Source organism: Nicotiana sylvestris, chromosome 12 (assembly GCF_000393655.2).
Source record: "Nicotiana sylvestris chromosome 12, ASM39365v2, whole genome shotgun sequence".
NCBI lineage: Eukaryota > Viridiplantae > Streptophyta > Magnoliopsida > Solanales > Solanaceae > Nicotiana > Nicotiana sylvestris.
The window spans coordinates 111049408-111121496 of NC_091068.1; the positions used below are offsets into that span (position 1 = coordinate 111049408).

Genomic DNA, 72089 nt, shown 5'->3' on the forward strand with positions numbered 1-72089 from the left:
AATTATGAAGAGGATCTATTTATAATACTGCTATGATGGTTTGAAAACACTAGTGGCCGACCATTAACTGGCACTAATTAATGGTCTTGGGAACTATGCAGACGCGACTTCAGTCGCCTCTGTCACTTACGTCACAAGGGTGACGTCGTAATTGGTCGATGTGCAAAATCGAAGACTCAGTTCGTTTCTTCTCATTACACTCCAAGAAACGAGGGGACATTATTTCAAGATCAGAGAATTGCATCAAGGGTCAGCCTCGTAATGGATCAGGCCTGAGCTCGAAGACAAGATACCGATCGAGGTACCCATCGAGATTGAGGTCCCCGACAATCGAAACCAAATACGATCAGCTTCGGGCAGAACGCAATAACGGAAAGGCAAAATATCTGTAATCGGTCGTAGATCACGGCTGAAATCTCGGAACGGATCGAATCAAGGGCGGTTATTTGTATCAATCATGGGATTTACTTCCGTAATTAGAATTGTACCACAATTAGTATTCCTCTAGTATATAAAGAGGGGTCCCCATCATTTATAGACATCTTACATTCATACAGATCAAAGCAATTTAATATTTCTCTATTGTTCATCAACTTATTATTCTTAACTGTCTTATTTCACTATTTTCGAGGGTTCATCAGCTCGAGGGCATTGTCCAAAGCATTGGTTTGTTTTACAATCTTTTCAATTCACATCATTTATTTCTAAGTTAATCAATTGGTATTATGTGAAATCACGTATCCTTAATACCACATTACAAATTTAATTGTTACTCGATTTTTAGGATCTGAATGTGATTTTTTATTACTTTCTATTAGTTAATATTTTCAATATGTACTACTATAATATAATATTACGAAACAGTAAATTTCTGTAACATAAACAGAAGCAAGAAAAACGGAAATAAGGCAGTCTTGAAATGAAATTAGAGAGAAAAATTTAGGCATACCCTCAAACGCTATGATATAAACTTGCAGTATACCACTTGTAAAAAAGATTCAAAAAATTCACATTAATTGATAGAATAATAACATGATACAAAAGGGCATTGGACCAAAACCTCCGCAATTAAATTCTTTATTACATACGTGAAAGAGATCAAACCAACAATGAATTATTAAAAACAAGAGAACAACTACAGGTAATTAATTAAAAATCAAGGCTTTGGGTTATGCTGGTTGTTTGCTCGTGGAGCAGAATAGTCTAACACCAAATCCATTCTTCTTTCTGCAGATACTTCTCCAATAAAGAAGTCTGCATCATCCACTGCTATGTCATTCGCATCCTATATACAAAAGAGAGAAGCCAATTACTCAAGTATTTTAGGGAGAACCAAAGTCAATTATCTCAAAATTACATGTACGTATAATATAATCCAATGTCTTCGACTTGAAATATATGTTGATGTCGAATAATAAAAGGACTTATTTGAAACAGATAAGAGTTACTATATTATTAATTAATGGCCGATTACAAAGGCTCGCGTCATTCATATCATTCTCTCTTGCTTCTAAGCATGTGAAATAAGAAGTTTTGCAAGGTCCTGGTGTGTGATAGCAGAAGTGAATCTAGAATTTCTAGTAGATGAGTGCATTACTAAAAAAGGCTAAAAAATAAAAAATAAAATATTTAGTGGGAATTGATCTCTCTTCTTCTCCGTAAATAACTCAACTTTCAACCAAGTGCATCATTCAATCTTCTTAGAGTATGAGTGTCAACAGTTAATATTATATAAATCTTAAAAAATACCACAAATATTTAATTTTTCGGAGATACCATGGGTTCACGTGCCCCATAATATTTCCTACAAATCCGCGCCTGTGTTTTAATATATATATATATATATATTCTATTGAATTTGTAGTTAAGGGAATATCACAAGTTCTTCGAATAATAGCTAGATCTGGGACTTCATGGCTTTGAGGGAATATATGTGTGTGTGTTTTCTTAGGATCTTAAATTGAATTTCATAAACAAATTGATAATCGAGCATCAATTTCAAAATTAATAGTGACAACTAGAATTAATTAGGAATTATGCGTACTTTTTCTTTCCGTTTCCTGGTCAATAGGAAATTAGTGCACCCACGTAATGGAATTTGGTAATGCTTGATCAATAATTTTCATATACTGGTAAAAACAAATGTACTACGGCAAAAGAAATAGCAAGAAGTATAACATAAAATTTAACAAAAAGAGAGTATAACATCTACAAGCCACATGTTGCTCAGCATTTTCTCTAATTCTTTTATTGTTTGATTTGAAAAAATAAACAAATAATAATATAAAGTAAACGAGAATAGTTCCATTTGACTTTTACTTATCTTGCGATTAATAAAAAGAAAGTTAGAAAATTGAATAATCATTGTAATCATTTCTCTCATTATTCGTATCGAGTTTAATTCCTAACAGAAAATGCATTTATTTTCCTAATTTTTCCTTTTCTACCTCGATTCAAAATTAAATCCCTCCAGAAAATTTAAAATTCTAATTAAATATGCCCGATCCGCTTCAAGGATCTCTTTCTATTTTCCATTTAGAGTAATGTAGTTTAAGTAAATCATAAACAGCCAAAATTAATTTGAGAAAATTAAGATTCAAATGACTTTTTTCTTTACATAAAATGTAGCTAGCGAACTAGCCCTATATATAAAGAGGGAGAGAGGAGGAGAGGACGAGAACCTGGGACTGTAAGGCGTTGAGAGATTGTTCATCAATGGATGCTATGAGAATTCCTATAAGTGCACAAAATCAAAAAGACAATTTGTTAGATTAGTTTTAGTTAGTGTAAATTGCATATACATAAAATCATGAGCAAATTCTTGGTTGGAATATATATATATATATATAGGTGATTTGCTTGCTTTCTATATTTGACTCTTCAAACTCAACCACAAATTCAAAATCGAGAAATCTTTAATATGTATACATCACATGAAAAAAAATATATCATTTGTTCAGAAACAAATTAAAAAATATATTACTATCACATAAAATGAAACAGATAGAGTATATATATAGTTTGACAATATGGTTACTTACTTGATGATGAGGCTGTTGAAATGATAGTAGCAAAGATGAACATCATAAGAAGCTGGAAAGCAACTTTTTGCACCATTTTGATGAGGTAATTTAATTAGCAGATGGGACAAGTTTTCACAAGATCTGAGTTTAATGTGATTAATTATATGGATTTGTCCAGTTTATGACAGGGTTAAATAGAGTTAGAATGGTGTTAGGAAATAGAATTTAATACGAAAAGTCAACTTCTAGTTCCTTTCATTAGATAAAGAAATCACCTCCGACCAACCCCACAAGATACTGCAAATTAAATATATAACTTAAAATTGCAAATTATATAAATTAAAAAATGAGTAGACTTCCCAAGTGCCTATAATTAAATTTTGTCACATAGTTTTGACATTTCGAATATTCAGACTGGTTCCTGAACGAACTGGCACCAATTATAATTAATAGACATAGGGCTATTTTCATATATATACTCCACAAAATATGGTAGGATCATCCTACCATGACGGCAAGAAGAAAAGATAAAGAATTAAGTAGTTGAAATTTAATGTTTTGAATTTCTTAATTTCTAGTTTTCTGCAGTAGAAAAATATATAATAAAAAAAAGGAAGAGAAGTTGTAATTCCTTTGATTGAACTATATCGATCGAAATCTACCTGTTGCTAGGAATTTGGAATTGTAAACCAGCGGAGAAAACCCGAAAGACTAACAATACCAAGAATTTTGCGTAGGAAAATAGCCTGGTGTATATATATATCAGTGCGAAGATTCTTTTCACTATCAGTATAATTTTACTTGTGATTGTAAGTTTATTTTTATTAGATTACTAATTAATTCTTATTTTGTTACTAATTATTTTGTAAGTGATTTAACTATATAACAAAATTTACTAATTCACGTAGGGTAAATTTCACAAATGCTCATATAACTATGATTCTTTTTTATCAAAGTCATATAACTATATTTTTTATAAATAAAAGCACAAGATTTTCACCTACTCATACAAAAGCCACAATTGTCAGAAAACTCAAATTTCCGATGTGTTATGAAATACATATTATATGGATGTCCACTAATCAAATATAACTCCCACTACTCTTCTCCATTATTTAGATAATCCTCACTACTTCTCACTATTATAATTGTAACTCTCACACCTCCATAACCTCTCCATGATTTTCCCCCATGTTCTTAATAGTTAATACCATGTTTATGATATCCCTTTGTATACCTCAATGTCATCATATAAATAGAGGGTTTGAGCATCACATTGTACACACTTGAAACACTTGAAAGAAATAAGAAGCTCTCATCTCTTGCTCTCTACATTCTTGTCTATTTTCTTGTTTCATAATGTTATTTTGATTTAGTTTCTTAACACGTTATTAGCACGAGTCTCTATCCAATTGAGTTACTACATCTACAAAATTGTCTTACATCAGAAAAAGCATATTTCAGTTGTGCCTAATATTCCTCCGGAAGAGATGAGTTTTCTTTTCCATTTAGCAATTTCAAGGAATGGTATGAAATATAATAGAAGGAATAACAAGGTTGAGGAGACTAGTACATGGTGGAAAGGCATATAATGCCAAGACACATTTTCAATTTTATTTTTTTTAACTAATTTATTTTCTTGTTCGTTTTTCTCAAAGGTTCTTTATTTATCATGAAAGTTTCCAATACTAAGTATTTTCCTCTTAAAATCTATTTATATTCATAAGTGTTTTACTTTATAAAGCTGAAAATACTTAGATGTAAACTAATTACTACTCCATGTTTTCTTTCTAATATTTATTGTAAGTTTAGTCTGATCTCTTTCGGCTAATGTTCAGGTTAAATCTTATATGAGAATCGGAAGCATATAATGATGCATCCAAATGTTACGTACTAAATCAGAGATCAAAGATGTACATAAATTAGGGAGCTACGCCAGCTTTTACAAAGTGATCTGAAGAACTTTGATTTCTTCGTTGCCAGTAAATAGATACTTATTGTTATGGCTTGTGTAACACATATATGAGTTTATTTTTATAACTATTAAAAGTGGTAATATCTTTAAAGGCTCAAGGGCGAGTCTCAATCGTTCTTTAGCCTATTATGTTATTGGTTGATGGTAAGACGGTGGGTTCAAGTCCCATCGCACCTTGAGGGTAAGCCACCAGGTTTAAGTCCTAGTACACCATGATAATAAGGCGTTGGGTTCGAGTTCCAATGCATTATGGCCTAACATACCTTTTTGAGGGTAAGACATCGAGTTTGAGTCCTGATGCTCCATGATGATAAGAGTTGGGTTTGTGTCCCAACTAAATATTGCCCAACATACCTTTATATGGGTAAGATGTTGGCTTAAGTCCCATTGCACCTTATTAAAAATATAGTGATGACTAAAGAAAAATAATGTATTTTTCATGAAAAATCATAAAACTTGTCCCACTTGATTTGCTCCATTCTTGAAGTGAATGTGATAGCGGTGCATAATAAGTCTAAATGAAGACAAGTGGTCGACCAATGAACGTGGGTGTGCCAAGGATCAAAATAATAATAGTCATCATTATGATAATTATAAAAAAGAGAACAATAAGGGTTCTCAAAATAATCATTCGAAAGTGAAGGAAATGTGTATCAATATGGTCTGTAAATATGAGGCACGTAAAAACGATTATAGTCTATTTTTTTGAAAGAATCCGACTTATGATAAGCATTGTAAATGCATACTCATTCCTGAAAGTGAATGTGAAAATATATACGTGATATAAATTATGCATAAGAATGTGCTTATGCATGGTTGAATAAATACCACAACTCACATCTAAGGGAGGTTTGAGAGAAATAAAGATAATGAATATTACAATGTGGTTACAGGAATAATTTATTGGTTGCGCACATGTGGTACGTTAAAAATATTTTGCCATGCCTTATAAATGGTTATTAAAGGCAAAATTAAAGCAAGAAATGAATTTGCTTATGATGATTTTGACCATGACAATTATTATGATATGATTTCCGTAAAGAAGACATTCACCATATGGAGACAAAAGATCTTGTAGTACAAAATCAATTAAGAGTTCCGGAAGAACTAATTTATTACTACCCGGATAAATAAAATTATTCTTGACATTGATATTGTAGTAAAAGTCTCAAAAGAAATTTTTTGAGTTTCAAATATATTAGCCAAAGTGATTGGCATATTGAGACTATAAATGAAAGGAAGATTGGATATTTTTATATTACTATAATCATACCGAGTAAATATGAAGGTTACCCAATTTTTCTTCTGTTTGTACTACACATGCATAAGCATGATGATGGAATCACATGCCACAAGTAAAGAAGAGATTTACTGAAACAAATATTAGTTGGAATGACCGGTTGGCCATCCCGGTTTATTGATGCGAAAATTAATTGAGAATTTACATTGGCATATATTGAAGAAATAGAAGATTCTTCAAGAATTCTCTTGTGTTGCTTTTCTCATGATATACCAGTTAAGATTGGGATTGAATCCCTTGATATCTGGAACGAAAAAAGGTGATATATATATGTATGGGCCCAATCACCTGCCATGTGGACTGTTGATACCCAATTTTTCCTATATTTTTTATATGCATAAATACCTTCAAAATAGCATATATATATATATATATATATATATATATATATATATATATATATATATATATATATATATATATATATATATATATAAGCATGTACAAGGTTTTTATAATTTTCCCCATAATTTTAAGGATTTAAATTGATTTATTTCCTTCCCTTTTATTCATAAAACCCCCAATAATTATTCCTCAAATTATTGTTGTGATGATTTAGTCATTTAGTTTCTATATTTGTGCCAAAATATGGTTAAAATATTTTTTATGCATTTTTATAATTGCATTTTATATTTTTAAAGCTAAATTGCATATAATTATAATATTAGCCTCATTAATGTATAATTACATTTATATGCGTAAAATTGATTCCCTATATTTTTAAAATATTAATATCTATTTTAAATTATTTTAGTACATGAAATTATTTTTTAGAGATTATTTATCATTTATTATAAATTATATAGGGAAAATTGGCTATTTAAAATATAGCCAGATTTGCATTTCAATTGTAGCCCAAATCAAACCTAACCCCAGCCCAATTTCGTATTAAAATACCCGACCCAAACCCTGAACCCATCTACCCGACCCAAAGCCATATTAAATCCTGGTTGTTGATCTAAAAGATCAACATGACCCTCGTCCGTTCTTACCATTTTAATTCCAAACGACCCCTAACCCTAGCTCACTATTCAGAGACCGACGCCTCTATATTCTCTCATCTCCTCTCCTCAATCAACTACTCAACCTAACCCTAGCTCATTCAACCGCCGACTTTCTTCTCCGGACTTCTCCGGTGATCTCCCTTCAACTCCTAAGCCTCCAATGGCTCCTCTAATGCTATGCTTGCCTTCTGTAAGGTCTTCAAGGGCCTAGGTCCACGCCGAATTGCACCTAGGGTTCGTCACTTGTCTGTTCTTGGCTACTCTGGTGTGATTTCAAGCAAAATCACGCTATATTTGGCACGATCCTTGGAATTCTATACAGGTTCTTTCATCTCTATATGGATTTCTTCTGAAACCCTAATTTCTTCCTGTATCTCTTAGATATGTACAAATCTAGGACGATTTGAGTTGGTTTCTTTAGTATTTTACACTATCCTTGTAACTCTTTACAAGAACCATGTGCTTTCAAGTGTTTTCGTCTTCTTCTAAAATTAGGGTTTTCGGAACTTCTTCTAAAACCTTGTTTAAACCGATTCTTTATGTTTCAACTTCTATCTCTTGAATATTTCGACTGATTCTATGATTTTACTACCTTTTCAACTCGCCTATGTTGAAAGCCCTAAATTTCTAAGATTTCTTTGTTTGGTTCTATGTGTTAGCATGTTAGCATGAATACTCGATTCTTCTTTAAGTTTCTGTGATTATCTTGCCTCGAATATGTTCTACTAAATTTTCTTATGCCTAACTTATATCGCCTCTGTATGTTTGTGTTCATCTTGACTGGTCAATACTTGCCTCTTTGCTTGATGTGTTTGGTTACTCCTATTCCACTCCTTTTATATGCTAACATTCTCTCTTTGATTGACTCTGAACTCCTTGTTTCTTGGCCTGATTTGAAAACTTCCTTGTAAACTCTTGATTCTCTGGTTAACTTGTTTACTTGTTACTCTCCTTAAATCAGTGATTTCGAATCCCCAATTCCCTGATTTACTATGTGCTGATTTGCAATTATTTCCATATTCTGCAACTTGATTTTGTTTTATTACCTTATTTGGTTAACCGAGTACTTTACTGATTCTTCATTAGTTGTTTCCTTAATTAAAACCCTATGTACTTACCCCTAATTATCTATTCTATACTTTATACTCCACTTGATTTTTTTCCTTAATCATTTCTGCCTATTACCGTTGGTTGATTACCCCCTTAATTAAAGGAGTACTTGCATTGATTTGATTCTGATTAGTATTTGGTTCCATAATTACTGGCTACTATGATTCTTGCCTTATTTTACCTAATTTCGAACTACTATATATATCTACTATCTCATTAACACAAACACACGAACACTTTAGTTTAAAAGCTCTCTCTCACACACACTTAAACTTCCTGCTCTCTCTTTTGTTTTACTTGCTACTATTCTGAGTTAGCCGGCTGCAAGCCAAGGCTAACTATTGTGATCTCGTACTCCTTCACTTTTGTTTATTGTCTTCTTTATTGGTATGTTCTAATTTCAATTCAAGTTCCAAAAATAATATGGTTATTTTATTGCTTCAGTTCATCCTGTTTCTAGTTTGTTTTACTTATGGTTTTGCTATGAAACTTGCATTTAATATGATTACATGGTTAGCATGTTATGTGCTCCCTTTCCTTAGGATCAGTATGAACATGTTATCCCTCCCCTATGTAGTCTGTCTCCATGTGATTTTGCTCTATCTGATTTCTGGTATGAGTCTCCTTGTGAAGTAGTCTACACTCCTAAACTTGTATGGTTATGGGATTGATCTTAAATCATGTGGATCCTATACTGAACCCCCTTAAGCATTGCTGATTCTGTGACTATGTCTGATCAGTTGTGTCTGAGCATGTCTGTACCAATTCCTAAGACCTTTGCTTGTTATGTGTTTACAATCATGTGTTCTATGTATCCCCCCATCACCCCTATGTGTAGGTTTGTTCCTTCTGTTTTGGTCCTATGAGTATTGCTGATGTGGTTTTCGACTCCCTGTTTGATCTACTGTTGTCTAATCATGAAACTCTCTCTTTTCAAAATTGTTTTACTGCAAGACTCACGTTTTTACTCCACAAACTATTTCTAGCAAGTCTCTTTAATACAGTTTTCCCACTAAAACCTTTCAAATTGTGTCAAGCACTTTCACTCTACTCCTAAGTCAATAGGTCCTGCCCCCTCCCGTATGTGTACCGCCTTGCGATCCTCTTGAGAACCCTCTGAACTCTCGCATACTGAGGTTGGCCCTTCCACACTGCACTTACTCAATATGGTTACCAAGTCTAGGTGTAAGCACTGCCCGGGATCCTTGAGATCCTTAGGGAACATTGATGCACCTAAACTATGACATTGTCTATGGAATTTGAGCATTTGAGGCTATTGGAGGCTTTGGAAACCTGGGCCTATCTGAAGGCCCCCTATAGAATAACTTCTTATTTTCTTATCTACTTATGTAATTCATTCATATGGTATGTAATAACTTGTAAACGAATATTGGAGTAATTAGTGAAAAGGGTGGGTAGCTACATGTTTGTGGGGTAATACGGGTAGAAACCATGCCTATAGGACTTTACATTTTGATATGATCGCCTCACTAAGTAGAAAACATGCCTATAGGACTTTTACATCTTGTCATGTTTGTCTCACCATGTTAGAAATCATGCCTATAGGTTTCAAGTGATTCCATAATAGAAATCATATTTATAAGTTTTAAAATCAGCTTCACAAGTAAATGCCAGGCCTATAGGATATAATTCAATCCAAATTCTGTTATAACAAGTGTTCACATGTGTTTTTCATTTGTCATCATTCCTGCAAAGTTTCTAAAATCAGTATTAAACAACTAGATATTATGCCTATAGGGAACAACACAAGAAATTCTGCCTATAGATCTAAATTGGTTTAGTTTTAAATAAATCAATCCGGTTAACGATTAGCTCACTTCGAAACTGGTTAATTAATGGTTTATTTTCCCTGAAACGAGTTCTTTCAACACTGCCTTAATCTATCATTAGACAGCATGCCTATAGGGATTAAAGAGTCCATTTTAAAATCTGCCTTGTTTCATTATATAAAATGTTGTCATTAGTATTCCGCGTATAGGCAAGCCTATAGGACGTTTTCAAATCTTGCGACTCTGAAACTGTTTCTGTGACTTAATATTGTTCTGGTTTAACAGGCTTTAAATTCAATAGGCAACTTCTAGGGTCATTACTTCTGAGTTTATAAAATAAACTGCCTGTCTTCTATACATTCACCTGAGACATCATGCCTTGGATACTGTTTAACAAAAGGCCCTTATTTATGCTTGAGTCGCGCTGCTGATGTGTATTATTTGAGGAGGTAAACCTGAGCCTCTAATTGCTCCCTTTTATCTTATGTGCTAAAGTCCTAATTGTTTTTGCATGTCGCCTTAATATTTTCACCTTTAAACCTTAGGGGTCTGTCTAGAACCACCTATAGGTAGAGGTCCTAAATCCCTCCAGGACCATTAAGAAGGGATGGGTAACAACACTCAATAGAGATCGCTGACCAACACTCGCTTTAAATGACTACTAAGGGGATGTAAAGGGTAGATATAGGATATGATGACTACGTGCTAATGTCACGTGTAGCCCCTCATTGAGGAGTGTTTACCGGACATTATGTGGGGTGATCTTATAGGATAACCAACCTAGGACTCCTCCTTTTCCTAAAAATCCTTTTTCGTTTAAAACTTTGTTTTTATATAACTTTTTCAAAATCTTATTATTTGAGTGATCCAACGTGCTTTATTCGTAATTATTTGTTTCAAGTATTTATTTGTTAATGGACTAATACATAAATATAAGTTTGGCTGGGACCCACATTTGTGGACCAAGAGGGGCGCTTAACATCTTTCCCTCGAGGTTATTTCGAGCCCTTACCCTTATCTCTGGTAATGCAAACTGATCCAAGAGTTGATCACTCTAGGTGTCCTCACGCACCATAACTCGTTAGGTGGCGACTCTTCAAATACCCAATTCCCAAAAGGAAATGAGTTATTACCCCCATGAATATCGAAACCCGGATTTCTCTCTCCGCGGAGGGAAAAAAAGGGGGCGTGACATTGACCATTTACTATTATATGATTTTAATAGATGCATCTATTGTATGGTCACATGTGTATTTGTTATCAACTTGCAGTTTGGTTTTTGCAGGATTACTTGCTCAAATTATTAGAGCACAGTTCTAGAATATAAATTATGATAATTTATCTTGATAATGCTGGTTTAAATCCAAGTTGGTTTAGCAGAAATTGTATGCCTCCAATTAAGCTAAACCATTAGTTATGAGAACAAAACTCTCAAATAGAAATTTGGTATGAGGTGTATTATTTAAGATACAACAACACTTCTACGCATATTGCCAACAAGTTATGATAAATTTTCCCTATCACAATTGGTTCAGGGTCAGGAACCAAATAATTTCCATCTAGAGATATGGATGTGCTATACGATTTAATTTTTCCACCATAATGCACAAAGATGGGTTCCCAAAGAAGGTTGGGAATATGTGTTGGTGATCCCAACATTAGGGGGAGAAAATGGGCAACTGAAAAAGTAATACATGAAATGAATTATTATGAGTACACCTAGATCCTCGTACAAGAAAATGTGAACTTGAAGTTCAAGTGATAATTCATTTGCAAAATAATGCCAGGCGCATTTGCTGGCCTAAAGCTAAATGTCATATTTCAGCTGCTAATGCTCCAAATGGAATAAAGTTCATGATAGACAGAGTCTATGGCACACATCAAGCGTAATAGACTAATAGGTTCCAAAGATAAAACTCCTTGAAGAAAGAGGGGAGCAAATGATAAAAATGGTCATAATAAGGAGGCAAGTGCTTTATAAGAGCACCATGACATAACACTTGATAAGACCTCATGGGAGAGGCTTAGGTACCTGAAAATAATGAGATCTCGATAAGTTATGTCTTAATTGATTGATGATGGAACCGACGTAAAATGATCGTCGGCAATGTTGTTGATATAATGTGGAGCTCAATATTAATAATATTGACGAGGATCTTGAGCTCAAATCTGTCATCAAATTTGGACAGATAAATGATTGGCCAAATGAAAAGTACGCAATGAAAATTGACTTCACATGAAAAATGTGAAGTTGGACCGATAGTCCTAAAACCTAAAAGTATAATGCCAGTGGAGGTATAAATGTGTTCTTGTGCAAAAGATTAAATAAAAAATCAAGTCGATAGGTATAAAGACGACTTGTGGCACAAGCGAATTTGTAAATATCCTGGCATTGATTATATGGAGACATGTTCTCTTGTGGTAGATGCAGTCATTTCAGGTTTTGTTCTGACAATATATTTGATATGCATATAATAAAAATCCTTGAAGGATTTAAATTGTTCTGAAGCATATCAAGGTTTCAAGAAATTTATTAAATAAAGCTTCAACAAATATTTATGTGGATTAGAGAAATCATGGCATACATGATTTATTTTTGTGTCTATTGCAGTTGGTGCACTATGTATATTGAGTATAACAATATGCTAGTGAGATATAGTTTTATTCCTATATGAAGATATTGGAAAACTATTTGTATTATATTGCAAAAGAAATCCTTGACATATATTTGTTTATTCTAACAAATATTGTCAAGGTTTTGTTGGTTATGCAAATGCAGGCTTTTTTTGAAGTTCGTTCGTCAGACAATCTATTTGTATGTGATAGTACTGCTATATTATTATTTCACAAGGCAGACAATTGTTGATAATTATTCAAGTCATGTCAATATACTAGCAACTGATAAAGCAAGTGACTCAACACACAACATATGTATGACTTTTCTTTGAAGAGAAGATTCCAATAATAGTGAAGACGATGATGATTGCTTATCTCAATTGAAAGAAAGATATATTGAAGGAGACAGAATAAAGCATATATTTCATCAAAGTTCTTTATCAGACACAATCTTCACTGTATGGTGAAATAGATGTTCAACAAACATATTCGCTTGATAATTTGGTGTTCTGTTCAGTGAAGCATGAGCAACCTCAACATTTGAGAAGTTGATATACAAGATCGGAACACTTCATATCGGAGAAACAAATTGATGTTTTCATCAGGGGGAGGCAAATATGCGTTGTACTCTTTTTTCCTTAGATAAGATTTTATCCCACTGGATTTTTTTTGCAAGGTCTTTAATGAGGCAGCAAATAATGCGTATTACAAGATATGTGTACTCTTTTTCCTTCACTAAGATTTTTTCCCACAGAGTTTTTTCTTAGTAAGGTTTTAACGAGGCACATTATCTCTGGACATCCAAGGTGGAGTTGTATTTGGAAAAATCAAGTTAATGTATTGAATTAATTATGTGATGATATGTCATGACACATGAATCAGTAAAAGAATGACAGTTGCCGAAGGATAGTTGAAGGGACATGAGCTTTAACAGGCACGGGCAAAGACTCAAGAAAACCGAAAGGAATGGGTGCTCGGACCTCTTAGTAATTTGAAGAAGCATCGAGGAATGAACCTAGATAGCAAAAAAGTATAAATACCTATTATCTGTAATTAATGAGCATCAATGACGGGAAACGTTATAGAATCTTCATGAAATAGTTACGATTTCCAAATATAATGTTACATTAAATATCATTAATTGCCCATAATGACTCTATTATGGGAGGAAAGAAACGTATTACTTAGAAATATCTATAAAAGGAGAAAAATAAACATTTATAAGGACACAGAATATATTGAAATACACTGATTACTTTGCTTTCTTTTACCTACCCAACTATCGTTTGAATCAATTATTCTTATTTATTTTTTATTTGATTATTAGTAACCTGAGTTCTTCTAATAGCAAGCTTTGACCGAAATTCCTATTTTCTGGTTAAACAAATTGGTTCCGTTGCCGAGAATCCGATAATCTATTACTTTCTAAATTGACCTTTTTATCAAATCAATCATGTCAAATGTCAATGATAACAATCAAGGAGACCGTCAATTCCAGGAGAATCAGCAAGGCGATGGAACCCCGGTCCCTTCCCCACAAAATTCTCCTCGACAATCTCGAGAAGGAACTCCTGATGGATCTCAATCAAATGCAAATGATCAGTTTGAAAATGATGAGGCTATTAATGAAGCTTTGAAAAAGTTAATCGCACAACAGGTCAGCAATGCTCTTGAGGCCTTCGCTAACCAGCTGCCAGTTGTGCTGCCAATATCAACTCCAAACAACAGCACCTTAGAAAATCCTCGCTCAGGATTTGCTAACTCGGGCAGTTAGGAAATCTTGTGATGGAGGGTCAGGTAACCCAATTAATTCTGATTTACAAAATTTAGTACTAACTTTGGAGAAACAGCTCAAGGAACAGAGCGACCGCATAGAGCAAATACCTGGAGTACCACCCGTAATCAAGGGAATAGATATGGACAAATACTCACAACAACCTTGGAAGCCAAGTGCTGCTCCTCTACCAATTCCGAAGAAATTCAAGATGCCCGATATTTCGAAATATGATGAAACAACTGATCCACGGGATCACGTAATTGCATTCACAACCGGTGTAAAAGGCAAAGACTTGACTAAGCAAGAAATTGAATCAGTATTGGTCAAAAAATTCGGAGAAACACTCACTAAGGGAGCATTAATATGGTATTCTCTTTTACCCGAAAATTCTATAGATTCTTTTGCTGAACTTGCAGATTCATTCATCAAAGCACACTTGGGAGCTCAAAAAGTTGAGAAAGGAATAGAGGGCATTTTTAAAATAAAGCAAGGAGATACAGAGCTACTCAGGGAATTTGTAGACAGGTTCCAACATGAAAGGATGGTGTTGCCACGTGTACCAGATAACTGGGCAGCTATGGCGTTTGCCAGCAATCTAAATGAAAAAAGTTCAGAAGTCACGAGGAGACTCAAGAAAAGTCTACGAGAATTTCCAGCTACAACTTAGAATGATGTTTACAACAGATACAATACGAAGTTGCGGATAGAAGAGGATACCATCATTCAATCTCGAAGGGATGAAAATGTAAGTTCAAGGCGAGCTGAAAAAAGGTCCGGTAAAAACAGGTACGAGCCTTACATGGGACCGGCAGGAAGAGACTCACGTTCAAAATAGGAAAACCCAAGGTAAGATCATAGATCAAGAGATAGGGAGTCTGGTTCATCATCAAGGTTCAGAAAAGAACAAAACACGTGAGAGACGCGAGGTGATGACAAAAGCTCGAAGGCAAAGATCAACGGTTACAGTTTTAATGTTAGCACATCCGAATTGGTGGCTGTTTTAAGGAGCATGGGAGACAAGGTACGCTGGCCAAAAGAAATGAGATCAAACCCGAACAAGCGAAATCTTGATTTTTGGTGCGAGTTTCACCACGATCATAGTCACAAGACGGCGGATTGTAGATTGCTGCAAGGTGAAGTAGAACATTTATTGAAACAAGGATATTTAAGTGAATTATTTAGTGAAAAGGAAAAGCAGACATATATGAAAAATAGACAGGAGCCTCCAAAACCCCCTTCACCAAAAAGGACGGTTAATGTCATAAGTGGAGGAGAAGAGATCAATGGCGTAACAGTAGCGAGGAAGGTGTCAAAAATAACAGTTACACACGGGAAGCGAGTTCGACAGGTTTTGGAAGAAGATAATATTATATTTGATGATGCAGACGCAGATGGCGTTCTAACCCCACATAATGATGCACTGGTAATATCTTTACTTGTACATAATACTAATGTGAAACGCGTTTTGATTGATCCAGGTAGTTCCGTGAATATCATAGTGTTAAGAGTGGTAAATGAGGGCTCATACATTGTCCAATTTTGACAACTCGAATGTCATAACAAAAGGCGAGATAACACTCACCACATTCGCTGAAGGAGTAGTCAAAGACACTAAATTTCAAGTGGTAGAAATGGATATGGCTTATAACATGATTCTTGGTAGACCATGGATTCATGAGATGGAAGTTGTTCCATCGACTTTGCATCAAGTTATTAAATTCCCTTCACGATGTGGAATATGGCAAATCCGTGGTGACCAGCAAGCGTCTAGGAGCATTATTTCGTAGCAGATTCAAGCGCAAAAAGAGAAGAAAAATAGCAATCACAGAATCCAGTTGATGATGCTGCAACACAAGCCTCAACTAAGCACGGGCGAACAGATATAGACTCGAGGCCTGATACCATCCAAGAACCAGAGGAAAATAAAAACATCAAAACAACGTTGAGGAATTTGAAGCTGTAGTACTATTTGCACCTTGGCCTGAAAGTAAAGTCTACACCGGGACCAACCTAAGTCAAGAAATAAAAGGTAAGTTGATTGAATTTTTAAAAACTAACGTAGATTGTTTTGCCTGGTCCCATTATGATATGACAGATATACCTTCGGAAGTGATGACCCATAAATTAAACGAAGATCTATCGTACTCGCCTGTCAAACAAAAGAAAAGAAAGCAAGGATCTTTCAAAAATTAGGTGATTCAAGATGAGGTGCAAAAACTTTTAAAAATTGGGTCCATCCGCGAGGTAAAATATCCAAATTGGTTAGCTAATACTGTAGTAGTACCTAAAAAGAATGGTAAATGGCGAGTTTGTGTGGATTATATTGACCTAAATAAAGCTTGTCTTAAAGATTCTTTTCTATGACCGCATATAGATCAACTAATTGATGCTATTGCAAGACATGAATTGTTAAGTTTTTTAGATGCATATTCAAGGTATAATCAGATAAAAATGGATCCTATAGATGAGGAAAAAACTTCATTTATAACAGACATGGGGACTTACTGTTACAAAGTAATGCCATTCGGTCTCAAGAATGCTGGAGTCACATATCAAAAGCTGGTGACCAAAATGTTTCAAGAACATCTAGGGAAAACCATGGAAGTCTATATAGATGATATGCTGGTCAAGTCACAACAAGCAGGGGAACATATTCAACAATTGTCTGATACATTTCAGATTCTTCGCAAATTTAACATGAAATTAAATCTTGAGAAATGTGCATTTGGAGTTTCGTCAGGTAAGTTCTTGGGATTTCTTGTTTCTAACCGTGGCACTGAAGTAAATCCCGCGCAGATCAAAGATATTAAGGAAATTTCAGATACACCGACGAGTAAAAAAGAAGTACAGAGACTGACAGGAAGAATAGCTACTTTGGGAAGGTTTATTTCTAAATCATCAGAAAAATGCTTCAGGTTCTTTTCAGCCCTAAAAAAGCAAGATCAATTTGAATGGACTGAAGAATGTCAACAGGCGCTTAAAAATTTGAAAGTATACTTGTCAATTCCACCGTTGCTCGCAAAACCAAAAGATGGGGGAGAAACTACTCATCTACCTTGATGTTTCAGAAGTGGCGGTAAGTGATGTGTTCGAGAAGACCAAGGTAAATAATATCCGATTTATTGTGCTAGCAAGTCATTATTAGATGCTGAGACTGCGGTATCCTCATCTAGAAAAACTTGCACTTGCGTTAATTATGGCATCTAGGAAGTTAAGACCTTATTTTTAGTATCATCCTATCTCTATAGTAACTCCCTACCCCTTATGTAATATACTGCATAAACAAGAGTTATCGGGTAGATTAGCCAAGTGGGACATAGAATTAAGTGAATATGACATTACATATCAACCTAGAACTGCAATAAAGTCATATGTTTTAGTAGATTTTGTGGCAGATTTTAGTCAAGGGATACAACTAGAAGAAAAAAAAGAATTGCAGGTATTTAACGGGTCTAATTCAGGTACTTGGACCTTATTTACTGATGGTTCATCAAATGTAAAAGGGGCAGGTCTAGGCATTATTTTGGTATCACCCATGGGAGAAACCATACGACAAGCCATAAAATATCATCCTATTACTAACAGTGAGGCAGAATATGAAGCTGTGATTGCAGGTTTAGAACTGGCACAAGAACTCAGTATAGAACAAGTCATAATCAAAAGCGATTCACAGCTCGTAGTTAACCAAATGTTGGGGAATTATACAACCAGAGAGGCAAGGATGCATCAATACTTGGAAAAGGCATGGGATTTGGTCAGGCAATTTCAAACTTGGAAAGTCATGCATATACCAAGAGAGGAAAATGCCGAGGCAGATGCCCTAGCTAATCTTGTGTCTACTGTAAAAGTAACAAATGACGAAAATGCTTCTGTGATTCATTTATTTCATTCAGTACTTGATCAAGACAAAAACGAGGTAAATTTCAATAATCTAACTTGGGATTGGAGGAACGAGATTGTCAATTTTTTACAGTATGTAATTTTACCTGAAGATAAGAAAAAGGCTTAAGCACTTCGCAAAAATGCTGCTCGCTATTGTTTAAAGCAAAGAAATCTTTATCGAAAGATGTTTGGTGGTCCTCTAGTAAGATGCCTTGGGCTTTCTCAAACAGAGTATGTGATGAGAGAAATACACGAGGGACATTGTGGAAATCACGCAGGAGGAAGATCTTTAGTAAAAACCATGATTAGAGCCGGCTATTATTGGCCAAAAATGGAAGAAGACGCGGAAAATTTTGTGGCTAAATGTGACAAGTGCCAAAGATACGGTAACAACATGCATCGACCTGCTGAATTGTTACATCCGGTCGTTGCACCATGGCCTTTTATGAAGTGGGGATGGACATCGTAGGTCCACTACCACAAGCCAAAGGCAAGGTAAGATTTTTATTAGTATTCACTGATTATTTTATTAAGTGGGTAGAAACGGGAGCTTTTAAACAGGTACGAGAAAAAGAGGTCAGAGATTTCATCTGGCGAAACATCATATGCCGATTCGGGGTAGCAAAGAAAATAGTATGTGATAACGGCCCGCAATTTATAGGCGCGCAAATCACAGATTTTTTCCAAAGTTGGCAAAATGAAAGGATTACCTCAACGCCTTACCATCCGGTGGGTAATGGACAAGCTGAATCAACAAATAAAGTCATTATCAACAACTTGAAGAAAAGATTGGAATAATCTAAAGGCAATTGGCCAGAGGTACTACCTGGAGTCTTGTGGGCTTATCGAACAACATCAAAAACTAGTACGGGGGAAACACCGTTTTCGCTTGTATACGGAGATGATACCTTAATTCCAGTCGAGATAGGGGAACCAAGTACGAGATACACTCAAGCTACTAATGGATCGAACGAAGAAGAGATGCAGGTAAACCTGGATTTACTTGAAGAAAGGAGGGAAACTGCATTAATAAGGATGGCAGCACAAAACAAGTTATGGAGCGGTACTACAACCGGAAAGCTCGTCTCAGATATTTCAAAATTGGGGACTACGTACTCAAGAAAGTTTTCCAATCCACGAGGGCACCCAATGCGGGAAAGTTAAGTCCAACTTGGGAAGGACCTTATAAAATTCATGGTATCGCAGGAAATGGAGCATACGAGCTTGAAACATTGGATGGCAAGATTCTACCTTCAAATTGGAATGTTGTTCATCTGAAGAGATACTACTTCTAAGAAAAAGAAATACCTACAGGCAGGTATCCTCACTAACGATTTTTATTTTTGAATTATTAAAATTTTACTTACGATTTTAGATGATAGGCAAAAAGCTAGCCCGCACTAAATGATGAATTACGATCTGAAAGACACGTGGAAAGAACATAATTCTCGGTCTAGGGTTACAACTATTCTGATGAAAATTTAAATGGGTTAAGTAGTCTTCATCTAAAATCATGCCTCCGAGTCCTGTATGTTTTTTCCTTTTCAGGAAAAGGACCGCATGAAAGGAATAATCAAGTGCTCGAGATTTCATACTTCAAAACTGAAACACTTGGGGGAGTATATAATATACATGTGATATATGTACAAAGAAGGTAAAGAAGATTGAAAACAATTAAAGTTCAAGTCAAGCCCAAAAGTTTACTCATCAAATATCAAGTTCAGAGCAAAGTCACGAGCCAATAACACAAGTTTGATCAAAAAACCTACATATAGATTTCAAAATCTTACGATGTTTAGGTTAAAGGTAGTATTTAGCCATGGGTCATAAAGAAACCCTTGGATTTTCTTTCTTTTTTGCAAATCTGTTATAAAGAAAACAGTTACGGAAAAGTAATATAAGATATTTAAATACATGTAAGATGTTATTTAAACTTGACAAAGTTCAAACGAAAATTTTATCAAAGTTATTTCAGGAAATATGTGTGTTCCTATTTTTTTTTCGTATGGTTACACCATTATGAAGTTGAGACGTCTTCTTTATTAAGTGTCGTATATAAAAGGGCCCTCTTTTATAAATTCATGTTTGATTCAAAGATCCATGAAGTTAATAAAGCATTTAAAAAAAATGCAAAAAGGGGTAAGACAAAAACCCACGAATTAAAAAGCAAGACCTTGGACTTATATAAAAAAAACACAAGGCAAAAAGAGTAAAACAGAAACTCAAGAGAATTGAGTTGAAACAAAAACTTTATAATATTAAGTTTAAACTAAGTAAGAACTTAGTTATAAACTGATTGTCATTTTTACAAAATGCCCCAAAAAGACCTGGGGACTTGTCATCACCAAAAACATAACCCCCAAATGGGACCAGGGGTAATACCACAAATTCCACCAAAAAGAAAAAAAATGAGTCAAACTTCATAAACTTTCACTGTGGAGCAGAAGAAGAGTTTAAACAACATCATCAGCAACAGAAGGCTCGATTTGGTCTGAAGGCGCTGGGACATCCACCGCACCAAGATTAGCTTCAACGTACTGGGGAGTATCAGCCGTAGGAGAAGAAAAACTTTGGTTTTGCTGAGTTTTCTCAATGGTTTCTTTTATCTTAGCTAACTCAGCGTCCAAGTTAAAACCCTCTTGGCTAGCCTCCACAAGGGTATCATGGCGTGTGTTAAAAATATCCCAACTCACTTCAATAGCAGTTTTGTCCTTAAGAGCCTCGTAGACTCTTTCCCATTGATCAATTTTACTCTTGAGCTCCTCCCTCTCAGCCAAAGCAACATCATAAGAAGATTGCAAAGGGGAAAGTGAACTCTCCAAAAATCTGACCTTATCAGAAGACACACGGAGATCTTCTTGGGTCTGAGTGAGTGTCTGAACAAGTTCACCTACATAAACTTCTTTCTCGTTCAACGAGGCCTTCAATCCTCTGATCTCTTCGGTGGCTTTGTAAAGTTGTTCGGCAAAAGATGTCTCAAGGATATTCTTATCCTTGTCTGCCTGATTGGAAGAAGCTTTTTCAACTGCCAACTCTGAAGTCAAGACCTTCAACTGTTGCTCTAAGGTACATTTGCTTTCTTCAAAAACTTCCATCTCAAGCTAAAGACTTTCATATTGTTTTTTCCAATTGTCTGCCTCAATTTGGTAATCATGAATTAAATGCTCTATATGGGAAACCGTTTTCAGCATCTATCTATCAATGAGATTGATCTAAAAAAGAAGAAAGGGGTAAGAATCTTAGTAAATGGAGAATGGAATAAAGCGTAAAAAGACATCAATACCTTCAGTGACGATTGCACTATATCATTCATCCAAGTCAAAGAACTATGACTTTCTAGCTTGGACTTTTCAACCGAACCAATGAAGGGCTTCAACCATACGTCAGCCCGACCTGACTTTTTCAAAAGACTACCATCGGCAGGGACCTCAATGGTAATCTACTTCATCAGTCTACTTCCAATTGAAAAACCAACCTCAGTACGAGAAATAGTAGTAGTGGGGACTGTAGAGGAAGTCATAACAGCTTGGGGCGGAGCAGAAATAGTATCAATAAAAACTGGCAAAGGACCTTCCACAGGGACAGACACGGTAAGTGAGGCAAGAGGTACTTCATGAGACACCAAATCCAAATTTTCATTATCAAACCCATGTGAAATAAGTTATTCATCAGAGTCACGAGCTGCCATAGGAGTATCACCGTCAGAACTCACCAAGGTGGCTTCAACATGCTCGGTCACGGGAATAGAACGGGGAGGAGTAGCTTCGACGTATGAAAAGATGCGTCTTCTGGACTGCGACCTTCTAACCAAAGAACTTCCACCATGTTCCTCTTCTTCCTCGGAATCTCGGGTTACATTAGCCTTCCTTTTCGATGAAGAACTCAAGATTATTTCTTGAGCTCTTGCCAAAGAAACTATGGAAGCCACGATTGAATCGGCACTTACACCGCGAATGGGAAACCTTGATAAAAAGAAGGGTCAAATATATTCTAAGGGAAGAATGAACAAAAAAAAGAAGGGGTAAAGTATTTACCATGAGTTTTAACCTTCCAACCAAACATGTGTGAAAGGTTTTTTCCAAGATCTACCTTTCATCGGAGCAACAATCAACAATTTCTCTACCCAACCACAAAAATTGGGAATCTTGTCAATAGTTCCCATGGTTGCTGAAAAAAGAGAAAGTTAAACAGCCACAGGAAAAACAAACCCTTTCAAAACGAAAAAAGGGGGGGAAAAAAGAGAGAAAACTTACGTGCAAAATTCCACTTTTCAGGGAATGGTACATTTTCTTCACCTACTAATCCTACAGTAGGAGCAGCAAAAAATTTGGCATACCAGCCACGGTCCTTGTCATCCTCAGGGCTGACTAAAACTCTCTTACTCCTCGCCACTAAAGTAAAGATCCTATGTCGGAACAATTTAGGGGAGTAGAGATGGATCAAATGAAAAAAAGAAAAAGGCAAATTAGCCAAGCTAGCTAAGTGCCTTAGACAAGCAACAACCCTCCATACAATGGGACCAATTTGTCTTAGACAAACATTGAAAAAATTACATAACTCGATGATAACAGGATCAATGGGAGGTTTAAAATTTAATGTAAAGGGATATGTATACACGAAAGAAAATCCAGTCATGTAGGATGTGATTCTTTGGTTTGCATTAGGAATTATGATGGGGAAGTCAGGCCTCCAATGGCAATCCTTACAGACAACAGAGATTAAACCTTCAGTAATCTAAGAAGGGTAAACATCAGCACGATCAAGAGAGGACATAGAAGAAACCTGATTCCTAATCGATTCTCTATCAGTGTAAAAAGAAAGTTCAGAGGGAACAATTTTGTCTACTAAAGGCTCACGAACTGGTTCATTAGAGTCTCTACTTCTAGAAGAAGATCTATGTGGAAGAGAACCCATAGTTCTAGATGAAGAAGGAGGGGTAGAACCAAGTGGAGGTAAAGAAGCACCTCGTATAGATGAAGATCCCAAACTGCGTAATCTTCCCCCTCTTCTGCTTCTAACAGGAGTAAGGGGAAGTTCATCAACAATAGGAACTCTTCGGGGACTAGGGTTCGAAGAAGACATGGTTGTACGAGGAAGAAAACAAGAATAAATATTCAAAGATAGGTAACTTTTATGAGAAAGACAAAGACAAAGGTTATATTTATACTCAGAAGCAACCATCAAACAAAAAAGGTAATGATGGAAACGTCATAATGAAAACTGTCACTTCGTGATTGATGTAGCCGCAAAAAAACTCTAAAAGGCGCCGAGGAGTTGCAGATCCAATCAAATAGTCCACGTGTCATGAGCATTAAATGGAAGTGACATACGAAACGTCAGTTCTGGAGAAGGTATAATGGCGGCAAAAAATTTCGCTTTAATGAGATCCACTTTCCAAATATTCAATTGTTGAATAAATGGCAAGTGTGGGGACTATCTGTATTGGGAAAAATCAAGTTAATATATTGAATTAATATTGTGATGATATGTTATGACACGTGGATCAGTAAAAAAATGACAGTTGGCGAAGGATAGCTGAAGGGACATGAGCTTTAACAGGTACGAGCAAAGACTCAAGAAAACCAGAAGGAATGGGTGCTCGGACCTCTTGGTAATTTGAAGAAGCATCGAGAAATGAACCTAGATAGCAAAAAAGTATAGATACGTATTATCTGTAATTAATGAGCATCAATGAGGGGAAACGTTATAAAATCTTCATAAAACAGTTACAATTGCCAAATATAACATTACATTAAATGTCATTAATTGCCCGGAATGACTCTATTATGGGAGGAAAGAACGTATTACTTAGAAATAGCTATAAAAAGAGAGAAATAAACATTTGTAAGGACACAGAATATTATTGAAATACACTGATTACTTTGCTTTCTTTTACCTACCCAGCTATCGTTTGAATCAATTATTCTTATTTATTTTTATTTGATTATCAGTAACTCGAGTTCTTCTAATAGCAAGCTTTAACCGAAATTCCTATTTTCTGGTTAAACAGGAGTGTTATGAAATACATATTATATGGTTGTCCATTAATGAAATATAACTCCCACTACTGTTCTCCATTATGTAGATAATCCTCACTACTTCTCATTATTATAGTTGTAACTCCCACACCTCCATAACCTCCCCATGATCTTTCCCCGTGTTCTCAATAGTTAATACCATATTTATGATATCCCGTTTGTATACCTTAATGTCATCCTATAAATAGAGGGTTTGAGAATCACATTGTACACACTTGAAACACTTGAAAGAAATAAGAAGCTCTCATCTCTTGCTCTCTACATTCTTGTCTATTTTCTTGTTTCATATTGTTATTTTGATTTAGTTTCTTAACACGATGCATATTTTTTTACTCCATATCTTTTTTTTATTTTAATAAATATTGATCCTAAAAGATGACCGACCAACACTATCCAACCGAACCCAAAATCCATATACATAAGTAAAATATACTAAAGAAACATAAGTGAACCCTCTTCCCCGAAATATATGCTATTTATCCTCTTATTCATACTTTTTTTTTTTTTCTTTTTTCAAGATTTTCATCCAAATTGATAATGATTATTGCCTTCTAGAGCTCTCTTATTCTGAATATCTATCTCCTTATCCATACTTTTTATTTCCCCTCTCATAATCTCATGCATAATACTCCAAAAAAGAAAGAAAAAATATTACTTTGAAAAGTCATAGATATACCCGGTTCATCTCACATAATCTCATGCATAACTTGGAGTTTATTGATAATTGCACATGTCATGTGTAAACCTTAAGTTTATCAATATTTATAATTTATCTAATTGGCATAATTGATTTAGCCATATCAATTTAAGTATGATGTGCAAAAATAAAAGAGAATTCGCATGGGTAAATATTAAAGAACAAGAAAGTTCTTTAAGAATTCTCCTATGTTGCTTGTTCTTGTTAATTAATAGACCAACTAAAATTGGGATTGAATCCCATGAATACTGAAAATATCAAAGGTGAATATGGGCTCATTCATTTGCCATGTGTCGACGCCCCTTTTTCTAAGGGTCGAAATCGGGTATACGACATTTGGGAGGACAACTCTATTCCCTTTCGAGAATTGGGTCTTAGAAGTTGAAGAGTCGCCACCTAATGATTGTGAGCACGTGATTTTTGCCTTACGAAAACTACTCCAAAATAAATCAAAAAATAAAATAAATTTCTTTTACTGTGTAATTTTTGAATTTGCGTGGTGTTAAATATTTGTTTTATGTCCGTAAATGTTTACTTTGTCATAATAAAATAAAAATTAAAATAAAATACATGTTGCATGCATATAGGATTTAATTATGTATTTGAAAGATAATTTAAATAAAATCACAAAAAATATGCATTCGTTCTATTTTTAAATATGTTACTGTGTGATTAATGTTTTGACTATGTGTTAATAGTTGTTATAAAGTAATTAATATTTTTGTGTAAGGTTAAAAATTGTTTTATAATTTTTATTAGGATTTTTTAATGATAAATAATAAAATAAAATAAAATAAAATAAGTTGTAAAATAAAAATTGGACCTGGATTAAAATCCAGGCCCAAATCAAATTACCCCCCCCCCCCCACAGCCCAATCCAAACAGCCTGTCCGGTCCAATTTACACGAGCCAAAACGACAGCGTTTGGTCGCACTTCATCAAAGACCGTTGGATTAAATCAATCCAACGGCGGAGATCTCACCCCATTACCCGTAACCCTTTACCCGACCCTTTGACCCGATCCAGTCTGACCCTGAACTTCAACCAAACGACAACGTTTGGTTAAGTGGATTGATCTCAACCGTGCATCTTAATTGATCCAACGGATGAGATCAATCCACCCCACCCCTATATAAGGACCAAACCCCTACCCCGACCCCTAACTTAACACCCCCCTCCTCTCACTGTTCATCATCGTTCCCAAACCAAACCCCTAACCCTAGCCGCCCTAGAATCCCACCGCCTGAAACCCGGCGGCATCAACGCCGCCGGTCACCACCTTAACACCCTAGAACCCCCTGAACACCCTCTATCCGAATATGTTAGCCTCTTGGCTCGAATCTTCCTGAAGGTTCTCGAATCTTCATTTGAAGATTCGAGCCAAACTCAGATCTAAACCTAACAGCCCCAAATCGACACCATAGCTTCCCCTAACCACCCTAGGTATGGATCTGTTGTTTGTTTGGTTCGAATCATTTCCGAGCTTTTCGAATCTTCTTTTGAAGATTCGAGCCAAACAAGAACAAACTCAGATCTGTTCTAAACTGACACCAAATGACCCCTAGGCTACCCTCACCCTTGTGTCGTATTTAGTCCGCCTCGAATCTGACCAGAAATGGTTAAGTCCCAAATCGAACCTTCAAGAACCCTAGAAATACCAGACTTTTGGATTCTGCCCAAATTAAATAAAGATTGAGGTTTAATCGACCTTGGTTGAAGTATTTTCAGTGGAAAATACTTCGACTAAGGTCTGTTTGATTTCAAACAAAGTCCGAATCCAAGTTGAGTTCGAGTCGGAATAAAATTGAAAGATTCAGAGGTATTTTTTCTGTTTCTTATGTGTATTCTACATGTATTTTTGTTTGTTTAATAACCTGTTAATTTTTCATGATTTTATTTGATTAATTTTTGTCATCTTTGTCTCATGCCCGTCTATATGATCAAAATATGAAACTGTTTCTGTTGGTTGTGATTATTTACAATGTAAGTAATCGACTCGATTAAGTTCGTCGATTAGTTATATTATGAATTCTCATTTATGATAATGCTGATTGAAACAGTCTGCTTCTATTGTTTTAGACTTGATTATGGACAAATGTTGTAAATAGTCAACTGATTAATACTCGTCAATTAAATCATGTTTGTTTGCAAATCAGTAAATTCAAATGTATGATGTGTATATATTGTTTTCTGAACAGGACATTGTCAGTATACTGACAATGCTCCTGTGTGTTTTTGATCTTGATTCAATGTTTAAATCCAGTCTGAATTGTTATAATAATTTCAGTAATATGTTGTTATGATGTTAGTTCTGAATTCAGTGTGATTTTACAAATGTTGATTAGATGTAATTGTGTTAGAAGGTTACATTCTTAGTTAGGATTCAGTCCAAAACTTTAGGATTGGTTGTAGCTGTCTTAAATCAGATTAATAATCAGGTTTGAACAGATTTTAAAAAATCTGTATTGTTAGATTTTAAGTTTGACAGCAGTAATAATAGTAATCACAGTAGGAGTCAGGGGGCATTTCTGGGATAAAACAGTAAGGGTAATATGATATAATAGTGGGCTGAAAGTGGTTTGTTAATGGCTTTTAATTTAATGGGATAATGGGAAACAAAGCGTAATGGGCTGCTTAAAATCAGGATAGGATCATTTAAAGTATTCAAAGGCAGTTTTAATGGAACTTTCTGATTTTTAAAGAAGAAAAGGGGTCCAGGCAGCACTTAAAAAGATAGGACAGCCATGTATAAATAGAGGGGGATTGGGACTGATTTAGAAGAGCCTTTCAGAAGAAAAATAGGAAGAAGAAAAATAGGAAGAGAAAAATCTGATTTGAAAAGAAAAAGAAATCAGATTTTAACAGGAGCCTTTCAGGAAGAAAAAAGAGAGTGTGAGATTGAGAGAAAAATCAGATTTAAAGATCAGTTTTCAGAGAGATACATTTGAGAAAAACAGAAAGAAAGAAAGAGATAGAAATAGAATCAGAAACAGAAATTTGAAAAGAAAACAGAAACAGAAAAAATCAGAAATAGGAATCCGAAACAGGAAGAAACTGAAAATCTGAAAAAAAATGTTATCCTTCTAGAATCTGTCCGTTGTTTGTTTTTGTGGATATTATTCAGTCTGAATTTGAAATCTTTCCCTCAAGTTTCTGTCACTGTTCATCTGGGTTAATGGGTCTTGTTCAGACTTGCTGTGTTATTGGTATATTCTGCTGGTTTTGTTACTGCTGCAACTGCTGAAAATTTACTTCTTCTACCTTCATTTCCAGGTACTTATCTCTTAAGTTCTATGTTGGAAAAAGATTCAGCATGACAAATCAATGAAGCTTGAATTGCAATTCTGTTTTCCATTTGTCCAAGTTCATTAGTTTAAATTTCATTTTTTGTTTCATGTTAGTTAATTAGTAGTGAATTCAATTTGGTAGCTATGAGTTAATTGTCTTATTTTGAAATTCATATAAAGCTTTGTAATAATGTTAGTCGTTCTGAAATCTCATTAGTTTAGTTATATTTGAACTGTCAAGGTAGGAAACTTGGCGTAAAGTTGGCCATTATTTAAACTTTATGGTATTGTTAGCTAGGTATAGCATAATATGGAAATATCAAGGAAAATATGCTATTAGTTTATTTTGTTAGTTAATTGTTGTTTAAGGTTAGATAATGATTGGTTGCATTTTATTCATATATGGTGTAATAGTGATTATGGTTAACATCAATAGTCGGAAGTTGCATTAGTATCCTCCACTATGTTCGCAAACGTCAAAATATGGCGAATAATGTTGTATGCAATATCACTTTATTAAGTCAATTAGGTAGATTTGTTCCTTTTTTTTTTAAAATAACAAATGGCCTAGGAATGTTATAATGTGAAAGTTAGTAATAATGGTTCACATAAATTAAGAATCCAATCGGTTCGACGATTATATACATCTTACGTTTAACCATAAGCAGAATTAACAAAATAATTAGGCCTATTAGATTAAAAGCAAGTATATGAGAATAAGATGAGATATACAAATTGCAATACTTTATATCAATGACAATTAGAAATAGAATTTGCACTAAATAAATAATGAAAAATTGTTCAAAAATACTTCTTCCCTTCATAAATCATTTTTGTTAGTTTCATATACAATTCATTCTTTGGCATATATATGTTGTATTTGCTAAAATCATATTTTTATTCTTTCTTTGAATTTGAATAGTTGGGTTGAATATAATTTATATCCGGAAATTATAATTGACGGGCAACATTTAATAAATTGTGAAATTCTTTTAAAAGAATTCAAAGACATCCCTTAAATATGAATTTCTCAGTATTCTCATATAAAATGTGTAGATATAACAAACAATTTGTGAAAATTCATAATACCATTAAGAATATTTGGTGTAATTAGGGATACGTTCGCGTAACCTGATTATACCGATAAAAGCAATTCGAATTATGCGTACGCGCAATTTCGAGAGAATATTTAATATAAGGGATTTCTTCGAGGATGTCAAAATAGTTTCATATAACCCGAGACGTGCAGTTCATTGTCTAAATATAAGGGTGATGACGTTCATAATTTTATTTTAAATCACGCACATATGAATTTGTAATAAAGGAAATAATATGGTCAAATTTTATTGTGTACACGTACGCGTGGCACGATTCCCGGTAATTATAAAAGGTATATAATACGAATATACGTACGCGTAATTCGTTTATATATTTGTAAACAATAAGTAAAAGCGGTAGTAAAATCATGCAATAAAAACGTATTTAGTAAAAATCAAGATAATTAAGCCAATAATAAAAACAGTTAAGCGACCGTGCTAGAACCACGGAATTCGGAAATGCCTAACACCTTCTTCCGGATTAACAGAATTCCTTACTCAGGATTTCTGGTTCGCAGAATAACAAACAGAGTCATATTCTCCTCGATTCAGGGATTTAAAAAATTGGTGACTTGGGACGCCTTAAAATTCCCAGGTGGCGACTCTGAAATAATTAAATAAATCTCGTTTCGATTGTCCTTCAATTGGAGAAAACTCCCCACGCGCCCCGCTGGCGCGGTAAAAAGGAGGTGCGACAATGATTATAGTGCATTAGGACACTTTTAAGAAAGGTTTGAGTTGGAAAACCAGAGTTCGGGTAAGGGCTAGAAATTATCTCGAGGGGAAGGTGTTAGGCATCCCTCAAGATCTACTAGTGTGGTCCCGGCCATATTACAATTGTGACTTTACCAGTAAACAATCAAGGCTCAAATAAGGACTCGCATATAACATTGCAATTAGGTTGAAAACTTTTGAAGGCAAGTAGAGAGGGCAGAAATTTATGAAAAAGGATTTGAATAGTTTTACAAGAAGAGATGAAAGCAAATAAAGGGAAGGGGGTCCTAGGTTTATGATTAATATGGATCACTTCAATGCAATATCCAGCAATCACTCCTCAGAAGAGGGGTCACACGTGATATTAGCGCACCGGTCATCATATCCATATTCTACCCGTCCCACCCCGTTAAGGTATTAAAGCGCGGAATGGTATCGTTACTTATTGCATGCTATTACCCACCCCAATCCTATCAGTCTCGGAGGCATTGAGACTACTAATCCTACAGGGTAAGGAGTAGGCTGAACCCTTAGATTTAAAGGATAAAATGCTAAGCAACATACATAACAAATAGGACCGCACATAAGGGAACATACGAAGACAAATAAAGGCTCACAGATCCCTCCACAAGTGAAAATGTAATCAGCACATCTCAAACGCATTTAAGGTCTCAAAGATGGGAGTTTTCAGAAAACAGGAATAGATAACAACAGTTGAGTTTAGCGGCATATAAAAAAATCGTTAAAGCATGGTTTTTGAAAATCAAGTAGTGACAGTAGCTTAACGAGGTGCTGGACAAGTATTCAAAATAGCACGATTCTGGGCAGAGAATGGTAACCCAGTAGTTTGAAAACATAATAGAACAAGAATCAGAAAATCAGTGAGAGTAAATAGTTGCACAATTTCAAGATTTTGTTTCCAGATAGAGTGAGAGTTTTTTTAAAAAAAATAGTGTGAACTTCAGCAAGAATGGGAGCAGCAGAGTTCAGAATTATAAGAGACTGATTGGTCTTAAACTGGTAAAACATGATTAATCGATTCTTATTAGGCCTAAAGTTTGTCTAGGCGTCGTATGCGTTGCCTAATTATCTTAAAGGGTGAACATGCATATCGATTTTTTTAGTTGTAATAGGGATAAACAAACAGTTAACCATACTTGTATTATTAGATTAAGCATGCTAATGAGGCATTTAACAATTGCAACTCAGACAAGTATAAAACCCTAAACAACAGGATGTCTAATGCACATAAGAGTTCTTAAAACATGATTTCTAAATGTTAATGATTATGAGAATGCAACAGTAGCCATTATAACAGTTGTTTGCCTATTATTAACTGATCATAGTTACGAAATGAATATAACAACAGGCTGAAAGTAAAGAACCTAGAACAAGATTTCTAATGTGTGAGATGCATGTCCTATACAGGTTATCTATTGCGCAGATAAATAAATAGAGTCCTATAAGCATGTTTTCTACCCATTACTTAAACTAAGCATGCATAACCCCTCATATTCACTATTCAACCCCAATCATTTGTTTTCAAATTATTACAAACCAATGATAGCCGAATTACAGTAATAAAGAATAAAATAAGAAGTTATTCTATAGGGAGCCTTCAATCAGGCCCATTCTTCCAACCTCACTCCTTTCAAGTTTCACAGCCTTGACATGGTCAGGGTGCGGCAAAGCTCCCTAGGGCCCCCATTGGGTCCCTGGCCAATACCAGCACCCAAACACTTACCAGAATGTTGGACATGAGAGATAGAGAGCAATGTGTATTGCTGTGTGAGTTTGTGATATGCAATGTGTTAGTGAGTCTCATGCAAAATAGAATGGGGGGTACTTATAGTACTGAAGACGAGTAAACAAACAAGGTAGATTTTCATATTTAAGGAACTGGGTATCAATCATAATCAAATCAGTATAAGGGCTCCCCTTTAATTAAGGAATCAAAGTCAAACGGTAATAAGCAGTTGTTTAAAAGGAAAGAAATCATAAAGCATAGTATGTTCACATAAGGAAACAGAATAGCATAAGGTATACAATAAAGACTAGGTACATGATACTTAATTAGGGAAATATGTCAGACAAATCAATCAATATATTTGTGCACACATATATGGCCGAATACTACCTTAATTCTGGAAAATAGTCTCAAAAATAATGAACGAGATTGAAAACCTAGTAGATCAGTATTAATTGAGGAAGGTATCCCATAAATTAATGAAACAATTCGAAATCAGTACCAAACTATAAGGAAAATACGCAAAATCACAATTTTTAAGGCAAGTATCACAGTCTTAAAGGGAGCTTGTAAGAATCAGTATAAAATCACCACGTAAACAATCAGAGAAATCTTAAGCAAAGAACACAGAAGGGTAAGGGAATGAAACACTAGCGGCAAAATTAAAGCAAAGAGCACGGAACTCAGAGAAGAATCCATAAGAACACACAAACAAGCAAACACGACAATAATACAAATATAAACCCTAAAGCTAGGGTTTCATCAGACTTAAGCAAAATGTTTAGAAATAGTGCTGAGAATCATGACTTAGTACTCAAAATCGGAAGATAAAGTATTTTCGAAAAGGGGTTAAGAAACCCTAGTTTCCAAAGGGAACAAAAACGTTTAAAACTTGAATAATCGTAAAGATCGAGTAGAGAATAGTGCAAAACATAAAGGTATGAGTTGAAAATCGTTAAAAAATACAGAGATTTAAGAGGTTTGGGTCGAGATTAGGGTTTCATAAGAAACCAGAGGGAGAAGTGAGAGAAACCTGGCTGTGAAACTTAGGAACAATGGTGTTTACAACACCATCGAACAAAAACCCATCGGAGAAAGGCTGGAAACAAACCCAGGCAAGGCTTCAGTGACCGTCTTGCATGGTGAAGACCCACGGAGTCTCATGAATGAAAGGAACCGATGAGGTAAGGCTTCAAGGCGGCTGGTGGTTGAAAAAGGCGAGGCTGGAGGTGGCCGGAGACATGGTGAAGGCCATCGGAGAAGAAGAACCAGAAGGTTCTAGAGAAAAAGAGGAGAGGAAGAGACGGATAGATAGAGAGACCAGTTTCGAAAAGTGAGGGGTCAGGGGGGGTAGGTGAGAGTTTAATTAAGGAAAAGGGATCTGGGTCGTTGATCTTATTTGATCAACGACTCAGATTAGTTCGGAGTTGGGCTGGGTTAGTTTAGAGTTGGGCTGGGGCGAATTTGGTTGGGTCTTGGGTTAAATTAAATCTGATGGGGGTGGGGTTAAATTGGGGTTAAAATTGAAATAATAATGGGCTATGTGTTAAATAGCCAATTTCCCCCTTTTATTTTATATAAAATAGTTAAAATAATTTTAAAAACAAATTAAAAGCACTGAACTAATTAATAATATATAAATATTAATATAAAAATACTGAAAATAATTTTATAATTATAAAATGTTGGTAATCGTAAAATAGGTTCTAATTGCAATTATATGCAATTTAGCCTTAAAAATACCCAATAAATTTGTAAAAATATGCAAAATTCACCTTAATTATATTTTGGTGTAAATATGAGAATGGAAATAAATTATTCACAAAAAATGATAATTTTGAGAGCAATTACTGGATTTTGTACTGCTGAAATAGACAATAAACTAATTTTAAAATCTTAAAAATTAGGAAAAAATACCAAAACTCTTGGGCATGCTCATATATGCATACACATGCCATTTTGAAAGTATTTGAGTATATAAAAAAATACCTAGGGAAAAATTGGGTATCAACAACTGCCCCTCTTTACCCGAGAAGGATGAAAGAGTTGTCGGGTAAAGATATGATGGCCAATTTTGACCGAAAGAAACTATTTGAAAAGTTTTGACCGAGCTCTGGTTCCTGAGCTGCCTACATATCCATGGTCTTACAAGAATCAGGCCATGTGTAGTTCAGGATCCATTGACGGGATATGCCGATGGAGATTTTGAAAAGAACGGACACGATGTTTGGTTGAGAAAAGTGGTTGAAGTCTGATAGGTTGCGGGAATTGGAGCGAGATCGCTTCTGCTGTTTCCAGTCAAAGAGGGGCAGCTGTAAGCACGTGATTTTTGACCCTCCCCGGGAATTTTTACGTCCTTAAGCTTAAATATCTAATTTAGGACTAGTATAGCCATTTTAACTATTTTTACTTTATTTCGTTGCAAAAGAAATTTCAAAAAATATATATATAAATTTTAGTTTATGTATCTCTCATAAACTTGAAAAATACAAAAAAAATTGTACTTTATTTTTGTACTTTATAATTTCGAAAATTACAAAAAAAATATATAATTAAGGTTTTGTAGTCATTTTAATTTGGAAAAAATACAAAAAATATTACCTCATATTTTATCTTAATATTTAGAAACGAAAATTACAAAAATAGTTTTATTAATATTTTGTAGCTATTTTAAATCCTTAAAAAATATTTAAAAAGATATAGTTTTGTTAAATACTAGTCTTATTTTGGTAGTTATTTTGCTTACATAGGACTAGTTGAGCAACGTGTTCCTATTTCTCGGGTCCGGGCAAAAGAATAATATTCGTGTTCAAACTACCCGGTTTTAGGCCTAATTTTCGGACCTAGCCCACAATAAACCGTGTCCAGGACACGTGGGGAACCCCACCACGCGTGGGGGACATATGCCTTGAACCCCACCACGCGTGGGCTCATTTTTCTGGGCAAAACCCATGCTACAAAACACGGATGGGACGAAAAGAACAGGGAGGATTTTTTGGAATTTTCGAAAAATTGTACTGTTCCGCTTTCTTCTTCATAAGAAGAAAGAAAGCAAACCCTACTGGGTTTTTTTGGACCACCTCCAACGCCTAAACCCCAGCAGCCCCGCGTCCAAACAAACAGCTCCCTCCCCGTCGTCAACCTCCGAACAGCCCTCCCATCATCAACACTCCATGAACGACCACCCAACTCCTCCATCGCCGACCACTGTCAAAACGCCATAAACACCGGCAACCACCCCTCCTCCTCCTAGCTCTAACGAACCAGTCCACCATCGTCAAAACCACCCAACACCACCGTCCAAAACCACCGGCAGCCCCCACGCACCAGCTCCGTCGAGCTGCTGCTCGCTGCATCGCCACCCCCACGACCAGCTTCCTCCAACTCCTCCATCACTGACCCTCCGCCACCGTCAACCTCCCAGCTTCCCATCGAACCCCACAACTAACCAGAAAAACCCTACCCATAACCACCAACCTTCGACATAAAACCAGTCGAAACCATCGTCGTCAACCTCCAGAACCAGTCCGCCATTTTAGTCCAACGTCGTCAACCTCCAAGCAGTCATAGCTGCATTTTCGAGCAACGGTGGGTTTCTTCGATCCTGTTTGGCCGAGTTTTCTGTTTTCCGTAGAGGTCGACTTTGGTTCGTCGAGGTCCGGTACGTCGAGGCGCTGTCCGAGGTTCCGTCGTTGTTCTTCGGTCAGAGAGGTCCGGCTTGAGTTCCGTCGGAATCGTGTTTGTCGTCCTGAGTTTGTCGAGGTTCAAAGGTTAGTAAACTTCAAGCATTAGATAAGGAAATGTTACGTTGAATGTTCGAAGATGCAATATATAAATTGATGCGATAATGTTCTGCTTATGTTTTTACCATATGCGTTTTGTTCATTTTTGGTGTTTCGTATTTTGTTTATTTGATATCATTTAATTAAGTTGGACTAGACGTTCTATGACACAAGTTTGACGTTAATCTGTTCGTCCTTTCCTTCGGTTAGGTCATTCGAAAAATAGTATTAGTGCACGCTGTTACTACTACCGAAACACTCATTCACTAAACTCCTTTTATTAAACTTTTAACAAGTCATGGGATTTTAGTTGTAAAGAGGCCGTAAGTTTTAGTATTGTTAAAGACATAAAAATGACACCCTTTTAAAAAAAATATATATATTTAAAAAAAAAATATATATATATATAATAGTAATAATAAAGAATAAAATGAGACGAGCCTCGCCGAATAAAAGGGACAAATTGCGGGGCCCTCACAAAATATATGTATTAAATACTTAGATTCCGGGATGGGCCGTTTAACAAATTTCACGGCCCTCCCCAAAAATAATAATGCGCTAGTTGCTTTAGGCGCGTCTTTAATAATTTAATTTTCTTAAACTCGGGTGTGCATTTCATGCGACCCAAATCCAAATCCTAAAACATCAAATAAAATATGTTTCGGATCGTGGGTGCATTTCATGTGACACAGTCCAAAGATATATTTTAAGCGATGTTCACATTCTTGTAAAAACAATAATAATAAAGCGGTTAAAAGATAAATTTGCACATAAGTTCATATTGTATTAAAAATCAGATAAATAAGCCAAATATAACAGTTGAGCGACCGTGCTAGAACCACGGAACTCGGGAATGCCTAACACCTTCTCCCGGGTTAACAGAATTCCTTATCTAGATTTCTGGTACGCAGACTGTAATATAGAGTCATTATTTTCCTCGATTCGGGATTAAAATTGGTGACTTGGGACACCCTAAATCTCCCAAGTGGCGACTCTGAAATAAATAAATAAATCCCGTTTCGATTGTCCTTTAATTGGAAAAAACTCCCCCTGCGCCCCCCTCGGGTGCGGAAAAAGGAGGTGTGACAGCTCTAGCGACTGACAGCTCTGGCGACTCTGCTGGGGATTAGACCCAGAACCACTGGTTCAGGGTTAAGAATTCGAGCTTAAAATAATTGTTATTATTTGGCTTTATTTATTATCTGATTTTTACATGTTTGAGCCTAATGTGCTAAATGCTGCTTTTACTGCTTTGATATTACGTGAACTGTATATAAACTGTGCCGAAACCCCTATACTTTCTGAGTCTTCTAAATCATGAAGAAGGGCGTACTTCGTACGACTTCTTTTCTGTATAGTGTCAAATCCCAATTTAGAACGAGGTTCGGACAAGTTGCTAAGCCGGTGAAGCTTCTGTATTCCCGGTACGCTGTCCCCCTCGGCTCGAGCTGTCCGCTCGGGTAAGCCAGGTCTAGAACAAACACCCAGGTCTGAACCTAGTATAACAAAGCCACATGCCGGATCCCTAGTAGGAACGTTTATTTGCATCATGTGCATTTGACTTAGGGGACTCAACACAGGGGTTGGGTCCGTCTAGGACAAGCAACCTGAAAATAATAGACAATCTTTCGGCATCCTATGTGCTACATGTTGTATTTAGTCAAGGGCGTATGGGTCATTGGGTCATTTCCAGCATGATGTTATTTTAATCAAAGCATGGGGAACATTTGTGGAATCCAAGAAGCCTTTGAATTCCCTATGTCCCCCACGCTTGCTTTTTGGGAAAACACATGGGGAACATTTGTGGAATCCAAGAAGTCTTGGAATTCCCATATGTCCCCCACGCTTCATATGTTGGGAAAAACGCATGGGGAGCATTTGCGGAATCCAAGGAGTCTTGGAAATCGTTATGTCTCCCATGCCACATTTTTGAAAGAAATAATAAATATAAAAAAATAAAATTACAAATAAATAAAAGCATTGGAAAATTCAAAAAGATTTTGTATGTTGTCATCATTTTCCACATATAAGAAAATCTTGAAAAAAAGGAGAAAATAACAGCATAGAAGTCCGAGTAGAGTCGAAACTCTGCCGAAATTTTGAAAATGAAAAATGTTTTGTTAGTTTGTTATATTAAAAGCAAAAGAAAAAAAAATAAAAAAAAAATCATCATTGTTTCGTCTGTTTGTTTTAAAAAAAAATATTAAAGAAAATAGTTTTTGCCATTAAATGAAAATGAAAATGAGTCTGTTTTTTTTTTAAAAAAAATGTTTTATTTTGTTTTACTTTGTTTGTCTATGAAAATGCCAGAAATAAAAATAAAAAAAGAGTCCGGCGTTGAATGTGATTTTATTATTTATTCCAAAAATAAGTATATATATAATCCAAAAAAAAAATTTCAAAAGAAAGTTCAAAATTCAAAAGATAAATGAAAAATCCGAAAATAGATTCTTCTTTAGAAAATTCAAAAAAAAACATGTTAGAAGCATTTCTTATATTGAAGGTAAAATTCCGAAAATATTTTCTTTTTTTTTTAGAATAAAAAAAATGAAAATTCAAAAATATTAGTTTCGCTTTTAAAAAGAAAATCAATCAAAAAATAATATTTCCTTGCTTCTTTTAAAGTAGTTCTTTTAAACGAAAATTCAAAAAAAAGGGGTTAGTTCATCTGCTTATTATTATTTGCCTACTTATTCTTATTTGACCGAACTACGCGGGTTTGATTCTCACCGGATGTGAGATACGTAGGCAACCCTCATCGGGTCCAACCCCACCTTCTCAAAAAAGAAGGAATGTTTTATGTTTTTCGTTAATTCGTTTGTTTGTTATAAATGAAAATATAATAGAATAATAGTCTATTTGATTGTTGCGAAATAATAATAAAAAATATAAAAAATGGAAAAGGGTCTTCTCAAAAATAGTTTATTTGCCCGAACTACGCGGGTTTGATTCTCACCGGATGTGAGATACGTAGGCAACCCTCATCGGGTCCAACCCCACCTTTTGCTAAAATAGCCAAAAAACAAATAAATAAAAAATATACGTCAAATTTTAATTTTGTCATAAAGAAGTCAGGTGACGCTGTTTTATCAAGACATAGCCGAATGTTCCCGAAAGGGACGCCGGAAGGCTGACTTTGCATTAACAGCCACCTTTGGGTCATTTTGAGATATGGACCCACACAGCCTAAAAATCTTCGTCCCCAAGACATTGAAAGGCCGTGTTTGTAATATTGAGTTTTCTAATTTGAAAAACAATAAAAAGAGTCATAAAGAAGTCGGGTGATGCTGTTTTGTCATAAATAGCCGAATGTTCCCAAAAGGGACGCCGGAAGGCTGACTTTGCATAAACAGCCACTTTTGGGTCATGTTTTGGATTTGGTCCAATTGGCCCACACAACCTTAAAAAATCTTCGTCCCCGAGACGTTGAAAGGCCGTGTTTGCAGTATTGAGTTTTCTAATTTGAAAATTGATAAAAGAGTCATAAATAAGTCAGGTGATGTTGTTTTGTCATAAATAGCCGAATGTTCCCGAAAGGGACGCCGAAAGGCTGACTTGGCATAAACAGCCACCTTTGGGTCATTTTGAGATATGGACCCACACAGCCTTAAAAAGCTTCGTCCCCGAGACGTCGAAAGGCCGTTGTTTGCAATACAAGGTTTTTATCATAATTTGAAAAAAAAAACAAAGAGTCAACGGTCGGGTGAATGCCGTTTGGATGTTTAATCAAAAAAAAATATATGAAAAAATAAAATAAGCCGAGCCAGTTTCGGCCGCGTCTTAAACCGTTCTTGCCGAAGTAGCCTTAGAGTATCTGTCAGTTGTCGAAAGGTTATTTTCGTAAAAGAACGGACAAGTTTGTAAAAGTGTCATAAAATAATCCTCCCCGGCCTCAAAATTCATGTGAAATTTGGAAGGGGCCACATTGGCAAAAATAACCATTTGGTTGCATTTGTCGAACAGAGAAAGGGAGTTAGCCTTTTGTTTTTGAGTTTATAAATCTTTTGATTAAAATAGGCGGGTTGTTTGATTTTCAAGTTGGTAGGTCATCTTTAAACCTTTGAAACCCAGTTTGTTTTAATATGAAAAGTGAAAAGAAAAAATGTTCATTATTGTTTATCTTTTATTGGTCCGAACTACGCAAGGTCTGATTCATGCGGGGTCATGATACGTAGGCAATCTCCATAAGATTCGACCACAACAAAAAAGAAATGAAAAAAAAAATGAAAAAAAAGAAATGAAAAAGAAATGAAAAAAAAGAAATGAAAAAAAGAATGAAAAAAAAGAATGAAAAAGAAAAAGCAAAAAAAAAAAAAGAAAAAAGAAAAACATCGAAAAAGGAAAAAAAAATGTTGTTAACAATGGGGACGGACTGAGTCCATTTTAACCTGTCTCGTTTTGAACCACAAAGTTGAGGTGGTTGGTTTGTGGTAAGCCGGACAATGACACCCAGAATCCTTTACTTGCACCTCATGATGCACACTCTGCGGGGGTCAGGCCTGATGACAGAAGCATTCGAATCCTGTTGGAAACTTGTTGACGGAGATGGATGATATTGAAGCTGGTAATGGTCTTGACAGTATTGATGCGAAGCTCAGTGGCTAAGATGCCAGTTTTGATAAAGTGGGAGCACGCTCCGTTCCTCGGTTAGCAAAAGAGAAGCTGGTGGTGGCTTATTCTGTTGTCATTTCTATTGTCCGGATTATTCTTAGAGTTGTAATCCGAATATTTTCTGGCGTCAAACCTTCTTATCTTTCCATTTTGTCATATCAGTTTGTTTAAGTTTTGTCGAGGTTGTGTTAGGATTTTATTTTGGTTGTTTTGTTTGTTTTATTATTCAAACCATTTCGCCGGTAGTCTAATGCAAAGCCGGTCTTTTGTTAAGTTCCAGTCGTCTTTTGTTTAGTCCTTTTATCATTTCATTCAATGCCGATTCTAGGGACATGACATGCGCACCCAGTTTGGGCCTAATCTTTAAAGTTAATCATTAAACCCCGGAAAGGCGATCAGACCATTTAAAGAAAATAAGGACGGTTTGAGATTATTCAGAGCTCGAGTCATATGGAACTGGGGCAAGTTAAGCACAAAGAAAACCGTTAAAAGCAAGATTCGCCAAATTGGCATGAGGGTCGTTCATAATAATGAGAATGGGAGTGTCGCCAACGGTGCTTTAGAAGTGACAAATGAACAAACAATGTTGAATATAATTGTCAAGTCCAGCACCATCAGAAGGACTACAAATTTAAATCGTGTTGTTTGCACTTGGCATATTTTGAAGACTGGAATGACGAAGGCATTTTGTTCTGCTACCTAAACACTTTATCCTTCGTTACCCCTTTTGAGCCTTACTTATTTTCTTTCATACCCCTCGTTCGGAATCAGTAACAACGAAAAAAAGAGAAAGAAAGAAAACAACAACGAAAAAAAGAGAAAGAAAGAAAACAACAACGAAAAAAAAAGAGAGAAAAAAAGAGAAAAGAAAAGAAAAGAAAATTGATAACAAAGAAGAAAAAAAAACTAAAGAAAGTCAGAATGAAAAGAGGAATTGGGAACTACGTTTGACCTGATTCCTCAAAGAGGATACGTAGGCGCTTCACGGCTCGGTCATAGTTTTGAAAAATGAAAAAAATCAATTAAAATATCCCCAAGCAAGAAACTGGGGCAAAAGTTGCGTTTGATGTAAATAAATCTAATTCCGAAGGTTGTAATTAATAACCCAAAATTAATGCATTTTTGAGCCTTTAATACCCTTTCTTTCTAGCCCTATCCAAAACCCACATTACGGTCCAAAGAAAGACCTTCCGATCAGTCTTCAAAAGATGCCAAGTCAGACAAATGAAGAGTCTTACCGGCGAACATAACATTCTGTTCCACAGCAGAAAGGACTCTAATCTCCAACAGAAAGAGTCATACCAGAAACACTCCAAAATCCCCAGCTGGAGAGAGATATAAAACGAGAGAGTCTTATTGGTGAAAACCTTCACAGGCACCATAAGGCGATGAAAGCTGAGAGAAAACCAAAATGAGAGAGACTTGATAGTGAAAACCCTTCGGGCACTACAAGTCGAATAAGATTGAGAATCAGAGGGGGAATCGCCAATGGAAGATCTTAAAAGATGATTGACGGCAGAGGATAGGCCACATACGCATGTCATGGCCATTAGAGTCGGTATCTGCGTTTGATAGGTTTTTATTTATAGTTTCTTTTGTAAAAGAGTCGTCGTTTCCTTTGTCTTTTATTTTGTTTCTGTTGTCTTTCTCCTTTCATAAAAAATTCCCCAATAGAGTCTGTCTGGTCAGAACAAGTATGAAATGACTTCGAATAGGCCATCAGCTTTCCAAAATGAGATCTGACTAGTACATCCAAGTGGTATAGTCAGCGAGGAACAAGCGCGAGGCCAGTGTCAAAATATATATCCCCAGCAAAAAGGCCCATGAACAGAGCAAGGAGAGCAGTGAGCATGATTTGGCAAAATCCATACTAGACTAAGAGGTCGGGGAAATGCCAGTTTCCAAGCTATGCCACAAAAGAAGAGGGATATCCCCCAGGAGAAAGGGATTATCCCCAGCACATAATATCATCCCCCAACAAGTTGTGCAACGCAAAGCAAGGAAGGAAAAAGGAAAAGCCATCCCAGCAGGAGTATCACAACCAACCACCATGTTTTAAACTAACAATTTTGTTTGATTTGAAACAGGTAAGGGAAATGGCATTGAGGCAGAAACGCATGCCGCAAGGGATATTATCAAACTGGGGCAGAAAATTTTCCTTCCATTTAGAAAATTTTCTGGAAGTCAGGTACCCCCAGCTGATAACATTTTACCGCCAACAGGTAAGTAAATAATTCCTCAACAGTGTTATCCCTAGCAGTTGCGAGGGGTCCAACACAAGGTTGGAAAGTCGGTAGCCTCAGCGGTTAGACTTCAAAGGAGGAAGCTAATAATAATAATAATAATAAATAAATAAATAAACAAATAAATAAAAGAATAATAAAAATAAAATGAGGAAGGTAGAAAGGAAAATCCATCCCAATCCCCAGCAAGTCATCCGCCCTCAAATAGGATATGTTGGGTTCATCCGCCCTCAAATAGGATATGTTGGGTTCATCCGCCCTCAAATAGGATATGTTGGGTTCATCCGCCCTCAAATAGGATATGTTGGGTTCATCCGCCCTCAAATAGGATATGTTGGGTTCATCCGCCCTCAAATAGGATATGTTGGGTTCATCCGCCCTCAAATAGGATATGTCGGGTTCATCCGCCCTCAAATAGGATCTGTCGGGTTCATCCGCCCTCAAATAGGATATGTTGGGTTCATCCGCCCTCAAATAGGATATGTTGGGTTCATCCGCCCTCAAATAGGATCTGTCGGGTTAATCCGCCCTCAAATAGGATCTGTCGGGTTAATCCGCCCTCAAATAGGATCTGTTGGGTTCATCCGCCCTCAAATAGGATCTGTTGGGTTAATCCGCCCTCAAATAGGATCTGTTGGGTTAATCCGCCCTCAAATAGGATCTGTCGGGTTAATCCGCCCTCAAATAGGATCTGTTGGGTTAATCCGCCCTCAAATAGGATCTGTTGGGTTCATCCGCCCTCAAATAGGATATGTTGGGTTCATCCGCCCTCAAATAGGATATGTTGGTTTCAGTCTTTTATTTTAAGTGTTGAAGTTGGGAGCCCGCCCAGATAACAGAGGCATACATTCAGTTTTTACTTTCAAGTGTTGAAATTGGGAGCCCGCCCATAATAACAGAGGAATACATTCAGTCTTTAATTTTAAGTGTTGAAATTGGGAGCCCGCCCAGATAACAGAGGCATAAATTCAGTCTTTTATTTTAAGTGTTGAAATTGGGAGCCCGCCCAGATAACAGAGGCATACATTCAGTCTTTTTATTTTAAGTGTTGAAATTGGGAGCCCGCCCAGATAATAGAGGCATACATTCAGTCTTTTATTTTAAGTGTTGAAATTGGGAGCCCGCCCAGATAACAGAGGCATACATTCAGTCTTTTATTTTAAGTGTTGAAATTGGGAGCCCGCCCAGATAACAGAGGCATACATTCAGTCTTTTTATTTCAAGTGTTGAAATTGGGAGCCCGCCCAGATAATAGAGGCATACATTCCACGTCTTTACCCATAGGAGATGCATTTCCTCCTAAGTTTTAGTTTTACCCATAGGAGATGCATTTCCTCCTAGGTTTGTTTCAGTTTCACCCATAGGAGATGCATTTCCTCCTAAGTTTCAGTTTCACCAATAGGAGACGCACTTCCTAAGTTTCAGTTTCACCGTAGGAGACGCACTTCCTAAAGTTCAGTTTCACCATAGGAGACGCACTTCCTAGAGCAAGTTTCACCAATAGGAGACGCACTTCCTAAGCGAGTTCCACCATAGGAGACGCACTTCCTAAGTTCATTTCACCCATAGGAGACGCACTTCCTAAGTTCAGTTCTACCAATAGGAGACGCACTTCCTAAGTTTATTGTACCCATAGGAGACGCACTTCCTAAGTTTATTGTACCCACAGGAAACGCACTTCCTCAAAGTTAAGTTTTACCCATAGGAGATGCATTTCCTCCTAAGTTGTTTTTGAAAAAAAAAAAAACGTTTGAAAAAAAAAAGAGTCATTTTCCTAAAGCCGGGCGCCCACCTGTATAACGAGAGGCATACATTTCAGTCTTTTTCATTACAAGTGTTGAAGTTGGGAGCCCGCCCATAGAACAGAGGAATACATTTCAGTCCTTACATTTCAAGCATTGAAGTTAGGCGCCCACCTGTATAACAAGGGAATACATCCTAATCTAGTGTTTAGTTCACTCTCAGCACTGCATCAGTAGTATCAGTGGGCTACGATTTTGCTAACGACTCACAAACCTCCCCAGTGCAAACTGGGTTAGGAAATTTTGTTTGTTTTGATTGTCAGGGACCCGCCTGTAGAACGGAGTTTGTGGTATGTCAAAGATCGAAGAAGTCAGGAGTCCGCCTGTCAAAGATCAAGCAGTGACCCACTGGAAAGCAGAAGGATTACAACAGAAATCCCCAGCATTCAATCCAAGTTAGAAGCTCGCCTCAAGAACGCGAATCAATAGTCTGGGATGATCAACAGAAGCTGGTCACCAAAAACAAAAAAAAAAGAAAAAAAAAAGAAGAAGAACAAGAAAAGAGAAAAACAAAAAAGAGAAAATACGGAAGTGGAGAACAAATGTGGTCTGCTCAAGAACTAGCGCCTACATCTAGCAAGTATCAAGATTCAAATCCAAAGTCTGTATGAAGCACCATTCAAGACTCAAGACCAAGTTTCAGAAGACTTAAGAGATAGGAATCCTTGTAACTAGTAGCTGATAGGCTTAGTTAGTCTTTTTCAGTTTTCATTTTTGTTGTAATGACAGGACCGCGGACCGGAACCTCAACGGAACGGCACCTCGATCGGCTCTTCACCTCGGTACACTTCACTATCTCTCTCATTTCCGAACTACACGTGGCCTGATTCCTGTATAACCAAGGATATGTAGGCAGCTCAGATACCAGGGCTCGGTCACATTCCCTCCCTTTCCTGAAGTGTAGTCCGTCCAAGTAATGGTCGGGTCAAAAACACGGCTAGTCGTTCTTTGTCGGAAAACTCTTCGTGTTTCCAGTCAAAGAGGGGCAGCTGTAAGCACGTGATTTTTGACCCTCCCCGGGAATTTTTACGTCCTTAAGCTTAAATATCTAATTTAGGACTAGTATAGCCATTTTAACTATTTTTACTTTATTTCGTTGCAAAAGAAATTTCAAAAAATATATATATAAATTTTAGTTTATGTATCTCTCATAAACTTGAAAAATACAAAAAAAATTGTACTTTATTTTTGTACTTTATAATTTCGAAAATTACAAAAAAAATATATAATTAAGGTTTTGTAGTCATTTTAATTTGGAAAAAATACAAAAAATATTACCTCATATTTTATCTTAATATTTAGAAACGAAAATTACAAAAATAGTTTTATTAATATTTTGTAGCTATTTTAAATCCTTAAAAAATATTTAAAAAGATATAGTTTTGTTAAATACTAGTCTTATTTTGGTAGTTATTTTGCTTACATAGGACTAGTTGAGCAACGTGTTCCTATTTCTCGGGTCCGGGCAAAAGAATAATATTCGTGTTCAAACTACCCGGTTTTAGGCCTAATTTTCGGACCTAGCCCACAATAAACCGTGTCCAGGACACGTGGGGAACCCCACCACGCGTGGGGGACATATGCCTTGAACCCCACCACGCGTGGGCTCATTTTTCTGGGCAAAACCCATGCTACAAAACACGGATGGGACGAAAAGAACAGGGAGGATTTTTTGGAATTTTCGAAAAATTGTACTGTTCCGCTTTCTTCTTCATAAGAAGAAAGAAAGCAAACCCTACTGGGTTTTTTTGGACCACCTCCAACGCCTAAACCCCAGCAGCCCCGCGTCCAAACAAACAGCTCCCTCCCCGTCGTCAACCTCCGAACAGCCCTCCCATCATCAACACTCCATGAACGACCACCCAACTCCTCCATCGCCGACCACTGTCAAAACGCCATAAACACCGGCAACCACCCCTCCTCCTCCTAGCTCTAACGAACCAGTCCACCATCGTCAAAACCACCCAACACCACCGTCCAAAACCACCGGCAGCCCCCACGCACCAGCTCCGTCGAGCTGCTGCTCGCTGCATCGCCACCCCCACGACCAGCTTCCTCCAACTCCTCCATCACTGACCCTCCGCCACCGTCAACCTCCCAGCTTCCCATCGAACCCCACAACTAACCAGAAAAACCCTACCCATAACCACCAACCTTCGACATAAAACCAGTCGAAACCATCGTCGTCAACCTCCAGAACCAGTCCGCCATTTTAGTCCAACGTCGTCAACCTCCAAGCAGTCATAGCTGCGTTTCCGAGCAACGATGGGTTGCTTCGATCCTGTTTGGCCGAGTTTTCTGTTTTCCGTAGAGGTCGACTTTGGTTCGTCGAGGTCTGGTACGTCGAGGCGTTGTCCGAGGTTCCGTCGTTGTTCTTCGGTCAGAGAGGTCCGGCTTGAGTTCCGTCGGAATCGTGTTTGTCGTCCTGAGTTTGTCGAGGTTCAAAGGTTAGTAAACTTCAAGCATTAGATAAGGAAATGTTACGTTGAATGTTCGAAGATGCAATATATAAATTGATGCGATAATGTTCTGCTTATGTTTTTACCATATGCATTTTGTTCATTTTTGGTGTTTCGTATTTTGTTTATTTGATATCATTTAATTAAGTTGGACTAGACGTTCTATGACACAAGTTTGACGTTAATCTGTTCGTCCTTTCCTTCGGTTAGGTCATTCGAAAAATAGTATTAGTGCACGCTGTTACTACTACCGAAACACTCATTCACTAAACTCCTTTTATTAAACTTTTAACAAGTCATGGGATTTTAGTTGTAAAGAGGCCGTAAGTTTTAGTATTGTTAAAGACATAAAAATGACACCCTTTTAAATATATATATATATAATAGTAATAATAAAGAATAAAATGAGACGAGCCTCGCCGAATAAAAGGGACAAATTGCGGGGCCCTCACAAAATATATGTATTAAATACTTAGATTCCGGGATGGGCCGTTTAACAAATTTCACGGCCCTCCCCAAAAATAATAATGCGCTAGTTGCTTTAGGCGCGTCTTTAATAATTTAATTTTCTTAAACTCGGGTGTGCATTTCATGCGACCCAAATCCAAATCCTAAAACATCAAATAAAATATGTTTCGGATCGTGGGTGCATTTCATGTGACACAGTCCAAAGATATATTTTAAGCGATGTTCACATTCTTGTAAAAACAATAATAATAAAGCGGTTAAAAGATAAATTTGCACATAAGTTCATATTGTATTAAAAATCAGATAAATAAGCCAAATATAACAGTTGAGCGACCGTGCTAGAACCACGGAACTCGGGAATGCCTAACACCTTCTCCCGGGTTAACAGAATTCCTTATCTAGATTTCTGGTACGCAGACTGTAATATAGAGTCATTATTTTCCTCGATTCGGGATTAAAATTGGTGACTTGGGACACCCTAAATCTCCCAAGTGGCGACTCTGAAATAAATAAATAAATCCCGTTTCGATTGTCCTTTAATTGGAAAAAACTCCCCCTGCGCCCCCCCGGGCGCGGAAAAAGGAGGTGTGACAGCTGCAAATGAATAATACCAACATACATTGTGCATAAATTTAAACGTGATGCAAGTTCCCATCGGACCATGAATGTTGTCTTTGGACGGTTAGGATGACGTCCTTAGACCATGACGTCCTGGGCCATGAAGAGCGTAAATAAAAATTCGCAGGCCATGAAATGATGTTCTCGGACCATGTAGATGATGCCTCCGAACTATGATGCCTTTGAATAATGATATGCAAAAGATAAAATGGGGTCCTCAGGCCATGACATGGCGTTCTCGGGCTATGCAAATGGTGCCTCTGAACAATGACGCCTTGGGACAATTTGGCGATCTTTCAGCCCATGAAATGCAGAAGGTGGCGATCTTTCAGCCCATGAAATGTAGGATTTGGCGATATTTCAACCGATGCAAGACGTAAATAAAAGGTGGCGATATTTCAGCCATGCGAGAGAGATAAGGTGGCGATCTTTCAGCCGATGCAAGAAAATAAAGTGGCAATATTTCAGCCATGCAGGATTGAGACAAAGCTTAGTCTCGGAAGGCAGAAAGGTAGCCTTATGCAATGCAGGAAATACAGATGGAGGTAGAGCTTAACCTCGGAAGGCAGAAAGGTAGTCTTATTCAAAATGCAGATGGAGACAGAGCTTAGTCTCGAAAGGCAGAAAAGTAAACTTATGCAGATGATGATGGAGGTAGAGCTTAACCTTGGAAGACAGAAAAGTAGCCTTATGCAGTGCAAGAATGTAAAAGGATGATTAGTAATAAGATCTCTTAGCTGATAGCCGATTATGACAATATGACTGCTGGGGAGATTGTGCATGGATAGCAATTGCGGGCAAGTGATGATTCTAAGAAGTTGCATTCTTGGGAAAGTATGCGTACATAAATATACTTAACGATACTGCAAGTCGAGTGCCTGCATCCAAAGAAAAATCATGAGTTCTGTAAGGGGAAAAGGTTAGTTCGTCTTCCCCGGGCTATTGACGTTGTGTGTCATCGGGGTAGCGTCGCTAAACAACAGCAATTCAGATAATAGTTATGTATGATTTAGTAAATATAACGTAAGTATATAATCGAAAATAGTTTTCTATAGATGAACCAACGACTGCGACGTGGTTCAAGACATTGCAACCTCTTTCGCTCCGGAATTTTGAGGGTCCTTCTCAAAATTCTGCCCCAATTTGTTGAGCGGACATTTCTTACGGCTGTGCTGAATGACTAAAAAAATCGTCTTCGGAATTTTGAGGGTCCTCCTCAAAATTCTGCCCCAGTTTAGTGGGCTGGCGCTTCTGGCGATGCATGGACTAAAATCAACTTCGGAATTTTGAGAGTCCTCCTCAAAATTCTGCCCCAGTTCTAATAGCGGGGAAAAATGGAATATTTATTAAATTGTGACCGAACCCATATGGCTGCCTACGTATCCCCTCTTAAACGGGAATCAGGTCAGGCGTAGTTCAAATTACATCATAAAGGGAATCATAAGTGGTTACACATAGTATCATTTTACTGCATCTGAATTGATCGGCTTTGGCCAGACTTCTTCGTCCATTTCTGCAAGAATAAGGGCTCCTCCAGTTAGAACCCGGTGAACCATGTACGAACCCTGCCAATTGGGAGAGAACTTCCCCTTGGCTTCATCTTGGTGTGGGAATATTTTCTTCAATACCAGCTACCCCGGTGTAAACTTCCTTGGCTTAACTCTTTTGTTGAAGGCTCTGGACATTCTGTTCTGATACAACTGACCATGGCAAATTGCATTCATTCTTTTCCCATTTATAAAGGCTAACTGCTCGTAGCGACCTTTTACCCATTTTGCATCATCCCACTCTGCTTCTTGTATGATCCTTAAGAAGGGAATTTCTACCTCGCCGGGGATGACCGCCTCTGTACCATAAACCAGCATGTAGGGAGTTGCTCCGGTCGATGTGCAGACTATGGTGCGGTATCCCAATAAGGCGAATGACAATTTCTCATGCCATTGTTTGTGCCTTTCGACCATCTTCCTTTTCCATCCATATCTGATGATACCCAGTGAAATAATCAACGAAAGACTGTAACTCATGCTTGGCGCAGTTGTCAATTAGAATGTGTATGTTCGGTAAGGGGAAGTCGTCTTTAGGACTGGCCCGGTTAAGATCCCGGTAGTCAACACAAACTCTAACTTTCCCATCCTTTTTTGGCACTGACATGATGTTGGCTAACCATGTCGGATACTCTACTACCCTGAGAACCTTGGCTTTGACTTGCTTGGTAACCTCTTCTTTGATTTTCAAACTCTTGTCGGGTTTGAATTTCCTGAGCTTCTGCTTTACCGGCGGACATGTTGGATATGTTGGCAGTTTGTGAGCTACAATGGATGTGCTGAGACCAGTCATATCATCATATGACCAGGCGAATATGTCTTCATATTCCTTTAGGAACTCCGTGTACTCTTTCTTTTCTGATGGTGACAGGTGAATACTGATGCGCATTGCTTTGACATTCTCTGTATCTCCCAGATTAACGACCTCAGTTTCATCCAAGTTAGACTTAGGCCTATTTTCAAAATTCTCAACCCCTCTGACGACCTCTTCTAGTATATCATCCTCTTCTGAATTTGTATCCATTTGTTGCGTTGTCTCGTTGCAAATCACGATCGTTGGTCCATCGTCAAGGCAAGTAATAGTAATGCTGTGTAAAATAAAGTGAATGATAGAAAAAATAATAAGAGAGAGATATATAATAAACTGAAATGCTTCGATTGAATTCATAATTGTTTTGAATATCAGAGCTCTTTTCAAAATTAAAAGACAATGCTAAAATAAAATCAGCTAGTAAAAGGTAAAAATGTGATGCATGGTGCTTTTATTTAGCCTTGATACCCCGAAGCTTTCCGGGCCCTGGTGGTTCTGATTGATCAATTGCTGAGGTGCTCTCCTCGGTTCACAACCTGTATAGAAGGGTCTTCCTCCCCCTCCTCCTTGAAAATAACACAGCAGTCCATATCATCATCCTCCAGGAACAGATTCTTCACGGCTGCCAATGCTTCATCTTTCTCCGACCCATATATAGTATCTGTCGGCTGGAAAGTATGCTCCAGGTGAGGTATCGGGTGCTCCAGTGGGTAGTAGGGACCGTGCCATGGTGGCGACCAGTGATTGAACTCCTCCCAAGTGTACTCATACCCCAAACCAAATGTAGTACGATGTTTCTTCAATTTGATGGGTTTGGTGATTCCCTGGAGGTTTTTGCTGAGTCCCTTTCCAGGTTCGTACCCACACCAATTCAAGATACTTTCAATCTTGTTATCCCACCATTTATCCTTGTCTACAGCGTTGACCCTTTCAATGTGGTGGTATGTTTCTTCGTCTATTCTCCTTCTGCCTCCAATCATCGGGATGGTCTGGCGACTATATATAGGGTTGCTACCATCGCCATGAATAATCACCTCTTGGTGATTCCATTCGAACTTTACTGCCTGATGCAGGGTCGATGCTACAGCTCCAGCGGCGTGGATCCATGGTCATCCCAACAACAAGTTGTAGGATGCTGGGACATCTATCACTTGAAAGTCAACGTCGAACCAAGTTGGTCCCATTTGCAGGCATAGGCTAATCTCTCCAATAGTATACCTTTGGGACCCATCGAAGGCTTTGACATTGATGGCTCCATCTTTGATCTCGTGCAGGCTCTTTCCCAATGTTCTGAGAGTGATCAGCGGACAGATGTTGAGGTTGGATCCTCCATCGATCAAGACTAGTGATAAAGTAATCCTTGCATTGCACGGTGATGTACAGGGCCTTGTTGTGACTCAGTCCTTCCGGTGGCAGCTCATCTTCGTGGAAGGTGATTTTGTGGCTTTCCAGTATTTGCCCTACCATATTTGCCATTTTGCCTCCAGTTATGTTGCTGGGCATATAAGCTTCGCTCAATATCTTCATCAAGGCATTTTTGTGTGCGTCAGAGCTCTGCAGAAGAGCTAGGATGGAGATCTGCGCTAGTGTTTTGTTCAACTGCTCAACGATCGAATACTCCTTAGCTTGTATTTTCCTCCAAAGATCATCGGGCCAAGTTTCAGTAGTCCGTCCAGAGGCTTGCTTACTGGACTCAGCTAGGTGCTTTGGAGTGTAAACCCTGTCTGTTCTGGTCATACCCTGTGCAACAATTGCTTCTCCCGCCTTGGTCTTCCCTTTCCTCCTTGCTTCAGCTGTGTAATCCCATGGTATGGCATTTGAGTGGGACGGTGTTATGTCTGACATTGCTACAGGAATAGGTACCATTGGTGGTAACACAGCAACTTCGAAAGGTGCAGGTGCCTTCGAGACTCCAAACTCAACCATAATTGGTCCGGGCGCCTTTGCAGAAGAAGGTGCTTTAAATTCGAGAGGTATAGACATGTTTACTTCATCGCCCCTGGAGGGCTGATTCTGCACAACAATTGGGTTAAGCGTGACCGCCAATTTCTTTGGCTCATCGCCCTCAGCAATCAATCCCATCGACCCCTTAGGGTCCCAGTCATCTTCGATCTCGATCATGTGAATGTCTCCACCTTTGTGATCAGGCAGAGGGTTGTTGCGAACATTAGGAGCAGGCTCCTTTGCTACGATAACCTTATTGTCGATCAGATTTGAATCTTGTCCTTCAACGAGCGACACTCGTCAATGGTATGTCCCTTCATACTGGATTCGTACGCACAGGTCTTATTAGGGTTGACCCACTGGGAAGGATTTTCTAAAGGCATGGATAGGGGAGACGTAACCAGCAGCTTTAAGTTTCTCATACAGCTGGTCAATTGGCTCAGCGATGGCTGTATATTGTCTGGGAGGTCAGCGGTCAAAATTTTTGGTATGGGTCTAGGGAAATTTTGGCGAGTGGGAGGTGATTGGTAGTGAGAGGGTTGGGCATTATAAGCTTGGTAAACAGGTGCAGGTTGAGAGTATCTGGGTGAAGTGGGTTTATATGTGGGAGGTGGAGATGATTGGTAAACGGGTGGTGGATTTTGGTAAGAGGGTGCGGGTGCTTGGTAATTTAGGATAGGCTGATATGTAAGTGGAGGTGACGGGTAAGTGTGGTATTTTAGTGGTGATTTGGATCCCTGTGCGACCATCACGACACTCACATCCTTCTTCTTGGACGTGCCACTAGACTGTAAAGCCTTGTTGGTGGCCTGCAATGCTTCAAGATTAGTAACCATACCATTCTTAATGCCTTCCTCAATTCTTTCTCCCAACTTGATGATATCGGAGAATTTCTAGCCCTCGATCAGCATCAACCTCTCATAATATTGTGGATCCTGAGCCCGGACGAAGAATCTGTTCATTTGTTTCTCATTCTACGTGTGGCATGTGTTGCAGTGTTGAGCATGAGTGGGTTGCATATGTGGTTATGGGGTGTTCTGTGGAGGTGCGGGATTTTGAGTATTTGGAAAGTTGACATCAGGAGCGGTGAGAGAGAATGATAAATTTGCCAAGTTCTGAACTTGATCCAGTTCTTCTCGGAACTTCAATAATTTCTGCTCAAGTCGGGCAGCAGTTTCCTTAGCAATCGGGGTACCCTGAGGAATCTCAATTCTTTCAATTTCCTTTCTGGCGCTTGAATCTCCCATTCTACCTTTGTTCTTGTTCCGGATAGGACTCGGAAGAGGAGGAGGTGGAGGGCCCTTGGATCTCGTACTGTATGATGATGGTGCCAGAATGCACGAACTAACCTTTGGGGAGGGGAATAATAAAAGAAAAGAAAAACAAAAAAGATAACAAGTTAGTGCGGATTATGAAGAAACAATGTTGCAATATTTAAACATATTGTGCAAGAATATAAATCGTGTCCTAATTTGGGTGCCTGGTTGTGCCCGAGGTAGGCCTAGCGACAAGTTAATTTGGAGAACTTATAATTCTAAATGCCTCATTTTATTGACAAAAATAAGACGAATCCCAAAACGACACTAAAATAGCGGAAAGTAAAATGTCACTAATGGCAATTGGCCTTATTACATTAAAAGTGAAAAGAAAGACTCCTAACTACTTGGTCCCAGAAGGACCTTCTTCAGGCTGAATGTTCTCGTTGATCAAGTCCTCCAGCTCGTGCAGATTTTCCAGTAAAAATGTTATCGCCAGACGTTCTCCTTTGCCTTCCTCAGCATTTTGACAGTCGATGACTCTTTCTCACTAGCCTTGGTGACTCTCTCTTTCCATTCGTTGATTTGGTTGCTCGATGGGAGGTTTCTCCACCAAGTCTGCAAGAGTGAAGGTATGTTTACCATACCGAAGTCAGGAACTTTGTCATTCATTTTCTGCAAAACAAAAGGGTTAAGACCTCACCCCCACCGGACTCGACTATTTAATACCAATAATCAGCATAACAAGCATTTAGTTCTCCAAATAAATGCACAGAACATGTAGGTGTCTGTTTGGGTTTCAGGGAAACCCGATGGACTTTGGACAAGGCTATCTTAATGAGTCATTATGCGGACAACATAACTGACTCGGCTAGGTTTGACCATGATGCATGCACAATTAAACAGAGTAAAGTTCCTGTTGGGGTATTAGACCAGTACCCTTGAGCGGACAACTCAAGGGGGAAAGGCACGGAACCGTCGACTGCACCGCTGATCGACTGGTTTTACCGCAAATACGCCTTTGCCAAATTTAAAGGGTGATAATATTGGAAGAGCGCAACCACTCATTATAAGCATTGTTATGGTATTTGTTTGGCACGAGTGGAATATGATGTTGAAGATGCAGTTTACAAGAATGAAATAAATTGACATGTATTTCCACGTTCATAAGATAAATGATTACAATAATTGCAGTAATCATAATAGTATTGAAATAAAGTAGTTAAAGGAAAGAAAAGATATGAAGAGCCAAGTCAGTTTCGTAGTGAAAGAATAAAAGACAGTAAATAAAGCAATTAATGAGTTGGTAAAGTCACAAGCAACATGCAATGGTAAAAGCCTAAAGAAGTTCCCCAGCGGAGTCGCAATGTTGTCGACGCCCCTTTTTCTAAGGGTCGAAATCGGGTATACGACATTTGGGAGGACAACTCTATTCCCTTTCGAGAATTGGGTCTTAGAAGTTGAAGAGTCGCCACCTAATGATTATAGTGCATTAGGACACTTTTAAGAAAGGTTTGAGTTGGAAAACCAGAGTTCGGGTAAGGGCTAGAAATTATCTCGAGGGGAAGGTGTTAGGCATCCCTCAAGATCCACTAGTGTAGGCCCGGCCATGTTACAATTGTGACTTTACAGTAAACAATCAAGGCTCAAATAAGGACTCGCATATAACATTGCAATTAGGTTGAAAACTTTTGAAGGCAAGTAGAGAGGGCAGAAATTTATGAAAAAGGATTTGAATAGTTTTACAAGAAGAGATGAAAGCAAATAAAGGGAAGGGGGTCCTAGGTTTATGATTAATATGGATCACTTCAATGCAATATCCAGCAATCACTCCTCAGAAGAGGGGTCGCACGTGATATTAGCGCACCGGTCATCATATCCATATTCTACCCTTCCCACCCCGTTAAGGTATTAAAGCGCGGAATGGTATCGTTACTTATTGCATGCTATTACCCGCCCCAATCTTATCAGTCTCGGAGGCATTGAGACTACTAATCCTACAGGGTAAGGAGTAGGCTGAACCCTCAGGTTTAAAGGATAAAATGCTAAGCGACATATATAACAAATAGGACCGCACATAAGGGAGCATACGAAGACAAATAAAGGCTCACAGATCCCTCCACAAGTGAAAATGTAATCAGCACATTTCAAACGCATTTAAGGTCTCAAAGATGGGAGTTTTCAGAAAACAGGAATAAATAACAGCAGTTGAGTTTAGCGACAAATAAAAAAATCATTAAAACATGGTTTTTGAAAATCAAGTAGTGACAGTAGCTTAACGAGGTGCGTAAAAAGAACTACCATTCATCCAAGTCAAAGAACTATGACTTTCTAGCTTGGACTTTTCAACCGGACCAATAAAGGGTTTCAACCATACGTCAGCCCGACCTGACTTTTTCAAAAGACTACCATCGGCAGGGACCTCAATGGTAATCTGCTTCATCACTCTACATCCACTTGAAGAACCAACCTCAGTACGAGAAATAGTAGTAGTGGGGACTGTAGAGGAAGTCATAATAGCTTGGGGCGGAGCACAAATAGTATCAATAAAAACTGGCAAAGGACGTTCCAGACACGGTAAAGGAGGCAAGAGGTACTTCATCAGACACCAAATCCAAATTATCATTATCAAACCCATGTGAAATAAGTTATTCATCAGAGTCACGAGCTGCCACAGGAGTATCACCGTCAGAACTCACCAAGGTGGCTTCAACATGCTCGGTCATGGTAATAGAACGGGGAGGGGTAGCTTCGACGTCTGAAAAGATACGTCTTCTGGCCCGCGGCCTTCTAACCAAAGAACTTCCACCATGTTCCTCTTTTTCCTCAGAATCTTGGGTCACGTTAGCCTTCCTTTTCGATGAAGAACTCAAGATTATTTCTTGAGCTCTTGCCAAAGAAACTCTGGAAGCCACGATTGAATCGACACTTACACCGCGAATGGGAAACCTTGATAAAAAGAAGGGTCAAATATATTCTAAGGGAAGAATGAACAAAAAAAAGAAGGGTTAAAGTATTTACCATGAGTTTTAACCTTCCAACCAAACATGTGTGAAAGAGTTTTCCAAGATCTACCTTCCATCAGAGCAACAATCAACAATTTCTCTACCCAACCACAGAAATTGGGAATCTTGTCAATAGTTCCCATGGTTGCTGAAAAAAGAGAAAGTTAAACAGCCACAGGAAAAACAAACCCTTTCAAAACGAAAAAAGGGGGGAAAAAGAAGAGAGAAAACTTACGTGCAAAATTCCACTTTTCAGGGAATGGTACATTTTCTTCACTACTAATCCTACAGTAGGAGCAGCAAAAAATTTGGCATACCAGCCACGGTCCTTGTCATCCTCAGGGCTGACTAAAACTCTCTTACTTCTCGCCACTAAAGTAAAGATCCTATGTCGGAACAATTTAGGGGAGTAGAGGTGGATCAAATGAAAAAAAGAAAAAGGCAAATTAGCCAAGCTAGCTAAGTGCCTTAGACAAGCAACAACCCTCCATACAATGGGACCAATTTGTCCTAGACAAACATTGGAAAAATGACTGAACTCGATGATAACAGGATCAATGGGAGGTCTAAAATTTAATATAAAGGGATATGTATACACGAAAGAAAATCCAGTCATGTAGGATGTGATTCTTTGGTTTGCATTAGGAATTATGATAGGGAAGTCAAGCCTCCAATGGCAATCCTTACAGACAACAGAGATTAAACCTTCAGTAATCTAAGAAGGGTAAACATCAGCACGATCAAGAGAGGACATAGAAGAAACCTGATTCCTAATTGATTCTCTATCAGTGTAAAAAGAAAGTTCAGAGGGAACAATTTCGTCTACTAAAGGCTCACGAACTGGTTCATTAGAGTCTCTACTTCTAGAAGAAGATCTATGTGGAAGAGAACTCCTAGTTCTAGATAAAGAAGGAGGGGTAGAACCAAGTGGAGGTAAAGAAGCACCTCGTATAGATGAAGATCCCAAACTGCGTAATCTTCCCCCTCTTCTGCTTCTAACAGGAGCAAGGGGAAGTTCATCAACAATAGGAACTCTTCAGGGACTAGGGTTTGAAGAAGACATGGTTGTACGAGGAAGAAAACAAGAATAAATATTCAAAGATAGGTAACTTTTATGAGAAAGACAAAGACAAAGGTTATATTTATACTCAGAAGCAACCATCAAACAAAAAAGGTAATGATGGAAACGTCATAATGAAAACTGTCACTTCGTGATTGATGTAGCCGCAAAAAAACTCTAAAAGGCGCTGAGGAGTTGCAGATCCAATCAAATAGTCCACGTGTCATGAGCATTAAATGGAAGTGACATACGAAATGTCAGTTCTGGAGAAGGTATAATGGCGGCAAAAAATTTCGCTTTAATGAGATCCACTTTCCAAATATTCAATTGTTGAATAAATAGCAAGTGTGGGGACTATCTGTATTGGGAAAAATCAAGTTAATATATTGAATTAATTTTGTGATGATATGACATGACACGTGGATCAGTAAAAAAATGACAGTTGGCGAAGGATAGCAGAAGGGACATGAGCTTTAACAGGCACGGGCAAAGACTCAAGAAAACCAGAAGGAATGGGTGCTCGGACCTCTTGGTAATTTGAAGAAGCATCGAGAAATGAACCTAGATAGCAAAAAAGTATAGATACGTATTATCTGTAATTAATGAGCATCAATGACGGGAAACGTTATAGAATCTTCACGAAACAGTTACAATTGCCAAATATAACGTTACATTAAATGTCATTCATTGCCCGTAATGACTCTATTATGGGAGGAAAGAACGTATTACTTAGAAATAGCTATAAAAGGAGAGAAATAAACATTTGTAAGGACACAGAATATTATTGAAATACACTGATTACTTTGCTTTCTTTTACTTACCCAGCTATCGTTTGAATCAATTATTCTTATTTATTTTTATTTGATTATCAGTAACTCGAGTTCTTCTAATAGCAAGCTTTGACCGAAATTCCTATTTTCTGGTTAAACATGAGTGTTATGAAATACATATTATATGGTTGTCCATTAATGAAATATAACTCCCACTACTCTTCTCTATTATGTAGATAATCCTCACTACTTCTCACCATTATAGTTGTAACTCCCACACCTCCATAACCTCCCCATGATCTTTCCGCTGTTCTCAATAGTTAATACCATATTTATGATATCTCGTTTGTATACCTCAATGTCATCCTATAAATAGAGGGTTTGAGAATCACATTGTACACACTTGAAACACTTGAAAGAAATAAGAAGCTCTCATCTCTTGCTCTCTACATTCTTGTCTATTTTCTTGTTTCATATTGTTATTTTGATTTAGTTTCTTAACACGATGCATATGTTTTTACTCCATATCTTTTTTTTATTTTACTAAATATTGATCCTAAAAGATGACCGACAACACTATCCAACCGAACCCAAAATCCATATACATAAGTAAAATATACTAAAGAAACATAAGTGAACCCTCTTCCCCGAAATATATGCTATTTATCCTCTTATTCATACTTTTCTTTTTCTTTTTTTTCTTTTTTCAAGATTTTCATCCAAATTGATAATGATTATTGCCTCTAGAGCTCTCTTATTCTGAATATCTATCTCCTTATCCATACTTTTTATTTCCCCTCTCATAATCTCATGCATAATACTCCAAAAAAGAAAGAAAAAATATTACTTTGAAAAGTCATATATATATCCAGTTCATCTCACATAATCTCATGCATAACTTGGAGTTTATTGATAATTGCACATGTCATGTGTAAACCTTAAGTTTATCAATATTTATAATTTATCTAATTGGCATAATTGATTTAGCCATATCAATTTAAGTATGATGTGCAAAAATAAAAGAGAATTCACATGGGTAAATATTAAAGAACTAGAAAGTGGGAAGAATTCTCTTATGTTGCTTGTTCTTATTAATTAATAGACCAACTAAAATTGGGACTGAATCCCATGAATATTGAAAATATCAAAGGTGAATATGGGCCCATTCATTTGCCATGTGTCGACGCCCCTTTTTCTAAGGGTCGAAATCGGGTATACGACATTTGGGAGGACAACTCTATTCCCTTTCGAGAATTGGGTCTTAGAAGTTGAAGAGTCACCACCTAATGATTATAGTGCATTAGGACACTTTTAAGAAAGGTTTGAGTTGGAAAACCAGAGTTCGGGTAAAGGCTAGAAATTATCTCGAGGGGAAGGTGTTAGGCATCCCTCAAGATCCACTAGTGTGGTCCTGGCCATGTTACAATTGCGACTTTACCAGTAAACAATCAAGGCTCAAATAAGGACTCGCATATAACATTGCAATTAGGTTGAAAACTTTTGAAGGCAAGTAGAGAGGGCAGAAATTTATGAAAAAGGATTTAAATAGTTTTACAAGAAGAGATGAAAGTAAATAAAGGGAAGGGGGTCCTAGGTTTATGATTAATATGGATCACTTCAATGCAATATCTAGCAATCACTCCTCAGAAGAGGGGTCGCACGTGATATTAGCGCACCGGTCATCATATCCATATTCTACCCTTCCCACCTCGTTAAGGTATTAAAGCGCGGAATGGTATCGTTACTTATTGAGACTACTAATCCTACAGGGTAAGGAGTAGGCTGAACCCTTAGGTTTAAAGGATAAAATGCTAAGCGACATACATAACAAATAGGACCGCACACAAGGGAGCATACGAAGACAAATAAAGGCTCGCAGATCCCTCCACAAGTGAAAATATAATCAACACGTCTCAAACACATTTAAGGTCTCAAAGATGGGAGTTTTCATAAAACAGGAATAGATAACAGCAGTTGAGTTTAGCGACAGATAAAAAAATCGTTAAAGCATGGTTTTTGAAAATCAAGTAGTGACAGTAGCTTAACGAGTGCTGGACAAGTATTCAAAATAGTACGATTCTGGGCAGAGAATGGTAACCCAGTAGTTTGAAAACATAATAGAACAAGAATCAGAAAATCAGTAAGAGTAAATAGATGCACAATTTCAAGATTTTGTTTCCAGATAGAGCGAGAGTTTTTTTTGAAAAAAAACAGAGTGAACTTCAGCAAGAATAGGAGCAGCAGAGTTCAGAATTATAAGAGGCTGATTGGTCTTAAACCGGTAAAACATGATTAATCGATTCTTATTAGGCCTAAAGTCTGTCTAGGCGTCGTATGCGTTGCCTAATTATCTTAAGGGTGAACATGCATATCGATTTTTTTAGTTGTAAGAGGGATAAACAAACAGTTAACCATACTTGTATTATTAGATTAAGCATGCTAATGAGGCGTTTAACAATTGCAACTCAGACAAGTATAAAACCCTAAACAACAGGATGTCTAATGCACATAGGAGTTCCTAAAACATGATTTCTAAATGCTAATGATTATGAGAATGCAGCAGTAGCCATTATAACAGTTGTTTGCCTATTATTAACTAATCATAGTTACGAAATGAATATAACAACAGGCTGAAAGTAAAGAACCTAGAACAGGATTTCTAATGTGTGAGATGCATGTCTTATACAGGTTATCTATTGCGCAGATAAATAAATAGAATCCTATAAGCATGTTTTCTACCCATTACTTAAACTAAGCATGCATAACCCTCCATATTCACTATTCAACCCCAATCATTTTTTTTACAAATTATTACAAACCAATGATAGCCGAATTACAGTAATAAAGAATAAAATAAGAAGTTATTCTATAGGGAACCTTCAATCAGGCCCATTCTTCCAACCTCACTCCTTTCAAGTTTCACAGCCTTGACATGGTCAGGGTGCGGCAAAGCTCCCTAGGGCCCCCATTGGGTCCCTGGCCAATACCAGCACCTAAACACTTACCAGAATGTTGGACATGTGCAGTGTGGAATTACCATCCTTGTGTGTCAAAGTTCAGTGAGTACTCAGGGGTACTCAAAGCAATACTCACACGAAGGGGTAGGACCTAATTTCTAGGAGTAGTGTGAAGTGCAGGAAGAAGAGGAAAATTCGTAGTTCAAAGAGTTTTTCCAAAAATTGGAGAGTTGCACATAAGGATAATGGGCAAAGGGGACAAATAGATCACATAATATCACCAAGAGATGCAGAGACTTGTGCAAATTCAGTAGCATGAGTACACAAAATCAAAGAGTTTTAAACGACCTAAAAATGGTCGAATTTAGGCATAATAGTAAGTAGTGACAGAATATAGTCATAACAGGCAAGATTAGGAGCAAACAGTGGTCATGAGCATGCAAGTATCAACAGGCAATCAAGGGGTCAATTACATGTTGCACAGCAGAATCATAGATAGAAAACAATTAGGAATATAACACACTAAAGTAGTAATAACCACATTGGTTTGGAACTTTGAAACTAATCAGGACATACCAGTAATAAGAGAGCACAGCAGAATGCAAGAGCCAAATATGAGCACAATGTTAGCCTTGGTTTTCCAGCCGGCTAATAATAGTCAGGAGTAGGGAACAACAACAGAGCAAGAGAGAGAAGTAGCACAAGAGAGATAAAGAGCAATGTGTATTGCTGTGTGAGTTTGTGATATGCAATGTGTTAGTGAGTCTCATGCAAAAGAGAATGGGGGTACTTATAGTACTGAAGACGAGTAAACAAACAAGGTAGAAATTCATATTTAAGGAACTGAGTATCAATCATAATCAAATCAGTATAAGGGCTCCCCTTTAATTAAGGAATCAAAGTCAAACGGTAATAAGCAGTTGTTTAAAAGGAAAGAAATCATAAAGCATAGTATGATCACATAAGGAAACAGAATAGCATAAGGTATACAATAAAGACTAGGTACATGATACTTAATTAGGGAAATATGTCAGACAAATCAATCAATATATTTGTGCACACATATAGGGCCGAATACTACCTTAATTCTGGAAAATAGTATCAAAAATAATGAACGAGATTGAAAACCTAGGAGATCAGTATTAATTGAGGAAGGTATCCCATAAATTAGTGAAACAATTCGAAATCAGTACCAAACTATAAGGAAAATACGCAAAATCACAATTTTTAAGGCAAGTATCACAGTCTTAAAGGGAGCTTGTAAGAATCAGTATAAAATCACCACGTAAACAATCAGAGAAATCTTAAGCAAAGAACACAGAAGGGTAGGGGAATGAAACACTAACGGCAAAATTAAAGCAAAGAGCACGGAACTCAGAGAAGAATCCATAAGAACACACAAACAAGCAAACACGACAATAATACAAATATAAACCCTAAAGCTAGGGTTTCATCAGACTTAAGCAAAATGTTTAGAAATAGTGCTGAGAATCATGACTTAGTACTCAAAATCGGAAGATAAAGTATTTTCGAAAAGGGGTTAAGAAACCCTAGTTTCCAAAGGGAACAAAAACGTTTAAAACTTGAATAATCGTAAAGATCGAGTAGAGAATAGTGCAAAACATAAAGGTATGAGTTGAAAATCGTTAAAGAATACAGATATTTAAGAGGTTTGGGTCGAGATTGGGGTTTCATAAGAAACCAGAGGGAGAAGTGAGAGAAACCTGGCTGTGAAACTTAGGAACAATGGTGTTTACAACACCATCGAACAAAAACCCATCGGAGAAAGGCTGGAAACAAACCCAAGCAAGGCTTCAGTGATCGTCTTGCATGGTGAAGACCCACGGAGTCTCATGAATGAAAGGAACCGATGAGGTAAGGCTTCAAGGCGGCTGGTGGTTGAAAGAGGCGAGGCTGGAGGTGGCCGGAGAGATGGTGAAGGCCATCGGAGAAGAAGAACCAAAAAGTTCTAGAGAAAAAGAGGAGAGGAAGAGAAAAATAGATAGAGAGACCGGTTTCGAAAAGTGAGGGGTCAGGGGGGGGGTAGGTGAGAGTTTAATTAAGGAAAAGGGATCTGGGCCGTTGATCTTATTTGATCAACGGCTCCGATTAGTTCGGAGTTTGGTTGGGTTAGTTTAGAGTTGGGCTAGGGCGAATTTGGTTGGGTCTTGGGTTAAATTAAATCTGATGGGGGTGGGGTTAAATTGGGGTTAAAATTGAAATAATAATGGGCTATGTGTTAAATAGCCAATTTTTCCCTTTTATTTTATATAAAATAGTTAAAATAATTTGAAAAACAAATTAAAAGCACTGAACTAATTAATAATATATAAATATTAATATAAAAATACTGAAAATAATTTATAATTATAAAATATTGTTAATCGTAAAATAGGTTATAATTGCAATTATATGCAATTTAGCCTTAAAAATACCCAATAAATTTGTAAAAATATGCAAAAATCACATTAATTATATTTTGGTGTGAATATGAAAATGGAAATAAATTATTCACAAAAAATGATAATTTTGAGAGGAATTACTGGATTTTGTACTGCTGAAATTGACAATAAACTAATTTTAAAATCTTAAAAATTAGGAAAAAATCCCAAAACTCTTGGGCATGCTCATATATGCATACACATGCCATTTTGAAAGTATTTGAGTATATAAAAAATACCTAGGGAAAAATTGGGTATCAACACCATGTATACCACATAAGATGCATCTATGAGGTGGTTACATGTGCGATTATTATTAACCCGCAACTTGACCGGTGTTTGCGAGGTAACTTGCTTAGTAATTTAATTTCGAGCATAATTTCCAGATTTTCTATTCAAGAAGTTCATCTTGATAAGTTGGTTTACATCACAGTTGGTTTAGCAAAATAATTTATTGAGTGCCTCCACTTAATAGCCAAACTATTGTTTATGAGAACAAAGTTATCTATATCAGTTTGATATAGGTTATATACGAAAGTACATTATATTCTCCCCTCATAAGTGGATCAGGGTCAGGAACCAAATAATTTCATCTTATTATTATTGATGCGCGATATATATTTTGATTAACACCATAACGTACAAAGATGAGTTCTCAAAGTTGAGGAAATAAGTTAGTTTTCTAACATGAGGGGGAGATAAGATAAATAGTTGAGAAAATGTTATGTGGAATGAATTATCATTTGTACATCTAGATCCTCGAATAAGATAATATGAACTTGAGGTTCATAAAAAAAAAGATAATTCATTCGCAATATGTTGCAACGCATGCCAGACGCATTTGCTGACTTAAAGAAAGTAATTATATTCTCACTGCAAATGCTCCTATTAGAATAAGTCCTAGAAGGACAAAGACTATGGTACGCTTAAAGCGTATAGACAAATCGGTTTCAAATAAACTTATTCATAAAGAAGATGAGCAAATGATCAAAATGATCATAATAAAGGAGGCAAGTTATCTAGAAGATCACATGACATAACACTTCATAAAATCTCATGAGAGATTCAGGTACCTGAATATATGAATGGAGAGATCTCTATATTATGTCTACATGAAAATAAGGAGGTTGGAACCGATATAAAATGTTTGTCGACAACATCTATAATAGCGCTAAATATATATGAGGATATTAAGTCTAGAGGAACAATTTCGAATAGAATTAGTTTTATATGAAAGATATGTAGTTTTGAATATGTAGTTCAAACACTTGAAAGTATAAAGTCAATGATATGTGCAATCAATTTTCGATATCTTATTTGTCTAGCATGACATGAAAAACTTGATATGCATCTAATTAAAGTCTATTATATGACTTAACTTATATGACAATCCTTGAAAGATTTAAATTTCTTGAAGCATATACAATTCTTGGTCATGAAGTACTACATCCTAAGTACAATTTATGCACATATGTATCTTGCTAAGTTGCTATAACTATAAGCATGATAATGTGATAGCGAGAATACTTCTATAGAGATATTAAAGAGTCATTCCACGATATTTATGAAGACATTATATCTCTATCAAGAATGATGATTTCAAGGTGCAATATATTCATTCAAGTTAATATGGATAATTTGTTTATCAAATTTCTACCAACGATCTTTTGAAGATGGTGCACAAGATTGGGATGCGAAGGGTTAAAAATGTGAATTGATGTTCTCATCAGGGGGAGTTAATACGCGTTGTACTCTTTTTTCCTTACAAAGTTTTGTCCCACTGAGTTTTCCTTGCAAGGTTTTCGAGGCAACCAAAAGGCGTATTGTTAGATATGTGTACTCTTTTTCCATCTCTAGAAATTTTTTTCCATTGAGTTTTATTTTAGTTAAGTTTTTAATGAGGCACATTATCTGTTGAATAGATATACAAGGGGGAGTGTTATAAATAGAATTTTATTTATGGTGAATGTCTATATTTAGAGAGATTCTAGGGTTTATTACTTGGTGGCTAAGTTACTCTCTTCCTATAAATAGAGAGTTCTATTCCATTGTAATTCATCCCAAAATCAATAAAAATTCTCTCCCTACTTTTCTCTGCAATATTCTTCTTCTTTTATTATTTCATAACAACATTAGATTTTTCGGTAATTGTTTATATTAAAAAATATAGTTATATGATTTTGATGGAATAAAAATTATAATTATATAACCTTTGCAAACTTTATCCCGTTCTTGTGTATATAACTTAAACTTTAACGTGTAAATGGAATCTTAGTGACGCACGACTCACGAGTACTTCATGGAAGATGCCAACTAAACCTAAAAAATCTCTTCTCGTGTTTCTTTTTATCATTCTTAATAACGAGAATATTGCTGTTGGGAAGAACTTAAAAACTATGGTATTTGTAATACATGCAAATCTTTTATTAAACTATATTATCATAATTTTATTTGAAACGTACATGTAATGATTCGACTGATCGTTTCGAGCTCTAGCGCATCGTTCGGCAGTTTGAGGCCATGAGCAGCTTCACTTCAGGTATTATGACTTGTACGCATGGTCGGAATTGAATTTCGTGAAGTTTGAAATTGATTTGCAAAAGAAAATTCCCATTTTGGAAGCTTTAAGTTGAAAGAAATGACTAAGGAATGATTTATGAATAAACGACCCCGAAATCGGATTATGCAGGTTCCAACAGGTTCGTATAATAATTTTGGACTTGGGCGTATGTCCAGATCGGATTTTGAATGACTCGGGAGCGTTTCGACGCCTATTGTGGAAGGTAACATTTGGGAAGAATTCTATAAATTTAGGTTGAAGTGCATTTCAATGTTATCGATGTCCAATTGGGATTTCGAATCTGGAAATAGCTCCGTATGGTAATTCTGGTATTGGGAGCGCGATCGGAAGTGGATTTGGAGGCTCGTATGTCATTTTGGGGTCATTTGGCTAAAGTTAGAAATTTGAAGGTTTTGAGAAGTTTGACCGGAAGTGGACTTTTTGATATCGGGGTCGGATTATATTCCGAAAGTTGGAGTAGGTCTCCAATGTCAAATATGACTTGTGTGCAAAATTTGAGGTCAATCGGACGTGATTTGATAGGTTTCGGCATCGAATGTAAAAGTTGGAAATTTTAAAGTTCATTAAGCTTGAATTGGAGTGCAATTCATGGTTTTAGACTTGCTTGATGTGATTTGAGGTCTCGAGCAGGTTCGCGTGATGTTATGGGGTTGGTTTGTATGATTTGGACGGGGTCCCGGGGCCTCGGGTGTGTTTCGGGGTGGTTTCGGATCATTTTGGGCTGTGTTGTTGCTACAGATTTCTGTTTCTGGTTTCCTTCTTCGCGAACGCGAAGGGAGTTCCGCGTTTGCGAAGAGGAAGTTGCGAGGCGATTGGATTTGGCCTTCGCAAACGCGAAGTGGAGGTCGTGAACGCGAAGGGGTGGGCTAAGTTGACTACGCGAACGTGGATGGGCAAACGTGAACACGTAGAAGGAAAGAGTGGAGCTGGGCTTAAGGTCGTTGGACTACGCGAACGCGAGGCCTGGTACGCGAACGCGAGGCCTGAACGCGAACGCGTAGAGTCTGGGTAGTTGGCCTTCGTGAATGCGATAACCAAGCCGCGAACGCGAAGAAGAAATTTTGGGGCTGAAGCAGGTTGTGCTTCGCGAACGCGAGGGCATTTCCGCGTTCGCGAAGAAGGGGCAGTGCTGGGCAGTGAATTGTTTTAAGATGGGATTTGGCCCATTTTCTTTCATTTTCTCTTGGCTTGGGCGATTATTGGAGGGTATAAAGAGGGGGTTTTCATTTTCAATAGCAAGGTAAGTTATCCCCACTTATTATGAGTTAAATACATTGATTATGTATAGATTTTAACATGAAAATTAGTAAAAATTGTGGGTTTTGGGTAGAAGGCCTAGAATTTGTATTTTTGGATTCTTACCACAAATTTGGGCATGAAATTGAGATCAAATTATATATTTGAGTTCGTGAGGTAGTGGGTAAACTTTATCTTCGAAAAATTTCGGAATTCGGGCACGTGGGCAATTTTCAACTTTTCAACTAGGGTTAGGACTTGTTATAAATTGGATTATAATGAGTGTTTGAGCATATATTAATGGGTTTGCATAATTATTGGCTAGTTTTGGAGCGTTGTGCATCGATTTAGGTCATCGGAAGGGCTTGGAAGCCGGTTATGGAACTTCAGAGTGAGGTGAGTCTCCTTTCTAACCTTGTAAGAAGGAATTGTCCCAATAGGTGAAATAATTAAGTGTGTGCTACTATTATGGGGGCTACGTACACACGAGTTGACAAGATTCCGTGCGTAGCTACTATTATGCTTAAGTCCGGGTAGTCTAGGAACCAAAAACATGCTTTACTGGTACATATTTGTAACCTTGTTATCAATTTAAATGCTTAAAAATATTGAACTTTGTAGATAAATTTCTAAAAGGCTAGATATTGTTTTCTAAACTTTTAAAAGAGAAATTGTTTTTCCTTGAATAATTACTCCTTGATGAATTCTTGATTAACTATTTGTTGTGTTTATTTATCTTTGACCGCGTCGCATGTATGATTCGCGAGCGGGGTAATAGATGCATCTATGGTTCGTGTCATTCGGTCCTCTAGCAGTGCACAGTTTAAATATTGTTGGATCGGGTCGTACGACCTCGGCATGAATTACGCATGCTTGTATTTGCTTGACTTGGAAATTGTAAATGATATTGCCTCTCTGGCCTGAAATAAATGTATAAATGATGAAAATGAATTTGGAAATTCCTTAATAATGAAAGAACTATTTACTTGCTTCATGCTATTGAGTTACAATCATTTTTTATAAAATCCTCGATTTATTATATTATTGATATATCATTATTGGACCACTAGCAAGTGTCAAAGTCGACCTCTCGTCTCTACTTCTTCAAGATTAGACGGGATACTTACTGGGTACACGTTGTTTTCGTACTCATTCTATACTTGCTGTGCATTTTTATTGCACAGGCACATGCATATCTAGTGGCCTAGTTTGACGCAGCAGCATGATTGATACGGAGACTTAGGTGAGCTGCACCTCTCGAGATGACCCGCAGCTAGCAGAGTCTCCTTCACAATATAGTAGTTCTTTTTTGTCCAATTGTATTCCGGACAGTTATCGTGTTGTACTTTATTTCCTAGAAATTGTTCATGCACTTGTGATACCGGGTTCTGGGATGATTATGGGATTATTCAACACGAAGTTTATTAAAGAAATCATTATTTATTCAGTGAATTTCATTATTATCGTTTAATATATAAAAGAAATGATTTCAATAAATACTAAAAATGAGAATTTAATTAACTTCTTTGTGTTGGCTTGCCTGACAGTGGTGTTCAGCATCATCACGACCCTTAGTGGATTTTGGGTCGTGACAACATGGTATCAGAGCGCTAGGTTCCCTTTAGGTCTAACGAGTCATGAGCAAGTCTAGTAGAGTCTTGTGGATCGGTACGGTAACGTCTGTACTTATCTTCAAGAGGCTACAGGGCTGTAGGAGCACTTCCCTTCTTGATTCCTCATCGTGCAGTTTGATTCCTTCGAGGCTTATGCCTTTTCTTCCTTCCTACTCGTTCTTATGCGACGTGACGCGCTTATTATAAATCAGGAATTGAGGAATTTTAATGGTACTACAGATGTGGTGCAGGATGTTTCTCCTTGCGTAGTTGATTGGACAATTGTCGTCGCCTTGCGGAAGGATATTCTGTCATTTTAGCTCAGTGTATGTACTTCTGAGAGCTTTGAGGCTATGCACAGGTTGCTATGATGCTCATGAATGGTTATCGCACGGTATTGATGTGATGGTGGGATGTTTGTCCATGCGTAGAAGCAGTGTATGACTTGGAAGGAGGTTTTCTCAATGCATGATTCAGAGATTCGGTATTTCATTCCCGGCAGAGGAAAGGCAATCAGACTATAATTGTTCAGGTTTGGGTTGATGGAGTAACGAGACTTGGTATTTTATAGCGTGGTGGAATTTCATTTGTGATGTGGTGTTGTCGCCCTTGATTGAATGTGTTAAGTTCGCCGGTGTTATGATCTTCTATAATTCGCCTTTGAGGCAGGATATGGTGAGATAGTATTGGAGAAGCGGCTATCAGAGATCACGGGGTGCGGTGGTTTAGAATTGATTCGATGTTTCTAATGTCAACGGCTCGAGAAAATATGATCTTCAGAAAGGTATAAGGTCAGTAGCGGTCTATTGGTTCAAGAGCTACTGAGATAGATTTTGATTTAAGGCATCAGCTGAGCAACAAAGGATGAGGAAGAACATGTGAGAAGTGTCATGCGGTGGTTAAACTTCTAGAAGGACGGGTGTAAGAAGCGAAGTCGAGTAGTTTCTTAAAGAAGTGAGTTTGCCCAAAGTGGGAGAGTGGCAGAGTAGCATATTAGTTCAGTGGCAGGATAACTACACCCCCCCCCCTTGAGGAAAGTTTGGAGTGATTTGGGAATTTTAATGGAAGGTGATTGGGTCTACGGGCTTAATTTGAATTATTTCCTACTATACAGTGGGAGGTTGGATGCAACAAAAAGGAGTTGTTTGATATGGAGAAGGATACAACATGACCTCAAATTGGAAGGTATTATCGCACATTTGGTTGATGTCAATGAGGAGTGAACGGACTTGTGCAGCTAGTGAATGAGCATGAGCTCGGGATATGTTACTGATTTCGTAGTAATTGTGCATTGCAGCATTGCTGGGAGATGTTGGTTTGTAATTTCCACAAGTGGGTTACCTCCTGTGAGCAGATCAGCGGTCGCATGGTTGGCAAAGCTTCTGCGAGGAATCCTACTGGCTATCCAGTAAGAAGTCAAATATGTGAATGTTGCTAGAGATTCAGAGTGTTCATGAAATGCTAACAAAAGGATTTCGAGGAATTTGGTGGTTGATTGCGCAAGGTTATGTCAATGAGAGATAAAGAATCTTGGTGGGTTCCAGAGTTGTGAAATAGTAGCCCCAAGCTAAGTGGGAGAGTCCCACCGCCTATGATTGGGTTGCATGGTTATCCACTTGTGAGGTTTCTAGCTATCGGCATAATGGCGAGTTATTTCCACTAAGGGAAAAGAATATAAATGGTAATTTGAGCAAATGGTTTGAGAGATGTGTGACATAAATGGCCCTATCGACTATGTTCATGCGTGGGGAATGTTCAGGATTTACACTTCGTATAGATGCGAGTTGCAAGGAAAGTGACTCGGCCGAGTGCTTCGTTGAAAGGGTGTTCATGTGCTAGAAGAGTCTTGGAGTTGATTATATTCAGGACCAAGTCAGAGTGGGTGACTCTTAATAACGGTCCTAGTGGATTCAAAGGTTAAGGCATGGCGCCTAAGGATTTCGAGTCCATAAGTACTGTTAAGAATCGAGCTTTGCATCGGATTATGAAAAGAGGCTCAGAAGGTTCTATGATATCTTCCGCTTTTGGTATAGCTTTTGGAGGAATGAAAGAGAATGACTTCGGATTCGCAAAGGGATTTTCAAAATGGGTATATCAGATGAAGATGAGAATATGCACACAAGGAGGGTATGAGGCGGTTTGTGGGATTTGAGACAGCTTGGTCTCATGATACAAGGCCACTCGGGAGGAGTGCGGATTGAGTTCATTATGTGTTGAATGGAGTTATTGTTGTTTCTGAGGTGATTAAGGATAAATTAGAAGAAGTTAGATTGTTAGCCATGGTTGAATTGTCATATTGGTGGCAGTGATTAGTTCTTTCAGCGTGATTGAGTTATGCGGGTAATTTGTGATGATACATGCGAGGTTTGACAGTCGTCGTATTTGATTTTATGTGGGAGTATTCAGGTGTTATGGCTTGTTATGTGTGGGCGGATCCCGAAAAGGTTATGGTGGTTTAGAGCACTACTTGAGGATTTGAATGTTCTACAATTATGAGAATTTACTCGCGTGCTGCTATGGCTCTCTTGGAATGAGATGAGTAAAAGATTCCTATATGATGGAGTGTTTACCCTATTAGTGGTTCAGGAATTTATGATGAAATTCGTATGTTGTCGCATATTGGCATGTTAGGTGCAGTGAGCGGTATGAAAATCGAAAGTGAGGACCCGAGGTTGTGGTGTGTTGGCAAGGACGTCACGAGCTCGGATGAGCAGGAAAAAGTAATTGAATGATTATAGAAAGCCGGTATTATTTTCAGCGTCACCTGAGATCAATGTTTGTGTATGAGGCTTTGCATCCTGGTTACGGATTCTTGATTTGCTTTACAGACT

At 37.3% G+C, this 72089-nt stretch overlaps 2 protein-coding genes across 2 annotated transcripts; one reads left to right on the forward strand and one right to left on the reverse strand.

The window, feature by feature from the left end:
* The first annotated feature begins 15604 nt into the window (after positions 1-15604).
* LOC138883539 (uncharacterized) lies at positions 15605-16382 on the forward strand. Its single transcript, XM_070164232.1, has 2 exons — positions 15605-16073; positions 16162-16382. Exons 1-2 carry the CDS (start codon positions 15605-15607, stop codon positions 16380-16382), a joined length of 690 nt encoding a protein of 229 aa, XP_070020333.1.
* Positions 16383-20930: 4548 nt separating this feature from the next.
* On the reverse strand, positions 20931-21572 carry LOC138883540 (uncharacterized). Its single transcript, XM_070164234.1, has one exon. The coding sequence runs from the start codon at positions 21570-21572 to the stop codon at positions 20931-20933; it is 642 nt and encodes a 213-aa protein (XP_070020335.1).
* Positions 21573-72089: the final 50517 nt, after the last annotated feature.

Coding starts and splice junctions, on each gene's coding strand:
- LOC138883539 (XM_070164232.1), top strand. CDS start 15,605: ATGGGAGACAAGGTACGCTGGCCAAAAGAAATGAGATCAAACCCGAAC. Junction 16,074..16,161: donor ACGCGTTTTGATTGATCCAG/GTAGTTCCGTGA, acceptor TCATAACAAAAG/GCGAGATAACACTCACCACA.
- LOC138883540 (XM_070164234.1), bottom strand. CDS start 21,572: ATGGAAGTTTTTGAAGAAAGCAAATGTACCTTAGAGCAACAGTTGAAG.